Genomic DNA, 72,089 nt, shown 5'->3' on the forward strand with positions numbered 1-72,089 from the left:
CTAGAATTCTGCTTGAGGAAATTCAGATAATTTATAATTAACTGTTACTGACAATTCATCTTCAATTTATGTTTACTTTAGTTTGCTTGTTAAAGTAAAAATTATAAGACGCAAAACCATGGATTTCATGTTGAGGGTTTTTCAGTAAATTCAGTCCTTTTGGATTCATGGTCCCCGTAGCATCAAAACAACAGAGGAGAAGTGGAAACAGTGATATCAAAGAGAAAAACAAAGTGTAGGTCACAAAATGATGAATTTTCAAAGGCAATGGACTAGCGAACAGGCACAGATTAGAATTCAAAATCAGTGCAAGACATTGCCTTGGGGACATTTTTTGAAGTTTTAATTGGCCAGCATTGGGAAGGAGCAGGAAATGCAGGAAGTTGATTAACGAATTTACTAATTTGGCACACAACTTTCAACAGGTAAACCCCAATGTTCTTGTGTCTCTTTGTGCATGGTTGTTGGATTCGCCTTTGGACCCAATTATGTTTCTTTTGCAGTTCATGTATATTTATACATCCCTGACCAACAAGGATGTGTGGGTCAACAAAAACACTGCTCCTCACCTTGACATCCACGGCTGTTCTCCCCCATATTCAGCTTCTTGGCTACTTGAGCTGCCTGCTTGAAGTGATAAAGGTAGTGGCAATGTTCATTATGGTTGCTGCCTGCTCTTGTGCTAGCACCAGACAACTAGTTCCTGAAGGCACTGGTGTCAATAGCTGGATGCCAAACTCCCCTCCTGGCTAAAGAGGTTACTACAAAAACATTCAGCTAAGGCGTGACCCAGAATTCATTCAGGTATCAGATTCCTGACTCATCCTTGTAAATACAGCCCAAGAATTATAACATGGGAGTGAAGAACAGGAGCAATTTTACAAAGCAGAAGAGAATGTATTGATTAAAGTTTCAGTTTGATTTTTGTCAATAGGAAATGCTACAGGACTTCAATTAGTTAACATCAAATACATAGTCTGGTGATGTAATTTTGACCAGAGCACAACATAAAAGGCTTTTATTTTCGAAACAAACAGTAGATCAGATTATAATCTGTTAACATTTAGTGCATGCATGTTTACATATTTTCATATACGTCTTGAATACTTTGATACACAAGTTCCTTAACAGTTCACATCAATATTTTGTGACCTCATACTTAATATTGTTCTTTAATTACTATATTCTTTTATTTCAATTTAATTACAAACTGAAAAACAAAAGACATGATACTTATCAATGATATATATGGAACAAACTGCTAGATATTTATCATTTTCTTCTCAAAACTTGTGTTAAACTTGAAAACATAATTATAAATACAAAGCATATCATTACATTTCTAATAATGGTTAAAGCCTTGCTGTCACAGGTACAGAAATACACACATAAACACTGCTCCCTTTAAGCCAACAGTTGTAGTTTGCACTAAGAAGGGTTTGAAGTGTATGAGCAGATATAATATGAGCTTTATAATACTTTGCTGATGTTCGTACACTAACACTTCCACTGCGACTTATGCCACTTGAACTGAATGTTGACGTTTGTTGAGTAGAGATTAGATTTTTGCAACTAATGGTGTGGGTGAGCTGCACTTTCAGAGCTTTGATTATTATTCTTCTGACAATAGATTTTGACCTTTGAGGAGCTCTTGCTATTGTAGCAGTGCAACCTTTTTTTTAGCTGCCTCTCAGAATGTGATCTGAGCCTAGGAATTACATTGCAGACCCACATTCCTTGAAATTGCTGTCCTTGCTAACTCTTTATGTAATCTGATTCAATTTCAGTTGGACTCGCACTGAAAGGGCAGTCATTAAAATGTTCTGTGACATTGCAGTATCCAGTTTCATTGATGTAAGACTCCTTGTACATTCAATAGATATTACACTGCATACTGAAAATTAAAAAAAAGGATAAAGCCATAGATTGTACTAAGTTAAATACATTAGCACAATATATTTATAACATACATGTTATTTTTATTGGAGTTGGTGATTTGGACATTGAAATCTACTTTACTATACTCCCCACACCGTAACTTCAAAAACACAATCAAATTGCTTATAAAAGAGTCTTTGTCATTCAATAACTGAACTTCATTGTGCTTTCTATGTTAATAATTTCACGTTCAGTCACTTTCATTGGAATCTTTGTGCAACCAGTTAGCCTCCTTCGGAAATTGCCACTGAGCAGTATGTAGAGAAAGGGATTAATGCTGCTGCTGGCGTAACTGAGGCAGATAGATATGTAGTAAACGATGTAATAAACAGAGGTGGGCTGAGTGATTTTGAGATTTATTAATTGAATCACATGGTATGGTGCTGAACTAACCACAAAAATACCCACTAACACCAAGACCATCTTCGTCAGTCGTTTGAGCCGTGCTCTGGGGATAGTTGCATTATATCTAAACAATAAGAAGAAAACATTGTTTATTTAAGTACAGCTTATTTCACTTCATCCATTTAAGCCAGAACAACTTTGTTCTGCTTTAAATCTTATCATTTTCCAGCACATTGTAATACAGGACAATTCTTCATGTTTCAACCAATTCTGTTATTCGATGCACTATAAGGATGTGAGGCTCCTTTAAAGAAATGATCAATGACGCAGAATCCAAATAGAAATCTGGTACAAACTTCCTAAAATGCAGAATCCTACTGTTTTAAGAGCTTTTGATGGCCAAAATAGACAACCCAGCAGGTATCAATTTTAAATCAATCACAAAAGATGTAGTGGGGATATTAGGAAGAACTTTTTTTTAATGCAGTGTTCTGATCGGACAGTTTTATAAGCTGCTTATGTTTCAAAATGGCTGTTTTAAATTTTTGAGAAAACAGGAGCAGAAGTAGGCCATTCAGCCCTTCAAATCTGCTCCACCATTCATTATGATCATAACTGATCATCTAACTCCATAGCCTGTTTCCTTTTATTCAACAAATTGTTTGATCCCTTTAGTCCCGCAAACCCATTTGTGCTATATCCAACCTCTTCTTGATATCATATGATGTTTTGGTCTCCACTGCTTTCTGTGGTAGTGAATTCCACAGGCTCACCACTCTCTGGGTAAAGAAATTTCTCCTCCTGCAGTCCTGAATGGTTTAGCACATAATTTAGATTGTTATCCCTGGTTCTCGACTCCCCCAATCATTGAGAATATCCTTGCTGCATCTATCCTGTCTAATCCTGTTAGAACTTTATAGGTTTCTGTGAGCTCCCCACATTCTTTTGAACTCCAGCAAATATAATCCTAACTGAGAGGTCCAGACTGAGAGACTGCTGTGTGCTCTGTTTTACAGAGACACGGCTCACTTCGGCCTCACCTCAATGTGTCTTACAACCTGAGGCCTTCTCATGCTTCCAGATGGACTGCATGTGTCATCAGGCAGGGCAAAAGCGGAGGGGTCAGCCTACAGGTCAATACTCTTAGTGCTCGGACATGATGACCCTGGCGAGTTACTGCTCCCCGGGCCTAGAATATTTAATGGTGAAGTGCTATCCCTCCCTCCTGCTGGGGAGTTTACTTCTGCCATCATGACAGCAGTTTAGATCCCACTGCAAGCAGAAGTGAATAGCAAACTTGATGAAATACATACCACTACAAATAGCCTTGAGACGGATTGCTCTGAGGCTTTGTTTATTGTAACATAGACAATAGGTGCAGGAATAGGCTATTCGGCCCTTCGAGCCTGCACCACCATTCAGTATGATCATGGCTGATCATGGAATCTCAGTATCCCATTCCCACCCTCTCCCCATGCCCCTGGATCTCTTCAGCCGCAAGGGCCATGTCCATCTCCGACTTGAATATATCTTACAAACTGCCCCAACAGCTTCCTGTGAGAGAGAATTCCACAGGTTTACGACTCTCTGAGTGAAAAAATTCCTCCTCCTCTCTACCTGATTGGTTTACCCCTTATTCTTAGACTGTCACCCCTTGTTCTGGACTTCCCCAACATTGTGAACATTCTTCCCGTATCTAGCCTCTCCAATCCCATCAGGACTTTATATGTTTCTATGAGATCCCCCCATAATCGTCAAAATTCCACTGAGTACAAGCCTGGTTGAGCCAGTCTTTCTTCATATGTTAGTCCTGCCATCCGGGGGAGTCAGTCTGATGAACCTTTGCTGGAGTCCCTCAATAACAAGAATGTCCTTCCTCAGACTAGGAGATCAAATCTGCACAGAATAGTCAAGGTGTGGCCTCACTAAGGCCCTGAATAACTGCAGCAAAACATTCTTACTCTGATGCACAAATCCTCTTGCTATGAAGGCCAGCATGCCATTAGCTTTCCTCATTCCCTGCTGCACCTGCATGCCAACCTTCAGTGACTATTCCACCAAGACACCGAGGTCTTGTGGCAGCTCACCTTTTCCTAAACTGCCACCATTCAGATAATAATCTGCCTTCCTGCATTTGCAACCAAAGTGGATAACCTCATATTTATCTACATCATATTGCATTTGCCAAGTATTTGCTCACTCAGCCAGTCTGTCCAAGTCACCCTGCAATGACTTAGCGTCCTCCTCACAGCACACACTACCGTCCCATGGCTCTGCCATCCATCATTATGAAGTGCTTTGAGAGGTTAGTATTGGAACACATCAATTCCAACCTCTTAGATTGTCTTGATCCACTACAATTCGCCCACCGTTACAATACTGTTACCGTTACACCACCTCCTTAGCCATACACTCATCCCGAGAATATCTGGATAACAAGAACACCTACATCAGACTCCTATTCATTAAATTTAGCTTAATCTTCAAAACCAAAATTCCAACAATTCTCATCTCCAAACTCTGAGACGTAGGACTATGCTCCCCATTCTGCAACTGAATCCTCGACTTCCTGACCCATGGACCGCAATCAACAAGGATAGCCAATAACACGTCCTCCACAATAATCCTCAACACTGTTGCCCCGCAATGCTGTGCACTCAGCCCCTTACTGTGTACCTTATACACTCATGACTGTGTGGCCAAATTCAGCTCTTACACCATTTACAAGTTTGCTGATGACACCACCATAGTGAGTCAGCTTTCAACCAATGATGAGACAGAGTACAGGAAGGGGAAAGATAACTAAGTAGCATTGTGTAAAGACAAAAATCTCTCCCTCACTGACAGAAAAACAAAGGAGTTAATCATCGACTTCAGGAAGTGCAGTAGAGGACACATCCCTGTCTGCATCAATGGTGCTGGGGTGGGGTTGGTTGAAAGCTTCAAGCTCGTAGCAGTAAATACCAACAACGATCTATTCTGGTCCATCCATATCGATGCTACAGTCAAGAAAGCAACACCAATTCCTCTACTTCCTCAGAAAGATCAGGAAATTCAGCATGTCCACAATGACTCTTGTCAATTTTTATAGATACACCACAGGAAGCATCCTATCCAGAAGCATCACAGTGTGGTTTGGCAAATGCTCTGCTCAAGACCACAAGAAATTACAGAGAGTTGTGAACACAGCTCAGTCCATCACGCAAACTAGCCTTCCTTCCATTGACACCATCTTCACTTACCCCTGCCTCAAGAAACAGCCAACATAATCAAAGAGCACTACCACACCAGTTATACCCTCTTTCAGTGGTCAGAAGATACAAAAGTTTGAAAACATGTACCAACAGATTTAAGAGCAGCTTATTCCCTGCTATTATCAGACTTATGAATGGGTCTCTCATATATTAGAGTTGATCTTTCTCTGCACTTTCTCTGTCACTTTAACACTATATTCTGCATTCTGTTCTATTACCGTGATGTACTTATATAAGATATGAGTTGTCTGCTTAGCACACAAAACAACACTTTTCACTGTATCACAGTGCATCTGACAATAATAAATCAAATCAAATCAATTGATTCAACCTCTCCTCATACATCAGTCCTGCCATCACAAAAATTAATTTGATAAACCTTTGCCGCACTCCCTCTCTAGCAAGAACATCTTTTCTCAGATAAGGAGATCAAAACCGCACAAAATATTCTAGGTGTGGGCACACCAAGGTCCTGCATAACTACAGCAAGATATCCCTGTCTCTGTATTCGAATGCTTACTTTCAGTGACTGGTGTACAGACCCCCAGGTCTCATTGCACACACTCTCTCAATTTATAGCCATTCAAATAATAATCTACCTTCCATTTTTTGCTCCTTAAATGGATAACCTCACATTTATCCAGATTATACTACATATACTGCATTTTACCATTCAGTTAGCTTGTCGAAATCATACTAAAGCATTCTGCATCCTCCTCAGATTTTATCCCCCCATTTGTATCATCTACAAATTTTGAGATATTACAGTTAGTTCCCTCATTTAAACCATTCACTGATATTGTGAATTGCTGGGGTCCTGTAGTTGATCCCTGTAGTAGCCCACTAGTCACTGCCCGCTATTTGGAAAATGACATGTTTACTTCTACTCTTTGGTTCCTGTCCGTAAATCAATTTTCTACCCATTTTCATACATTGCCCCAACTCCCATATATTTTAATTTTACATGTTGATCACTTATGTGGACTTTATCGAAAGCCTTCGCAAAGTCCAAATAAACCACATCCACTGGCTCCCACTCATCAACTCTACAAGTTAAATCCTCAAAGAATACTTAGTAGATTTGTCAAGCATGATTTTCCTTTCATAAATTCATGTTGACTCTGTCCAATCCCACCACTGTACACCAATTGCTCAGCTATTAAAGCATTTACAATGGACTCCAGCATTTTCCCTCCTACCAACATCAGGCTGACTGGCCTATAATTGCCGACTTTCTTTCTGCCTCCCTTTTTAAATAGAAGGGTTACATTAGCCAATCTCCAATCTGGAGAAACTGTTCCAGAGAATAGAGGATTTTGAAGGATGACCACTAAACATCCACCGTTTCTAGGTCCACTTACTTAAGGGCTCTGAGATTGTGTTTCTCAGACCCTGGGGATTTATTTGCTTTCATTCCCAACAAGTTCTATAAATGCTATTTCCCCAATACCAAATTTCCTTCAATTTCTCCCTCTCACTAAACACTGTGTCATCCAACATTCCTGATATAAGTAGTTCTGCTTGTATGTGACAATTGTGTTCCTTTGTAACTTTGCACTATAACAGATCGCGTTATGAAAAATCGCTGTTGAAGACCATGCTGTTGAAGATTGCAAATAGAAAATCACTATATCCTAACAACATCCACAATTCGTCAATCGCATAACAGCCAACTCACACTGACGAAGCACACGTTACAGCACAATGACCTGCATGTTATTTGTCTCCTGTTATGTGAGCATGGAGCCAAAGAATGTTGGTCAGCCATTTCTTTGCTCCCTGCTATAAATTCCCTGTACATGATTGTGAGGGACCTACATTTTTCTTAATTTTTTTTCATAAAACAATAGAAACTTTTGCAGCCAGTTTTTCAGTTCCTAACAAGCATACTCTTATTCTGGATTTTCCCTTTCTTAATCAATCTCTTTGCCCTGCTTTGCTGAATTCTAAGCGGCTCCACTCCTCAAGTCTATTTTTTGTTTTGACTAAATTGTGTGACTTTTGCTTGGATTTAATACCATCTTGAATTTCACTACGCTTTGGCCCCATTCCCATTTTACTTTTGCACAAGACAGGAACGTGCCTAGGTGCTCCTTGAATGTTTGCCATTGTCTTTACACTGTTATTACTTTAATAACAATCTATCATAGCAACTTTGACCTCATACTATCTTAAATTCTTCTATTAAAATTCAGAGCCCGAGTCTCAAAATCAGCCACATTTCTCTGCAAATTGATAAGGAATTCTATCATATTATGGTCACTTATCCCCAAGGGGCCTTACATAATAATAACATCAATTATTCCTTGGATTACACAAGACCCAGTCTAGGATGACCTGTTCACCATTTTGTTGTTCAATGTATTAGTCCAGAAAGCTATTTAAGACCATAAGACCATAAGACATAGGAGTGGAAGTAAGGCCATTCGGTCCATCAAGTCCACTCCGCCATTCAATCATGGCTGATGGGCATTTCAACTCCACTAACCAGCATTCTCCCCGTAGCCCTTAATTCCTCGTGACATCAAGAATCTATCAGTCTCTGCCTTGAAGACATTTAGTGTCCCGGCCTCCACTGCACTCTGCGGCAATGAATTCCACAGGCCCACCACTCACTGGCTGAAGAAATGTCTCCGCATTTTTGTTCTGAATTTACCCCCTCTAATTCTAAGGCTGTGTCCACAGGTCCTAGTCTCCTTGCCTAACGGAAACAATTTCTTAGCGTCTACCCTTTCCAAGCCATGTATTATTTTGTAACTTTCTATTAAGTCTCCCCTTAATCTTCTAAACTCGAATGAATACAATCCCAGGATCCTCAGCCGTTCCTCGTATGTTAGACCAACCATTCCAGGGATCATCCGTGTGAATCTCCGCCGGACACATTCCAGTGCCAGTATGTCCTTCCTGAGGTGTGGGGACCAAAACTGGACACAGTACTCCAAATGGGGCCTAACCAGAGCTTTATAAAGTCTCAGTAGCACAACGTTGGTACGCAGTTCCTCCTCTATGGTATTGTCAGTAATTTCATTTGCCCAAACTGTATGCGGATTAAAGTCACCCATAATTACAAATGTTCCTTTATTGCATGCATGTCTAATCTCATGTTTAATGCCATTTCCAAAATCAGCCCTACAGTTTGGGGGTCTATATATAAACCTTTGGCATTCCTCCACTCTCCCAATACAGATTCCACATTGTTGGATTGAATATTCTTCCTCACCAAAGCATTAATTTCCTCTTTAACCAGCAATGCAACTCTACCATTTTTGCCTGTCCTTCCTAAATACTGAATACCCCTGCATGTTCAGTTCCCATCCTTGTCTCTGTAATCCCAACAATACCATACATGTTTTGTTTGTTTGTATGATTATTTGTCCAATTTATTGTGAATGCTATGTGTATTAAAGCACAAAGCCTCAAAACTTGTCTTTTTAGCATTACTTGTTCCATTCCCGCTAGTTTTCATTGAGGCCCTGTTTGATCTTGGCCCTTGATTTCTCGGCTTATCGCTTTTCTCATTCCCTATTTTGATTTTAGTCTTGTCCTTGATTCCCTTTAGAGTCAAGAGTACGGTGCTAGAAAAGCACAGCAGGTCAGGCAGCATCTAAGGACCAGGAAGATCAACGTTTTGGGTAAAAGCCTTTCACCAGGTGATTCCCTTTACTCTGACTCTATACATAGGTTCTCATCCCCTGTCATTTAATTTAATCTCTTCCAAATCACTCTAATAAATACTCCCTCGAGCACATCATTCCTGGCCCTGCCTAGGTGCAACCCAACTAGCTTATACAGTCCTAATGCCCCAAGAATCTGAAACCCTTCCCTTTACAACATCTTTTCAGCCATGTTCATCTGATATTTCCTGCTATTTCTATTCTGACTAACATGTGGCACTGGTAGTAATCCTCAGATTACTCCCTTTGAGATCCTACTTTTTAGCATGCTTCCTAACTCCCCAAACTCTGCTATTAGGATCTCATCACTGTTTCTACTAATCTCACTTGCACTAATGTGAACCACAACTACTAGATGTTCATCATTTCTCTCCAGAATATCCTGCAGAAGTTCCAAGATATCCTTAACCAGAGTACGGGGGTTGTAGCGGGAGGGAAGAGGAACATAATTTCTAAGAGTCATATTTGTGGCCACAAAATGCCTGTCTAATCCAAGATAAAATGGAGCAGATAAAATTAGTGACTTCTTACTAATCCTGCATGCTGATGTGCCAATGGGTATTGTTTGCTATGGAGACTCTGGACCCACTTGAAATCCTATTCATGCCAACTTTCACATCTCAACATAAAGCAATAAGCAGCTGGAATCAAGGACAGGCAAATACTGTGGATGCTGGAAATGTGAAACAATCAGAAAATGCTGGAGAATTCTACTTCTGAAGAAGTCATACCACACAAAACATTAACTCTGCTTCGCTCTGCATAAATGCTGCCAGACCTGCTAAGTTTCTCCAGCATTTTCTATTTTTCTATGAGCCACTGCTCTTGCTGTTTGTAAACTTACTGACTTAGAAACTCTGGACACAAAGAAAGACATACCCAGAGACAGAAAGGGAAGCAGTAGCTGCTGTGAGCAACAGGAGAAAAAAATCTGTTCTCTGTTCTTCAAGAGACAGAAAATTGATGGGAACATGTTCTCTACTTGAAGAGGTGGGACCCACAGAACTTTCAGGGCACTGCAATATTCATCCTGTTGTGACTGAGAGAGAAAGTGAAACCTCCTGCTGGAAGTTTGATTTTAGGATTTTCAGAATACTTGGAGAATCAGCTTCAACGGACAGTAGATGTTTTGACTCAGTGGATTGGAGGAAACACATTGGTATTTGGGAATGATTTTGGACTAATTCCTGTGAAAACTACAATTCTGCAGAGAGTGTGATCTAATTATATACTGTGTCTTGGGTTTGTATTTCTCTTTGGAAGTTAAGAAGTATACCTTTTTACAGCATACAACACTGAGCTGCAGGGGCATAGTAATAATGTCCATAGGCCAATAACCTGGGACCTTTGGCTTATGTTCTGGGAACATGGTATCAAATCTCACCAGAGCAGGTAGCTAAGTTCAATAAAAAGCTAAAATAAAGGCAAACTACTGGAAATCTGAAACAAATACAGAGAATGTTGGAGATGCTCAGGATGTTTGGTAGAATCTGTGAAAAGATTAGATTTTATTTTCTCTCCACAGACGCTGCCAGACCTGCTGAGTTTCTCCAGTGTTCTCTATGGTTGTTTCAATAAAAAGCTAGCCTAATGTGACCAGGGGTGGCTCAGTGGCTCAGTGGTTAGCATTACTGCCTCACAACTCCACAGACCTGGGTTCGATCCCACTCTTGGGCAACTGTCTGTGTGGACTTTCTCCTCATGTCTGCGTGGGTTTCCTCCCACAGTCCAAGCATGTGCAGGTTAAATGGATTGGCCATGGTAAATTGCCCATAGTGTCCAGTCCAAGGGGCTGTGCAGGCTTGAGTGATTTGCATGGGATATGTAGGATTGCCATGGGATAGGGTGAGTGGGTGTATCTGAACGGGATGTTCTTTGGAGGTTGGTGTGGACACACTGTAGGGGTTCTATGACAATTTGCATTCAAATCTCATTCTTAAATATTATGCACCTTTATAGGATTTGTAACGTCAGTGATTGGTGAGAAGCTGGAATGCAATGCTTGAGAGATGCAATAAAATGAGTGTCAAAAAGGAATTAACTCAATATATGAATAAAAATCATTGTAGGGCTATGGGTGGGAGAAGGGTAAACTTATTTTCACTTTTAGAGAACTGGAACAACACAATGGGCCACATCGTCTCCTTCAATTATTCCACTCGAAAAGAGAACAAGAACAAGAGGACATAGATTTAAAGTGATCTGTAAAAGAAACAAGGGTGAAGTATGGAAAAACTTTTTCACTCAGTGAAGAGTGAGGATATTGAATCCAAGGTCTGGAAGTGCGGCGGAGGCAAGTTCAACTGAAGTATTCAAGAGGGTGTTGGATTATTTGGTAAAATAACGGGCAAGCTTATGGGGAAAAAGCATGAGATTGGTACTGGGTAATGATGCTCATTTAATGAGCTGGTGGGCTGAATGGCCTTCTTCTGTGCCATCATACCTCTGTGATTCTGTGCCATTCTCAGCTCAGAGCAAAGACTGATATGACCTCAACTGTATAGAATGCTGCCTTCTGAAAGTTTTTGCTATTCTACTGGTTTTGACTTTTATATTTCAATAATTGTGTCACTTCCTCAAATGTATAGTTTTGGTGTATTTTCAATCTGCCGTTGAGATTACTATGACTATCGTATCCATTCTTGCAAGGTTGGCCCAATAGCATGTCCATTGTTTGTCCATTTACAGTAAAATGTAATAGTTTGTATTCAAACATTTCTAATGAGAATAATGTTTAATGGATGTTATGGCTTTCAAGGTTAAAACTAGTACACTTCTTAATCAGGTAATGTTGTCATGAGATATGGATAAAAAGTGGGTAAATGGAGTTAAGGTGCAAATCAACTACTGTACAATTGAATGGTTGAGTAGCCTAGAGAGTTTAATTGACCCTTTCTTGTACTTAATGTTTCTATGTTATTCCTTTGGTTGTTCTCCATATTGTTCAGAAGGCATTTGTGTCCTGCTCTGTCTGTGAGAGTTCAAACCTACATAGAGTCATAGAGTCATAGACATGTACAGCATGGAAACAGACCCTTCAATCCAACCTGTCCATGCCGACCAGATATCCCAATCCAGTCTAGTCCCACCTGCCAGCACTCGGCTCATATCCCTCCAAACCCTTCCTAATCATATATCCATCCAAATGCCTCTTAAATGTTGCAGTTGTACCAGCCTCCACCACATCCTCTGGGAGCGCATTCCATACACGTACCACCCTCTGCATGAGAAAGTTGCCCCTTAGGTCTCTTTTATATCTTTCCCCTCTACCCTAAACCTATGCCCTCTAGTTCTGGACTCCCCGACCCCAGGGAAAAGACTTTGTCTATTTATCCTATCCATGCCCCTCATAATTTTGTAAACCTCTATAAGACCACCCCTCAGCCTCCAACGCACCAGGGAAAACAGCCCCAGTCTGTTCAGCCTCTCCCTATAGCTCAAATCCTCCAACCCTGGCAACACCCTTGTAAATCTTTTCTGAACCCTTTTAAGTTTCACAACATCTTTCCTTTAGGAAGGAGACCAGAATTGCACGCAATATTCCAACAGTGGCCTAACCAATGTCCTGTACAGCCGCAACATGACCTCCCAACTCCTGTACTCAATACTCTGACCAATAAACGAAAGCATACCAAACGCCTTCTTCACTATCCTATCTACCTGTGACTCCACTTTCAAGGAGCTATGAACCTGCACTCCAAGGTCTCTTTGTTCAGAAACACTCCCTAGGACCTTACCATTAAGTTTATAAGTCCTGCTAAGATTTGTTTTCCCAAAGTGCAGCACCTCACATTTATCTGAATTAAACTCCATCTGCCACTTCTCAGCCCATTGGCCCATATGGTCAAGATCCTGTTGTAATCTGAGGTAACCCTCTTCACTGTCCATTACAACTCCAATTTTGGTGTCATCTGCAAACTTACTAACTGTACCTCTTTTGCTCGCATCCAAATCATTTATGTAAATGACAAAAAGTAGAGGACCCAGCACCGATCTTTGTGGCACTCCACTGGTCACAGGCCTCCAGTCTGAAAAGCAACCCTCCATCACCACCCTCTGTCTTTTACCTTTGAGCCAGTCCTGTATCCAAATGGACAGTTGGAAATTCTTACTGTTGATGGCTAAAGAAAAGTTTGTTCGGGGTCCCATTACCTCTGACTTAATCTTGTATAGTAATTTGATTTCTGAGATGGTTTTGTAATGACTGAGCAGTCAAATTCCTGAATTCTGATTCCTGAAGAAGGGCTTATGCCCGAAAAGTCGATTCTCCTGCTCCTTGGATGCTGCCTGACCTGCTGCGCTTTTCCAGCAACACATTTTTCAGCTCTGATCTCCAGCATCTGCAGTCCTCACTTTCTCCCTCCTGACTGAGCAATCAGTCTGGTTTATTTAGTTAACTGCAGGTATAGCTCTGCCACTTGGCCCCTGCCATTCTGTAAGCATAAACAATTAAACAACTGTGGGGAGTCCCATCTATTCTGTCCCTGATAAACTACACAATGTTAGATAGAGAAACATGGGTAGCATCCCTGTGCTACTTGGAAATTCCAAAGTATTGGTTTTTCCCAAATCATCATTAGGTTCACTGTGAAGTGGTAAAAGTGCACTTTGTCCCGAGTGGGGAAAGGGTATACGTGCAAATCTGATATGCAATATTTGGTTTTCTCAATACCTTGTCCTAGAAAGTCTTAAACATGTAGACAGAATTCCATGTGTTAGATATTTCGTTAACAAAAACAACTATAACATTTTGGAGTAAACTCCTCATTTAGATATCATGAGTATAAATTTGTGATTATAATAAGTTATTTACCTTCCAGTTCTCTTGTTTTCTTGATAGATGTCCCATGTGTAACACAGAATCAAAACGTAACAAAGTATTATCAGAGGTAAGGGAAAGAAGAAAGAAGTTAAGGTGTGGTACAGTGTATACCTGTGAAAAGAATGGAGAGAATATATGTTAATTTTTTCTGGTTATTGAGCAATGCTTGAAAATTGATTTGAATTTTCTAACAAGCGATAAAACTGTTGCCTGACAGGCATTTAAAAATTGTTTTGTCATTTGGTAATTGTAAGCATTGAATAAAGCATATATCAAATGATGCCGAAAATGGCATTTTCCATGTGATGAACAAACAAAGCCACTGGATTGAGTTTAATTTCCATCTATTTTCGTGTCATCAATTTCTAAAGACAAACTGAAACAACAGATTGAACCTTACCCATAATCAGCTAAGTATTATTTTTGTCGATGGAGGGTTTCTCTCTGCAAGGCCTTGCAAATTTTCTCATCCCAAGCCAGCCTTCAGGCCCAGAGATAGAGACACTATTACAAAGCCACAAGAGTCCTACATGCTAGTGGTATCGTTACACTGAAATATAGCAGGAGTTTAAGAATGCCTTAAATTTTTTCTCTCATTGCACTTTCTTCGGAGAATAGTATACTGCACACAATAAACTAAGAATGATTCACTTGTTGCAGTGTTTGGAAGTGAAACTGTATTGAGACTTCAAGGTTGCAATCAGTAAATGGTTCTGCCACAGGTCTGCATATTTAAGAACGTTTCAGTGGGGGAGTTTGATCGCTGTTCTGACTTTTCATTTAGCCTTATTAATGCAATAAAGTTGTAGCAATGTGAATTTTGGAATGCAATTGCATGCTTATTGAGACAAACTAGCAATTTTTACTGAAATTCTCCATCTCCGACTTGTACATGCACAATGTATTGATTGAGTGTGTGCCCATGCTATGCTTAGAAGGGTACTAACTAACTCTTCTATTTTAGAGCTGATTTATCGCATCACTTTGAGAGGCCTCCTGCTCTTTGCTATATTACTTTCATAGGCTTACATCATGTTTGCCAATTTTTATAACTAAACTATCTTGTTGAAGTGAGAAATGAGGTCTCTTTGGCTGATTTTGACTCGAAAGTAAACCTCTTTCCATTGTCCTGCACTTCATTTCTCGGCTGTTAAAATGTCAGAAACCTTTCACAATGCTTCTGTTTAAAATGTGAACCTATATGTCCAAATAATAACATAACAATTTCAGACCATCTTCATCTTCAGTTCTCTTCCCGAAAGTAGGTAGTTCAGGGCTGAATTTTGCAAAATTAAGCTAAATGTCAAATTTCAGGGAGTTTCATGGTTAGTTCCTCTCCGTGAAATCATAGAATAGAAAAGAACATTACAGCGCAGTACAGGCCTTTCAGTCCTCGATGTTGTGCTGACCTGTGAACCAATCTGAAGCCCATCTAACCTACACTATTCCATTCTCGTCCATATGTCTATTTAAATGCCCTCAAAGTTAGTGAGTGGGTTGCAGGCAGTGTGTCCCATGCCCCTACTACTCTCTGAGTAAAGAGTCTATCTCTGACATCCGTCCTACTTCTATGACCCCTCAATTTAAAGCTATGCCCCCCTTGTGCTAGCCATCAACATCCAAGGAAAAAGGCTCTCACTGTCTAACCCTCTGATTATTTTATATGTTTCAATTAAGTCACCTCTCAACCTTCTTCTCTCTAATGAAAACAGCCTCAATTACCTCAGCCTTTCCTTGTCAGACCTTCGCTCCATACCAGGTAACATCCTAGTAAATCTCCTCTGCACCCTTTCCAAAGCTTCCACATCCTTCCTAGAATGCGGTGACCAGAACTGAATGTAATATTCCAAATGCGTAATGTAATATTTACAGCTGCAGTACGACCTCATGGTTCCAAAACTTAATCCCTTTACCAATAAAAGCTAACCCATCGTATGCCTTCCTAACAACCCAAGCAACCTGGGTGGCAACTCTCAGCGAGTTGAGTGAGTTATCTCATGAAGTTCTCTGCTGTTCACCTCATTATGGATATTGACCTCCTATGGTACCACCCTCACACATTGCATTAGTGGGAGCCCTCACCAACGATCTCCCTCAGGAGGTTGGCCAGCACATGGGATAGCAGCTGGTGTGCTAGCATGGATCAAGCATTGACTAACAAGCAGAAAAGAGACAGAGAAATAAACAGGTCATTCTCACATGTCTGGCTGTGACTATATTGGTGCTGCCAGAATCAGCACATAAACCCCAGTTGTTCAGAGTAATGATTTGGATGTGGGGATCAAAAGTAATATTTCCAAATTTGCAACTGGTAGGGATGCCATTTAGAACAAAGATGAGGGGAATTTGTTTTACTCAGAGTGCTGTGAATCTTTGGAATTCTCTACTAGATGAATGTGGAAGCTCAGTATTTGCTTATGTTTAAAGTAGAGATTGAAAGATTTCTGATTACCAATCATGTACAGGGTTGTGGGGATGGAGAGGATGAAAAGCATTGAAATGTTCAACCAATCATAATTATATTAAATGGTGGAGTAGGCTTGATGAGCTGAATGGCCTACACCTGTTCCGATGTCCCAGTGCCAGGACGTAATGGTATTTTTCAGCTCTGACACCATATTTACAGCGTAAGATCAGCAGTCAGTTGTTGTCAGCTATGGAAACAGACCCTTCAGTCCAACTCGTCTATGCCGACCAGATAACCTAAATTAAACTAGTCCCATTTACCAACATTTGGCCAATCTCCCTCTAAGCCCCTCCTATTCATATACCCATCCAAATACCTTTTAAGCTGTAATTGCACCAGCATCCACCACTTGCAGATCTTGAATTTACATGCATTAGCATCACATTATTATCTATTTTCACTTCATTTATTTGCAGTTAACTATTCTCTAACATTGTGGAGAGAAACTAGACGTGACAACTCTCGACATGAAAGTCACATGAGAGTCACATGAAAGTTTCATGGGTACCTAGTGTCTCCAGCTCGCCACCTGTGTCTCCAAGCCTATATGCTGACAACAATCCTCTCAACACCTCAGGGCATGCATCATGGGTAGCCACTGTCCGTAATAGTCCCCTTCCCCAGAGGTTGGCACTTGGCACACACCAGCCTGCCCATGTCAGCTTGGCATATAGGTGGAAGGATTCAAGAAAGGACAGCTTCTGAGGGTACTTCAGTGTCAAGGGTGACATTTCATTAGAAAAAGAAGCTCACATTCTAAATATATTGTCATTTTAAATCATCACTGGTCTGAATAACTGTCATAGTGACAACGGCTATTAGAATTACGCTACACAGGCTACTCATCTGTAGTGTCATATCATGTTTGAGCACTGACTATTCTTGCCCTAATGCCTAGGTTAGCATAGCATTGTCATTGTTGAACTGACTGACTTGGAAGATCAGCCAAGACTGATGTGCGACCAACCCTCTGATAGTGTACCTCCTGATTGAATTACTAGTAATCCCGTGGTTGCACTGGACTTGCTGGACTGACTGTAGCCTATTCCCTGTACTGTAATGTTATGGAACCCCTGACCCTGACTGCCCCAAAATCCTGACTGACTGTGTCCAAGCCACTGGACTGGTAATGGATGATGTCCTTGGCTTATTGTGCCAGTAACCTGTAATGACCAAAGACTCTTGAGGACTACTTCCCTTAGACTTTCAAAGAACTTCATTTGATTGAAGAGAATGCACTGTATTTGTTGTGTATTATTCTGATTGCAGGTGTGACATTAACATAACATCGTGCCATAAAGCAACATCTACCCTCTTGATTGATCATTGCTGTCAAACACGGCAAATTACCAGATGTTATATTTACACTAAGGCATAAGGTAAAACAGAGGCAAATTGAGCCCATAAGCTCTGAATAATGCATATGTACACAAAAAGGCAAAGCAACGCAAGGCAGGGATTCTGTGGACATCAAAGTAGGTGCAGTGTGACTGAGCATTAGGAGAGCAAATAAAGAGCTCTGAAATGCACACTGGTCCAATCCATGATATGGGTGCCTGTGCCTGTGTACAAAGCAGCCTTGCAACAGCATTGAAATGCAAGGTGTTAGTGCACACCAAACTGCAGCATTGAAGTGGATAACTATATTCTAAATGATGTGGAGAAATGCCATGATGATATGGGGAGGCTGGTGCGTGCCCAGTGCCAACCTCTGGGGAAGGGGACTATTGCAGACAGTGGCTACCCATGATGCATGCCCTGAGGTGTTGAGAGGATTGTTGCCAGCATATAGGCTTGGAGGCACAGGTGGCGAGCTGGAGACACTAAGTACCCATGTACCTTTCATGTTGAGAGTTGACATGCCCAATTTCTTCCCACAATGTTAGAGAAAAGTAAACTGTAGATAAATGAGGTGAAAATAGATAATAATGTGATGCTAATGCATGTAGTCACAAGTTCTGCAAGTGGTGGATGCTGGTGTAATTACAACTTAAAAGGTATCTGGATAGGTATATGAATAGGAGGGGTTTACAGGGAGATGGGCCAAATGCTGGTAAATGGGACTAGTTTAATTTAGGTTATCTGGTTGGCATAGACAAGTTGGACTGAAGGGTCTGTTTTCATGCTGTACAGCTCAATGACTTCATGACTCTATCTCACAAGCAAAATTCTTGTCTTGCCAATCCTACTGAAGTTAAACAGGATTCCATTCAGATCTTCCTGGCACCCCAAATGTATGTAAATATAGCCTGGTTCAAGTAAGAGATGCCTTTGGTTTGTTTGGACAGAGTCAGACTCCAATATTTGTTTGTTTCCTTGATACACTATTGCACAGAACCGACCTATGTTTGTGATTATGTACATATGTAAAATTTTTTATAGACAAAGTGTATTTTGAAAGAAAGAAATGTAAAATTAGAATTACGTATCCTCAATATCAGGAATCTAATTTTTCCAATTTCGCTATATTTTCCTAACTGGCTCATCATTGCTCACCTTGTTAAGGGGCTGGGAAAATTCAGCCCTCAATCTTCAGCACATGAAGGAGAAGGAGTTAGATCGCAAATTCACCCCAACCTGAACACCATGTTCTTGACACCAGCGTGATCCACATTGGTTGTCAAGCCAAGTGATGAGTTGCTTTGGCAACATATACTTTGACATGCATGCCACAGTCTGGAGCTAAGGATTGTGATGATAAAGACTCCACATGGCAGACCAGAATTTTCTCCCAATCTTACTGCCTGTCATTGGTGTATCTTAGAAAGATTTATAAGAAGACACATGACCACATTATCAATACTCCTCCCTTTCCCATCAAAAGCAGGAATGGGATTTGAATCTGGAGCTCCTGACTTAGAGGCAGGGACAATCCCCACTGCTTCACGTAGCCTCTTTCCTAAGCAGGTTTGAGATGAATTTTATGAAGCATTGTGACAAAAATATAAGTGAACAACCCCAACTGAAGAAATGATTCTTGAACGTTTTTAATATCATCTGTGAAAAGTATATAATTACTTCAGCATAAGTTAATGATATATTTAAATACCCTAGCACAAGCTTCAACTTCAGAGTTAAGTAAATTAAGTCTATGAACATTTTGAAAGCGGCAGCAAGTTTGTTTAATCAGACAGTATTATTAAATGCTGTACAATTCCTCACCAAATTAATTTGAGATGCTGCATTAAAACTCTTCATCCAAAGATGGGTTAGCATGAAGAATTTACTATTACATGGAATATTTGAGGAGAATTACATAAATATATTTCAAGGGATGCTAGATAAATACACAGGAAAGAAAGAAACAGAAGACTATTCTGATGGGATGACAGATGGTGGGAGAAGAAAACAAAAACACTAGAACAGGTGGATTAAACTGACTCACCTTGTTTTATGCTGTAAATTCTTTGCAATTTTCAATTAAAACTAAATGACTTCCCAAGCATTTAGGAGCTTCATTTTATAATAAACTTACCAAAGTATGTCCTGGGGCGAAGATAGATCAATAGCACAGCTTTCCAAGCCATCTTTAAACTTAATGACTTTTGCATGTGTCCAGACAGGAAGGGCCAATAGAATTGAAATTGCCCAAAGGCAGAGGTTGATCTTAATGGTTTTCGACCTGGTTCTGAAACTTGTCAGACGGAATGGATGTACAAGGGCCAGGTACCTACGGACCAAAAAATCAAATAGACTTTCAAAAACCATCAAGACTTTTCATTTTACACAACTCTTTTTCATAACAATGATTAATTTGTCAGAGCATTGCTTGAAACTTATATAAAGGATATGCAAACAATATTTTAGAGATTTCTCATGTCTGCTGGGACTGCATTTTTACTAAATGCTGCTCCAGGAGTTAAACCAGGATTAAGTTAAAACTGGGAAAGTCGGTGGACTGAAACAGCACCACTGCAGGAGCCTCAGACTTTGCATTATGTTTGAGGAGTTCTGAAGAAGGACTCAAAATGTCAACTCTGCTTTCTCTCCACAGATGCTGCCAGACCTCTTGAGCTTCTCAGCAATTTCTGTGTTTGGTCCAAAAGTCTTTGTTGCCGGCTCAGTCCTAGAGTTCAGGACATCTGCTCAGGACTGGAGAGGAACTTGCAGCGGGAGGGGGAGGATGCAGTTGTCAATAACTGCAGGTTATAACAACACAGGCAGGACAAGTGTCTCCATACAGCTAGACACCAAATTAAGGAGAACAACTTCAAACATGAGGATTTCTGGATTATTTCTTGAACTACTTGCAAATTGGAATTAGGGAAACAAGATCAGAGAGATGAAAGTATAGGTCAAATACTGGTGCAGTGGAAGTGGTTTCTGGTTCATGAGGGCACTAGCACCAGTACTGGGTTAGTGGGGCCTGGACTGGAATGATCTTTATCTGAACCATGCTAGATCCAGTGTTTAGTAAGCAGCATATCTAAAGAAATGTAAATCGTGGGCAAAGGATCAAATTTGGAAAGTTGTATCATATCAGAGACAAGGCATGAGAGAAAGGTATTAATATGAGAAGAGATAAACTGGCTGCAACAGGAATGAATAGAGTGTACAGTTTTAAAAATGAATCATAGAAAAGGCTAAAAGCTACAAAACTAAAGGAGAAAACTAAATGCTTTTTAACTGAATACTTGCAGCATTTAAAATAAAACAAATGAAGTAACAACACAAATAGAAATAAATGGGTATGATCCAGTTGCCAATACAGAGCTATGGCTATAGGATGACAGACATTTGGACTTACACTTTGAAGGGCACATAAGAGAATATGACATGGGAGCAAAAGTAGGCTTTTTCAACCCATCGAGTCCATTTTCCTATTCAATGTGATCATGGCCAATATCCTAATCCTTAATTCTGCTTTCTTTTCTTTCCCTATTACTCTTGATTTCCTTGCTGATTAAAAATCTGTCTGTTTTAGCTTGAACATACTTAACAACATAATCTCGACAGCCCTCTGTGGTAAGGAATGCTACAGACTTTCTAGCGTTTGAGAGAGGAAATCCCTCCCTCTGTCTTAAATGTGCGAACTTTAATTCTGAGATTATGCCCGCTGGTCCTAGATTCTCAAATCTACTTTGTGTCATCTGTAAAGTTGGTCATGACATCAAAATATATATATGTGTGTGTGTATATATATATATATAGAAATATAAGTCAAGATTAGAATGGTGCTGGAAAAGCACAGCAGGTCAGGCAGCATCCAAGGAGCTGAAAAATCAACGTTTCGGGCAAAGGCCCTTTGATTTTCCTGTTCCTTGGATGCTGCCTGATCTGCTGAGCTTTTCCAACACCACTCTAACCTTGACTCTTATCTCCAGCATCTGCAGTACCCACTTCTGCCTTATAGATATATGACACTTAGGGAAGGACAGCAAAGAAAAGGTGGGGAGATTGTTGTGTTATTTAATTAATTTATTATGGCCCATCAAGCCATTCAAGGGCAATTCGGATGGGCAACAAATGCTGGTCTTGTCAGCAACACCCAAATTACATGTAAGAATAAAAAACAGGTATTAGCACATCAGAGAAAGATGACCTAAGCTCAGGAAACCAGGATGTTGAAGTGGTTTGGGTAGAGATGAGAAACGATAATGACAAGAAGTCACATGCAACACAAGCTCCGTGTCTGCTATCACATGGGAGGATGGAGAATAAGAAAGAAATATTAGAGCTTGCCAGAAAGAAATGACAAAATCAAGGGAGGTTTTGATCTGCATATAGACTGGAAAAATTAGATGGGCAAAAATAGCCTAAATGTAATGTACATAGCATGTTTTGGGATAATTTTTTTAGAACACCACATTCTGGAGTCAAAAGGAGAGCAGGCTGTACTCGACCTGATATTGTGCAATGAGGTGGGACTAATTAATAACCTCCTAGTGAAGGCATTGCTAGACAGCATCAATCACAGTATAATTGAATTTTACAACCATTTTGAAGGAGTGAAGAGTACATCAAGCATTAGCATGTTAAACTTATAATTACAAGGACAATTATAAGGGCACAAAAGCAGAACTAGCCAAAATGAACTGGCAAATTCGGTTAAGGGATAGGTGAACAGTGATGCAGTTGCAACCATTTAAGGAGCAATTTCAAAATATGCAAATAGACACCTCACCTCAGGCATTCATCCAGTTCAGTTTTGAATCTACTATTGACACCCTGTCAGTCAATGCATTTTAAATCATAACAACTTGCTATTGCAACACGTTTCTCCATTTCCTTTTAGGTTTATACCTAAACCAGTAAAAGGGTGGATGGTGGCCTTGTGGGAACATCACTAGATTAGTAACCCATACAAACCCGGTAAGGGCATGGGCTCAAGTCTGACCGTGCTAGCTAGTGGAATTTGAATTCAATCAATAAAATCTGGAACTGAGATTTAGTCAGTAATGGGAGGCATGAAACTATCACCATTGTCATAAAAATCCTGTATGATTTTGCTAATTCCCCTCGGTGAAAGCAACCTGCTGTTTTTATCTGGTCTGGCCTATCTCTAATATCAAACCCTTAACAATGTGGACCCTGTGAAATGGTCTCGCAAGGCACTCAGTTCAAGACACTTAGGGACGGGCAACAACTGCTGGCCTTGCCAGTGACATCCCACATCCCATGAACAAAAATAAAGAAAGCCAAAGAATTCACTTCAGCTGAGGCTGTGAGAGTCCCATTAATAATTTCAAGCCAGATCTGATACATTCATCGAGTTCATCGTAAGATGACTCGTGTGGTCAATCAGCACTGCTAACAGATGGAAATGATTGGAAGGAACTTTTCTGTGTATAGTAATCTATTAAATTATGCACACATCATAAACATCACACTAGTTTGAACTCAATTTATGTAGCATCCCTTCACTGCTTTAGGATGTTCAGTCGTACTTTGCAGACAGGTACTTTTGAAATGCAGAAATAAATGGATAAGTGGGAGACAATGCACATACAGCAAGTTCCCACAGCTACAATGGAACAATATTAGATCATTTGTAAGATTGATGTATAGATACTGGCCATAATGCTAAATGTCTTCAAAATATTGTCAAGGGATTATTAATGTTCATCTGAGAAGACAGAGAGGGAGACAATCTAGTGTTTCATTTGAAAGATGGCATCTCTGCTGGTGTTATTTTTTAAATACAGTTTGAGTTTTGATACATAAACTACATGGAGAAGAGGTACAAAGCAAACAAATGCTTAGATTTTCACCACAATTTCTGGAAACATAGTTGGTAGATTACAGCTAAAAGAGAAAAATAGGTTAAAATTGTTCTGCACATTGTGTGAATTTTTGACCTAACCTTTCTGATGGCACGTTTCTGTAAGGAAGTGGAAGTCTGGAGATTCCTCCCTTCAACTAATAACACACTTGAAATTTACCTTTGTCCTTCAACTGCATTCAATAATGCTTTTTGCTTTTCACTGATTATCAAAATTCAAGATTTAGATTTCCCTTCAAAATATTCAGTTCAATTGATACATAATTCAGTATATCAACCGATAATTATAGCATGAGAGCAGTCCTTTTTATACAATATTGATGATACTTATATACATAAAAAGACAAAAAAATGTTAAGGAAATAGAACAGTTTGATCCCCTATTAATTATTTTCATTGAACCACTCATCTTAGGTCAATGTTATTATAATGCCATTAAGCCATTTTCTCAAGGAGCTGACATATAAATTGATCTAGTGAAATGTAAGTCAATAGTTCATGCTCTGAATATATCATTGAAAGAATCTAACAGACCATGACTAAAATGTCTTTGTATATTGAAGAGTAGTGTCAGTATTGATATCTGTCGTCTTTAACGTGAATGAGTTCCAGATTAATAATATTATTTAATATAAATGTATGTAACTTCTGGGCCTTTGGGCTGCACAGTGTAATACATCCAGTGTCAAAAGCGTATGCAGTGAGTCTGGTGCTCAATCATTGACAGTGACTTACACACACACACATTCCCGATGATAACATTACTATCAGGGCTGAGTATGCTTACGGAAAAATGGATGACACGAGTTTTGAGGAGAGTGTTCTGTGAGCTGTTCAGGAGAGTAAGTTATTATCCCAGATGATGGGAACCTAGTCACAATCTGGTGCTGATGGTAACTGTTCACTACTTACATCCACAGGTTGGGTAGTTTTGAAATAACCCCTTGGATTTTATGAATCCTTATTTCCATTCCACAAATTTCTGTATTTAGAGAACACGCCAGGAATTCTGGTATGAAGGTCAGCAGGCCATGCAGGATTTTTTGCCATTTAATTTTAATTTTAAAGAGCAGAATATCCTGTGAGATATTGATCTCCATTGGCTGAATTCTTGACTGATATATAATGCTCAGTGCAAAGAGTTCAAAATTGGAAAGTTTATCAGTATTTGAGCACTTCAGGAGAATAAATGAAAAAAGTCATCCTGTATGCATTAGATAATCATCAATAATCCATTGTGAAGCTTCATGCTCCGCTCGTGGCAGACTCCACAATAACATCGCATTACAGAGTCATAGAGTCATGGAAATGTACAGCAGGGAAACAGACCTGTTGGTCTAACACGTCCATTTGACCAGATAATAAATAAAAATTGTTCCAATTGACAGCATTTGGCCCCAACCTCTCTGAACCCTTACTATTCAGATACCCATCCAGATGCCTTTTAAATGTTGGAATTGAACCAGTCTCCACCACTTCCTTTGGCTGCTCATTCCATACACGCACCACCCTCTGTATGAAAAAGTTGCCCATTTGGTCCCTCTCACCTTAAACCTAAAGCCTCTAGTTTTGGTTTCTCCCACTCTGGGGAAAAAGACCTTGTCTGTTTACCTTATGCATGCCCTTCATGAATTTATAAACCTTTACAAGGTCACCGCTCAGCCTCCAACACTCCAGGGAAAATAGCCCCAAGTCTTTTCAGCCTCTCCCTATAATTCAAACCCCCCAGCTTTGGCAACATCCTTGTCAATCCCTTTCAAGTTTCACAACATTTTTCCTAGAGTAGGGACACCAGAATTGCATGCAATATTCCAATAGCAGCCTTTTCAAGGTCCTGTATATCTACAACATGACCTCCCAATTCTATACTCAATGCACTGACCAATAAAGGCAAGCATACATTGTTCTATACCTTATTCTATGTTCCATATGGACACTTTTCTTCACTATCCTATTTACCTGTGACTCCACTTTCAAGGAGCTATGAACCTGTGCTCCAAGGTCTCTTTGTTCAGCAACACTCCCTTGGACCTTACCATTAAGTTACACGTCCTGTCCTGATTTGCCTTTACAAAATGCTACACTTCACATTTATCTAAATTAAACACCATCTGCCATTCCTCAGTCTATTGGTCCATCTGATCAAGATCCCATTGTACTTTGAGGTAACCTTCTTCGCTGTCCACGACACCACCAATTTTGGTGTCATCTGTTACTAACCAAACCTCTATGTTCACATCCAAATAATTAAAATAAATGATTAATAGCAGTGGACCCAACGCTGATCCTTGTGGAACACCGCTGGTCACAGGCCTCCAGTCTAAAAAGCAAACCTCCACCTCCACCCTCTCTCTCCTACCCTTGAGCAAGTTCTGTATCCAAATAGCTCTTTCTCACTGTATTCCATGAGACCTAATCTTGATAACTGGTCTACCATGAGGAGCCTTGTCAATCGCCTTACTGAAGTCCATATAGATCATATCCACCGCTCTGCCCTCATCAATCCTCTTCATTACTTCGTTAAAAAAACTCAATCAAGTTCACAAGACACGATTTCCCACACACAAAGCAAGCAATGTTTACAGACAATGGAAACTAAAATCGAACCATTCACATTGAAATAGAAATAAAAACCAGCAATATCTAAAAGTTGCTAATATTGCATCTTTTGTCCCAACAGCAACTTACATTTCCAACATCACTGATACACTCACAAACGAAGTTCCAAAGCTTGAAGTGGAAATGAAGTGACAAAATATTTGCCAACATAAGCTTACATCAGCTCACATTAAATTACTTAAAATTTAGTACTTATGGTTGCGAATCTTATCAAATCGAATGGATCGGTTGGAGAGACAGATAGAAGCGATGAGGAATTTGCAACAGCAACAGTATGTGATGGATGGCAGTTATAGGAAGGGGGGAAAGTCTCAGATACAGTCACGTAGATAGGTTAACTCCAGGAAGGGTAAGAGAGGTAGGCAGCTAGTGCAGGAGTCTATTGTGGATATACCCATTTCAAACAGGTATGCTGTTTTGGAAAACGTAGGGAGTGATGGATTCTCAGGGTAACATAGCACGAACAGCCAAGTTTCTGGTATTGAGACTGGCTCTAATGCAATGAAGGGTACGTCAGGTTCCAAGAGATAAATTACATTCGAGGATTCTCTTGTCCGATGTACAGACGGATGTTTCAGTTACCAGCAGCGAGAAAGCAGACTGGTGTATTGCTTCCCTGGTGCCCGGATCAAGGATGTCTCAGAGAGGGTGTAGAATGTTCTCACAGGGGAGAGGGGCCAGCAAGAGATCATTGTCCACATTGGAACCAATGAGATAGCAAGGGAAAAGGTTGAGATTCGGAAGGGAGATTACAAAGGGTTAGGCAGGAATTTAAAAAGGACGTCCTCAAGAGTAGTTATATTTGGATTACTCCCGGTGCTACAAGCTAGTGAGAGCAGGAATAGGAGGATAGAGCAGATGAATGCTTGGCTGAGGAGCTGGGTGTATGCTGTATGTGTATTTTGGATTATTGGAATCTCTTTTGGGGTAGAAGTGACCTGTACAAGAAGGATGGATTGCACCTAAATAGCAACAGGACTAATACGCTTGCAAGGAAATTTACTAGAGCTGCTTATAAGGATTTATACTGGTAAGTTTTGGGGGGGGAGAGGGGAGGGTGCATTGGGACCCAGGGAGATAGTGAGGAAAGAGATCAATCTGAGGACTGGTACAATTGAGAACAGAAGTGAGTCAAACAGTCAGGGCAGGCAGGGACAAGATAGGACTAATAGATTAAACTGCATTTATTTCAATGCAAGGGGCCTAACTGGGAAGGCAGATGAACTCAGGGCATGGTTAGGAACATGGGACTGGATATCATAGCAATTACAGAAACATGGCTCAGGGATGGGCAGGACTGGCAGCTTAATGTTCCAGGATACAAATGTTACAGAAAGGTTGGAGAGGGAGGCAAGAGAGGAGGGGAAGTGGCATTTTTGATAAAGGATAGCATTACAGCTGTACTGAGGGAGGATATTCCTAGAAATACACCCAGGGAACTTATTTGGGTGGAACTGAGAAATAAGAAAGGGATGGTCACCTTATTGGGATTGTATTATAGACCCCCTAATAGTCAGAGAGAAATTGAGAAACAAACTTGTAAGGAGATCTCAGCCATCTGTAAGAATAGGGTAGGTGATTTTAACTTTCCAAACATAGACTGGGACTGACATAGAGTTAAGGGTTTAGATGGAGAGGAATTTGTTAAGTTAATTTTCTGATTCAGTATGTGGACGTACCGACTAGAGAAGGTGCAAAACTTGACCTACTCTTGGGAAATAAGGCAGGTCAGGTGACTAAGGTGTCAGTGGGGGAGCACTTTGGGGGCAGCAACCATAATTCTATTAGATTTAAAATAGTGATGGAAAAGGATAGACCAGATCTAAAAGTTGAAATTCTAAGTTGGAGAAAGGCCAATTTTGATGGTATTAGGCAAGAACTTTCAAAAGCTGATTGGGGGCAGATGTTCGCAGGTAAAGGGATGGCTGGAAAACGGGAAGCCTTCAGAAATGTGATAACAAGACTCCAGAGAAGACATATTCCTGTTAGGGTGAAAGGAAACACTGGTAGGTGTAGGGAATGCTGGATGACTAAAGAAATTGAGGGTTTGGTTAAGAAAAAGAAGGAAGCATATGTAAGGTACAGACAGGATAGATTGAGTGAATCCTTAGAAGAGTATAAAGAAAGTAGGAGTATACTTAAGAGGGAAATAAGGAGGGCAAAACTGGGACATGAGATAGCTTTGGCAAATAGAATTAAGGAGAATCCAAAGGGTTTCTACAAATACATTAAGGACAAAAGAGTAACTAGGGAGAAAATAGGGCCCCTCAAAGATCAACAAGGCGATCTTTGTGTGGAGCCACAGAAAATAAGGGAGATACTAAATGAGTATTTTGCATCAGTATTTACTGTGGAAAAGGACATGGAAGATATAGATTGTAGGGAAATAGATGGTGACATCTTGCAAAATGTCCATATTACAGAGGAGGAAGTGCTGGATGTCTTGAAATGGTTAAAGGTGGATAAATCCCCAGGACCTGATCATGTGTACCCTAGAACTCTGTGGGAAGCTAGAGAAGTGATTGCTGGGCCTCTTGCTGAGATATTTGTATCATCGATAGTCACAGATGAGGTGCCGGAAGACTGGAGGTTGGCTAACATGGTGCCACTGTTTAAGAAAGGTGGTAAGAACAAGCCAGGAAACTATAGGTCAATGAGCCTGATGTGGTGGTGGGCAAGTTGTTGGAGGGAATCCTGGGGACAGGATGTACATGTATTCGGAAAGGCAAGGACTGATTAGGGATAGTCAACATGGCATTGTGCATGGGAAATCATGTCTCACAAACTTGATTGAGTTTTTTGAAGAAGTAACAAAGAGGATTGATGAGGGCAGAGTGGTAGATGTGATCGATATGAACTTCAGTAAGTCATTCGACAAGGTTCCCCATGGGAGACTGATTAGCAAGGTTAGATCTCATGGTAACAGGGAGAACTAGCCATTTGGATACTGAACTGGCTCAAAGGTAGAAGACATAGGGGGGTGGTGGAGGGTTGTTTTTCAGACTGGAAGCTTGTGACCAGTGGAGTGCCACAAGGATCAGTGCTGGGCCCTCTACTTTTTGTCATTTACATAAATGATTTGGATGCGAACAAAAGAGGTACAGTTAGTAAGTTTGCAGATGACACCAAAATTGGAGTTGTAGTGGACAGCGAAGAGGATTGCCTCAGATTTAACAGGATCTTGACCAGATGGGCCAATGGGCTGAGAAGTGGCAGATGGAGTTTAATTCAGATAAATGTGAGGTGCTGCACTCTGGTAAAGCAAATCTTAGCAGGACTTACACACTTAATGGTAATGTCCGAGGGAGTGTTGCTGAACAAAGAGACCTTAGAGTGCAGGTTCATAGCTCCTTGAAAGTGGAATTGCAGATAAATAGGATAGTGAAGAAGGTATTTGGTATGCTTTGTTTTATTGGTCAGAGTATTGAGTACAGGTGTTGAGAGGTCATGTTGCGGCTGTACAGGGCATTGGTTAGGCCACTGTTGGAATATTGCATGCAATTCTGGACTCCTTCCTTTCAGAAAGATGTTACGAAACTCAAAAGGGTTCAGAAAAGATCTACAAGGATGTTGTTAGGGCTGGAGGATTTGAACTATAGGGAGAGACTGAACAGGCTGGGAGTATTTTCCCTGGAGCATCGGAGGCTGAGGGGTGACCTTATAGAGGTTTACAAAATTATGAGGGACATGGACAGGGTAAATAGACAAAGTCTTTTCCCTGGGTTTGGGGAGTCCAGAACTAGAGGGTATAGGTTTAGGGTGAGAGGGGAAAGACATAAAAGAGACCTAAGGGGCAAGTTTTTCACACAGAGGGTGGTTTGGGTATGGAATAAACTGCCAGAGGAAGTGGTGGAGGCTGGTACGATTGCAACATTTAAAAGGCATTTGGATGGGTATATGAATAGGAAGGGTTTGGAGGGATATGGGCCGAGTGCTGGCAGGTGGGACTAGATTGGGTTGGGATATCTGGTCGGCATGGACGGGTTAGACCGAAGGGTCTGTTTCCATGCTGTACATCTCTATGACTCTATGAGTCTGTAACGCTGAAGTGGCTTAATAACAAACCAAGAAAATATATTGGAGTGATCTTCTATCATATTTAGATAGTGGGACATCTTGTGATATGGACATTTCATTGAATTGACTGATGTACATCTGACTCTTAAATTCCCAGCTGTGAGACCTGACTGAGTTCCCAGCACTTGCTTCCATGTTTTAACACTCATAACTGGATAGGTCAGTACAAGATGAGGCGTGGGTATGTGATTGAAGCTTGTATTGATCGATCTGGAGTCGTGAGTTCAAATCTCAACACAGTAGCTGAGAAATTCAAACAAAATTAATAACAGTAAGGTTAAAAATCACACAACACCAGGTTATAGTCCAACAGGTTTAATTAGAAGCACTACCTTTCGGAGCACCGCTCCTTTATCAGGTGGTTGTCTCCAAATCATTAAAAATAATGGTAGCCATTAAGTAACTGCATTCTCATTAAAAAGTGCACATGTTTTACTCATAATCTTTAGAAAAGGAAATATTTCCTTCATTGCTCTGGCCTATATGTAATTCCACACCCACAACAAAGTGCATGACTCTCAATTGTCATTTGAAATGACTGAGCAAGTCACTGATTCGTATTCAATTAGGCAACTGGCAAAAAACTAAAAATGTTGGCCTTAATTGTCAAGTGTGTCCACATCACATGCATGAATTAATTTTTAAAAAGAGTTATTTTTGATTAATTTAAAGATCTGTTAACTTAACAAATTTGTTCTCTTGCTTACCTGTCCAGACTCATAGCAGTCATAATTGCACAACACGAAAACTGATTGCAACTGTCTAGTGATGTGATAGTGGTGCAGAGAGTACTGCCAAACACCCACTTGCCTCCTTGTGCCCACTGATGAATCAGAAATGGCATTCCAATAATATGAACCAAATCTGCCACAGCTAGGTTACAAATATAAATATCTGGAATGGTCTTCCGCACTGATCTGAAACAAATCCAAATGTAATTTAGTCAGAATTGATATTAATGCCCAGTAAATTAAATATATTTGGTGCCTCATGAGAGATACTTCATGTTGTTTAGTGATGGGTTTATTCAAGCAATGGGTTCAGTAAAGGAGACTACAGTGTGATGACAATAATATGCATTGCTCAATTATAATCACATGTCCTGTTAATTCTAACATTTACTAAGGGTAATTTATTAGATATATATTTATTTTAAGAAATTAATTGTCTCTGTATTTTTATCAAAGTATATATTAATTCATGTAATTTTAGTGTAATATCTGCGATAATTTTCTGACATAACACTCCAAGCAAGGAATCTGTCCTGAACAAACTGCAAATTTGGATATTTATGGTGCATGGATTTGCAACCATAAAGATAATGGTTGGATGAGGAATCCCAGCGACAATGGCTCCAAACCTACCAACTACCTACTTCATGCAGGTATATTCAAGTGAGTGAGAAAGCATTAGGCTTCATATTTTTCATCATTTGCCTCAATGCATCAGAGGGCACTTTGAATGATTTATGTTCCCAGTGTGCAACATGGATGGGGAATTTATGAATTAAAAACAATGTTCCTAACTTCCATTGGACTATGGGCAGTGTAGTCAATTGTAGGATAATTGATTGAACTCAAACTAGCCTCAATTTTATTAAATTGGTAAAAAGAAATACATAGTCCTTCGGCAATTACAAGAGCATCAGGCCACTTATGAGCTGAGTAATTTTACATGGCGTCTTTAAACTAGAAAGTTGCCAATAATCCAAGTCACTCTTGTGAAGAACAATCAGATAAAAACTGATACCACGTCAGAGAAGGGCTTATTATCAGGGGTGATTGAAACCTCGACCAAAAAGGCAGGTTTGAAGCTTGGCCATAAAGAAGGGTAAGGAGTAGGTCAGACAGAAATGGAACTACAGAATTTAGGACCTAGATGCCTGGAAATATGAGTATCAATAGTGGGGTGAAAAAAATGGAGAAGATGTGCATGTGCAGAGATCATGAACAACTTATGATCAGGCAGAAAGTGAATCTATTGGGAGCAGATTTATGAACACAAAGTGACAGGTTAATGCAATTATGCAGATTAGGATGTGCGTGATAGTGCTCCTGGTGTTAGGTAAAACTCTTTACTAACTTTGCACACGTGAATATGTGAAGCTAGGTGGCCCTGGTGGAACTCAAACTGAGCAGGAAAGCACGAACCAGGTGCTGCCTGATAACAGGCACCTTCCATCATTTTACTGATGATCAAGAATATTCTGATGGGGTGACAATGGACTGGGTTGGATTTGTTTTGCTTTTCATTTATAGGGCATACTGGGGCAAATTTCCACATTGTTAGGTCAGTGCCAGTGTTGCAGATGGTATGTTCTGGATTTCAGGTCTTCAGGACAATTGCCAGAATATTGTCAGGATCCATAATCTTTTCAGTATTCAGTGACTCTAAGGTTTTCTTGATAACATGTGGAATGAAAAAGGTTGGTTGAATTTTGGCATATGTGACACTGGAGAGCTCTGGAATAGTATGAGATGAATTATTCACTCAACACTTCAAGTTGAAGGTTGTTGTTAATGCATTAGCCTTAACTTTTGCGCTGATGTGCTGGGCTCCCCCTTGACTGAGTATAAGAATATTTGAAGAACGTCCTCCTCAAGTGAGTTGTTTAATTATCCATGACCATTCAAGACTAGATACTGCAGATTTTAGATCTGATCCATTAGTAGTGGAATTACTTGGTCTATCACTTGATGCCTATGCTGCTTACCAAAGTAATAATTCTGTTTTGTTGCTATTGACATCTCAGTTTTCTGTATGCCTGGTGCAGCTCTTGGCCTGCCCTCCTGCACTCTTCATTGAATCCTATTTCTCTTTTCACCACTTCTCCCACCACCTCCAAGAACAGGAAAATTCCACTGCATATTGGAGCAAGAGATGTTCTCTGACCCGCTGTGATCTCCAGCATTTACTGTTTTCAGTTCAGTTCTTCTTGAAACTGCTTGCGGAACGCTTCAGAGAACACCTCAGGGACGCCCGGACCAACCAACCCAACCACCCCATGGCTCAACACTTTAACTCTCCCTCCCACTCCACCGAGGACATGCAGGTCCTTGGACTCCTCCACCGGCAAAACATAACAACACGACAGTTGGAGGAAGAACGCCTCATCTTCCGCCTGGGAACCCTCCAACCACAAGGGATGAACTCAGATTTCTCCAGTTTCCTCATTTCCCCTCCCCCCCACCTTGTCTCAGTCAGTTCCCTCAACTCAGCACTGCCCTCCTAACCTGCAATCTTCTTCCTAACCTCTCCGCCCCCACCCCACTCCGGCCTATCACCCTCACCTTGACCTCCTTCCACCTATCACATCTCCATCGCCCCTCCCCCAAGTCCCTCCTCCCTACCTTTTATCTTAACCTGCCTGGCACCCTCTCCTCATTCCTGATGAAGGGCTTATGCCCGAAACGTCGAATTTCCTATTCCTTGGATGCTGCCTGACCTGCTGTGCTTTAACCAGCAACACATTTTCAACTGTTGTTCCAGCATTGACCACTATGGTGTTCTGGCGTTGCTGAGACTAAAATATGGCCAGCCAATCAGATTGGTCAAATTGTGTACAGAATGTTCTGTGCCTGAGAGTGGGAGTCACATTCTAACTTTAATAAACCAACTATTAGAGTTTGCAAGGCGCTGACTGACTTGTGACTGTCTGAGGGTTGAGGAATACATCTTCCCTTTACAATTCACCTTTAAAAAATGTCTAATGATCTTTTATAGCACAAAATCACCAATATCTAAAGATCAGTGGGACATTTGCCAATTAATACTGATTTTTCAGTGTCTTATTTTACTTTTGATTTAAATACAGGTTTATTTAGAATGTTTAAGTCAGACTTGTTTACCTGCTTTGGAACGCCTGCACCAACAATTGTTCCTTATCTTTGTATAACTTGACAGCAGAAGAATGCAAGTGTTTACCAGATAGAATTCTGTGTTATTCTAAAAGCTTATGACTCAAAATAACACCTTGCTTCAACTAAAATATAAGCATTAATATTCAATAATTCTGAATGCTTCTGGTACAATCTGAATACCAGTAGCTTCCTTAATCTTTCAGTTTTGTTTCTCTGTACCTGGTAATGGTAATGAGGATGAGAATATTTCCGACCAATCCTGTGGAACAGATAACACCAATGAAAGAAGGAAGGAGTATTGATTCTACCATATCAAACATGTGATAATGTACAGCGGTGAAGGACTCATTTATCCAATCAGATTCATTGTGCCAGGTCCGATACAGTGTCTGAGATCCATTCATTGTCTGTATGGTTTTGATTCTTGCTCCTGCAGTGAGAACAAAAATAGTACTATAATTAAGAGTAGGTATTCTAGTTAGAAAGGATCATAGAATCAATAGAATCCCCTACAGTTTGGAAACAGGCCATTCAGCCCATCGAGTCTACACCACCCCACTGAAGAACTTTCTACCTAATACCATCCTCCCATCCTATTCCTGAATCCTGTGCTTCCCATGGATAATCCATCTAACCTGTACATCCCTGGACACTATCAGAGGGTGTAACTTATAAGGGTCATGTCAATGCTGATATTATCGCTGGATATTATTTTTTTCTCACGCTCACCCAATAGCTTCTTCTTATTGACTCTCAGTCCATTGGGGCATCGTATTTGAAATTGTTATCTCTATAATTATACTCCTTCATGGCCTTACCCTCTATTTCTCTTACTTCTATCAATGCTATAATCATCCATTTCACCTCCAACAAAATGCCCCAAACCTCAAATTCACCACTTTCTTTCATTCCAACACCTGTGCATTACTTGCTCACCTCATTTTACCTTTTTTTGAGGCCCCACTTTTGAACTCTCTCTCCACACGTTCCACCTCCTTACCCACCCTCTACACTTCTAAGGTCATTTTAAACCCATATCATTGACTGGGCTTTTGCTCACAAAACTTAAACATTATTTCTCCCCTTTGTTTGAATAGGTATGTTAAAGCTTTCTATTTCTGTTAATTACATAAGTTAACAACATTAAAATATAATAAAACAAAGAATTGAGGCTGCTAAGATCTGAAGCAAAAGCAGAAATTGCTGGAGAAACTCAGCCGGTGAAGTCACATAAGGTCTGCTGAGCTGGTAGATTGGATAGAGAACTGGTTTAGTCATAGTAGACACAAAGTAGCAGTGGAGGGGTATTTTACTGACTGGAGATCTGTGACCAATGTTCTTCCGTAAGGATCACTGCTGGCACTCCTGTTGTTTGTTAACTATATAAGTATCTTAGAGGAGAATATAGGTGGTCTGATCAGTAAGTTTGTGGACCACACAAGGATTGGTGGAGCCATGGATAGGAAGGAGGATTGCCAGAGGATACAACCGGATATAGATAGGCTGGACAGTTGTCCCAATAAATGGCAGATGGAGTTTAATCTAGACAAACGTGACATGATGCATTTTGGAAGGTACAATGCAGGAGGGGAGTATACAGTAAATGACAAAACCCGTGGCAACATAAACACACCGAGGGATCTAGACATACAGGTCCACGGTTCCATGAAAGTAGCAACACAAGTGGATAAGGTGGTCATGAAGGCATATGGCATGATTGCCTCATCAGTCAGGGCATAGAATATAAAAAATTGGCAAGTCATGCTGCAATCGTATAGAAGTTTAGTTCGGCGACATCTAGAATATTGTGTGCTGTTCTGATCACCACACTACCAGAAGTATGTGGTAACTTTGGAGAAGGTCCAGAAATGATATTGTGGTTTGGAGGTTGTTAACTAAAGAGGAGACGTTGGACAAACTTGGTTTGTTTTCAGTTAAATGTCAGCAGATAAGGGGCAACCTGATAGAAGTTTACAATATTATGAGAAATATAGACAAAAATGAATGTTGGAATCTTTATTCCATTGGTGAAATGTCAATTAATTGTGACATAGGTTTAATGTATAAGTTTAAAGGGGATGAGAGAAGGAAGTTTTTTGCACTTACCATAGGAGGTAAGTGCCTGGAATGCACTGCTAGAGGGGATGATGGTGGCAGATATAAAGCAACTTTAAGAAGTGTCTTGACAGATATATGAATCAACAGGGAATAGAGGAATACAGACTGTGTAGAGGCAAAAGATTTTTAGTTGAGAAATGTATCATGTGTTGGTGCTGTCATGGTGGGCTGAAGGGCCAGTTCCTCTGCTGTACTGTTCTTTACTCTTTGTTTAAAAACATGGTGTAAAGTTTAAGATTTGAGGATTCTGATAATTGCCACAATTCTTGAAAGACTAAGGCAAATTTACTTTTATTTCCAATGTTGCTATTTGGAATTAACAGACAAACCTGTTAGGTGATTTAAATTCTGAAGGTGAAAAAAAAAACTGAGAGATTTGGACATACTTGACAATTCATCTAACACTCTGTAATTAAGCAACAGGGCTGAGGGAAATTATCAAAATGTAAAAGTTCAAGTTACTGAGTAAGAATAGCTGGTATTACTTTAAAGCTTATAAACAGTTCCACAACTGTGCATAAAGATCTAGTCATTTTTAAATTCCAATCTTTCATACCCAAAGTCAAAGAAGAAGCCATTTAAATGTAGTCTATCCTCCGGGAATGCAATAGCCCAGGGAGCTCTGAGATCCACACATTGCTGAATTGAAATCATTACACTGTGTGGTCAAGCAATGTGCACTTTAAACAAACTGATTGGTGCTCTTTGAACAAATTGTCTAGTTCCAAAATATAATATTAAAAGCTAGTTTAAGACAGGATAATAATTTGTAGCTCCAGCAAATTCTTGAAAGGGAAAGAAAAGGAACCACCACATACATGGATAGTAGATGTACACTTGGAGCAGTGCATGATTATACGATTGCCTGGAGCAGGTGAGAATGTATGTTAGCTCAAGGGATGGTTGTACATAATATGAAGAGATAATATGGAACCTCACAGCAATAGCAGCAAGAAGTTGGAGTAGTCAAAGCTAAGGTTCACTGATCATTAACCCAGTTATGACTATATAGGAGAATCAAGAATAGGTCCTCTTGCAAAACCAGGCTTAGCACTTTGCTGGCAATGCCCTTATAAAGTGCTAGTAGCCACGTGTGGAAATGAAAAGGAAATTTCGGTTGTAACACTTGACACAGATCAAGGATTATGGAAATGTGATGAATAATAAAGATTAATTGGTGACAACCAGTATCTGCGATGTTCTCTTTATTATGGAAACTGCAGACTTGCTGATTTGCCTGGCAACCATAATTGTGAAAGGAATTGAGTCAGTTTGTTGTGAACCCAACAGGCCTATCCAATAAACTCAAGTAACATCTCTTGCAATCAAGAAGTACTCAATTTATTTATCATTAAATTGTCTAATTGATGTGAATGTTGATTGCAGGTTCACATTTTGCATAACCTGTTGAGCCTGAATGAGAGAAGCTGGTTAATTCGAGTAAAAGCACATGAGGATATGGGCTGGCTACATGGCTAAATTTTACCGCCTGAGTTGCCAATTTAATTGTAAATAGAAATTTGAATTGCTAGAATAATTGTATAGAGCTGCTTGAAATTTATTAATGAATTATTAGTTATTGGCTATAAAGAATTGTTCACATATAAATTACATTGAGCAGAGCAATGTTCCAATGGACTTTTATGCTCAATTTGACTTTAACCATCACAACGGTATAATGCACAAAAATACAGTGATTAGGGGAGATAGCAAACGGCTGAAGGACTTTCCTGTACCCAAACATGTGGCTTACTGCTTGGGTGTAGGTCGTACTTGTTCATAAGGATAAGTTGAAAGCCATGTATGATTTTATTATCTTCCTAAGCTGCACTCTTAAAATATCCAGCATCTACCACGAACCAACACTTGTAGAGAAGAGGAATACTATGAGACCACCAGTGTGCCTCATAAGCAGAATAGTAATATACTGCCCAGTGAGCAACTCAAGTTTTTGCTTCCACACCCAAGTACCATTGACAATCAGATTTTTGGTTATATCTAACGTCTAACCTCAGCACAGGGACGAGATGAGTATAATCAATCATCGAACCCAAGACTTGTTGAGATACCTGTTTCTTAAAGGGAAGCCAATCCAAAACATGCCAGAACAGAAGATGAAGAAAGAAGCTGGGACACAAGGGAAGCACATTCAATTAATCCGACAGGACATCAAACAACTAGGAAAGGATGTGGAAGCCAAACTCAAAAACACACAGGAGCGGCAGATGGTTTGAGACTGGGGTCTTATCCCTGGATTAGAATTGTGTACCACACAGAGTTGGTGGTATAGCTGGTAATCCAGGTTGGACTCATTATTGAATGTGAAGTTTGCTACTGGTGTAGATGCTGATAATCACTGATAAAAATATTGCCTAAAGGGCTGCATTTAGATAGGAAGAGATCTGGGGGCAAGTTTGTGATATAGCTGTACAGGTTCATTGGAACTTGTAAGTCTAACCTCCTAACAGGCCATCAGAAACTGGGGCAAGGAGCAACCAATGAATGTGGCTTCAAAGAGCAAAAGACACAATTGATGTCCATAGGTACAGGAATTAATTCTACAACAATGTAGATATAGGGATGGTAAATTGATATCCAGCAGTCTGCAGCTTGGTGTTATGTGACACTTAGACTTTAAGTGTTAAAACAAAACGTACTGAATGTGAGTTTTATGAAGGACTGCTCAGATCTAGAGGACGCATGAGTCATTTAGCTACACAAGGAGACATAACAATGATAATGTACGTATAAGTAAAAATTTGTTAATATTACAGAAAAAAAAGTTGCATATTGGGAACCTGATTGCGTTTACAAGGGACACACTCACTGGACATGGGCACAAAAGAGTTTGATTAGCCTTACGATGGAAAATGTTTATCCCAACCAAGGCCCAGTCTTTCAATGAGACATTAATACTATAATTATCTTATACTGTTCCTGGTCACACAACAAATTGTATGCCTAAGTGACAAGCTTAACTGTAAAGTTAATAAGTATGTAAGTTTGTCAATCTTTTGTGTTGTATCCCCAAAGGCGCACTAGTGGAAAACAGCCTTTGCTTTGTATGTGTCAAGTATCATTTAAACCACTATAACAGTCCAACTGGGCCTACTTACAGAAGAAACTTTATTTTTGTATTGGGCAGGATGAGGAAGCAGATAATAAGGCACATGGTATCCTGGGCTTTATAGAGGCAAAATATTACAAATGCAAAAATATTCCAACGTTTGTAAAAAATGGGTTTGGCCTTAAGTCGAGTGCTGTGTCTTTTCTGATTGCTGATTGTTACACTTATGGAAGGATATGAAGGCCTCAGAGAGAACATGAAACATTTATGAGAATGCTTTCTGGATACCAGATAGATTTGAGAAGCTAGATTTCAAAATCATGAAGCGCCTGGACAGGATTTTTACAGAAAAGATGATGCTGTCAGAGGAAGAGTCAGAAATTACAGGGCAATGATTAAAGGTGAATTCCAAAAGAGTCAAAGAGAATATGAGGAAAAGCTTTATTAGAGAATGGAGACAGATTCAGTTGCAGTTTTCAAAGTGGAATTGGATAATTATCTGATCAGGGATGTGAAGAAAAAGCCAAGGGCTGGGATAAGCTGAGTTGCTTATGCCAAGCTTAGTAATGGATATGATGGGCTACTTTCTGTGCTGTAAATATTCTGATTCTTTGTATTAGATAATATTCCATTTAAATTATTTTTATAAAAGCTTTCACTTTTGTAATTTTGTATTAAAAATGACAAGTCATGACCTCAGTTCAAAAATAATGTTAACTCCTTTGCATTTACTATCATTAGACGGGATGTATAATCAGTATTGAATGACTGAGGCATGTAATGAGCTGCCATTTTGTTAATTTCTTTGACAGTTGATGTTTGTCTTCAAAGGTATCAGGGAGTTGGTAATAATACTGATTACACGAGACGCTGATTTCAGACCTATTCAATGTGAAAGCAGTTGAGGATAAATTTAGGATAAATTGCCAGAAATTTCTTGATAAAAAGTAATCTTGTGACCTATGGAACTGCACAGTGGAGACAAAGACTGTGCATTGTAAACAAGTCATTTTTGACATTTTGAAAGGACTTAATTATTAAAATCATGAAACGGTGGACAGAAGTTTTAACAGTGTTTAAAAAGTAAATAATACTTTAATGTACTTTAAAAAGAACAAAATGTATGATTTGTAATGATATAGGAGTTGTACGATTGGATTCTGCAATGAAGCTGAGAAATGTTGAAAATGATGACTGATCTGCTTCTGGTGCAGCTTGCGATGCATCACAATTAGAAGGGTTCCATTTCATGCATATTGCTGCAAATGTGCAGAGTGGGCAGATTGTGACAACAGTGTCTTACATTGATTTTGAACATGCACTGCCATGTTGGACCTCACCTTTTAAAGTTTTCTATTAACCATTCTTAACTGACATGCATTTTGTTGCACAAGGTATCCTCTTGTGGGGCTGGTGAAGGACATCAACATGAGACTCTCAGAGTTTTGGTCTTGTTTTTCAGTAGAGAGTTAGTATATATTGCATTATGTATTTTTGCAAGAGCTCTTAAAATCATTGTAATCAGAAAGAAATGGTGCAGGACTTTTCCAAGAAATGTAAGTGGCAGTTCTTTGTACATGAAAGAGTAACTGCAGAAGGGAAGTGTGGGATAAAGACAGGGGTTTTGGCAAAAAGCATAGGATCATGTTTACACATTCCTCAGCATGTACTTCAGGCCAGATTTTTGGACAAGGGTGAGAATGGATTTCACAAGTTGCATAGCCAAGAATACATCATGCATGACAAATTTACTAATAGATAAAGGAGAAGCAGTGAATGCAAATGATTTGGATTTTCAGAAGGTGTTTGATAAGTTATTGCACATTAGATTACATTATAAAATAAAAGACCATAGTGTTGTAGGTAGTATGTGAGCATGGATAGGAAATTGGCTAATTAATAGAAGACAGATTTGGGATAAGGAGTCATTCTCAGGATATAACCTAGAATTAATGACGTGCCACAGGGTTAGTGCTGTGGCCACAATTATTAACAATATATGTTAATGACTTGGAAGAGGAAAATGAGTGCTAAATTTATGAAAGTCACAAATAAGTTGGGAAGACAAGGATTATGATGACACAAAGAGTCACATAGAACATAGAACATTACAGCGCAGTACAGGCCCTTCGGCCCTCGATGTTGCGCTGACCTGTCATACCAATCTGAAGCCCATCTAATCTACACTATTCCATGTATGTCCATATGCTTGTCCAATGACGACTTAAATGTACTTAAAGTTGGCGAATCGACTACCGTTGTAGGCAAAGCATTCCATAGCCTTACTACTCTCTGAGTAAAGAAACTACCTCTGACATCTGTCCTTTATCTATCACCCCTCAATTTAAAGCTATGCCCCCTCGTGCTCGCCGTCCCCATACTTGGAAAAAGGCTCTCCATGTCCACTTTATCTAACTCACTGATTATCTTATATGTCCCTATTAAGTCACCTCTCAACCTTCTTCTCTCTAACGAAAACAGCCTCAAGTCCCTCAGCCTTTCCTCATAAGGCCTTCCCTCCATAACAGGCACATCCTAGTAAATCTCCTCAGCACCCCTTCCAAAGCTTCCACATCCTTCTTATAATGCGGTGACTAGAACTGTACACAATACTCCGCACCAGAGTTTTGTACAGCTGTAGCATAACCTCATGGTTCTGGAACTCGATCCCTCTATTAATAAAAACTAACACACTGCATGCCTTCTTAACAACCCTGTCAACCTAGGTGGCAACTTTCAAGGATCTGTGTACCTGGTCACCGAGATCTCTCTGCTCATCTACACTACCAAAAAACTTACCATTAGCCCAGTACTGTGCATTCCGGTTACTCCGACTAAAGTGAATCACCTCACACTTGTCCGCATTAAACTCCATTTGCCACCTCTCAGCCCAGCTCTGCAGCTTATCGATGTCTCTCTGTAACCTACAACATCCTTCGTTACTATCCACAACTCCACCGACCTTAGTGTCGTCTGCAAATTTACTAACCCACCCTTCTACGCCCTCCTCCAGGTAATTTATAAAAATGACGAACAGCAGTGGACCCAACACTGACCCTAGTGGTACACCACTGGTAACGGGACTCCAGGATGAACATTTCCCATCAACCACCACCCTTTGTCTTCTTTCAGCAAGCTAATTACTGATCCAAACTGCTATATCTCACGCAATACTATTCTTCCACATTTTGTACAATAGCCTACTGTAGGGAACCTTATCGAATGCCTTGCTGAAATCAATATACACCACGTCAACCGGTTTACTCTCATCTACCTGTTTGGTTACCTTCTCAAAGAACTCAGTAAGGTTTGTGAGGCATGATCTCCCCTTCATAAAACTGTGCTGACTATCCCTAATCAAATTATTATTTTCTAGATTATTATAAATCCTATCTTTTATAACCTTTTCCAACTCTTTACCAACAACTGAAGTAAGGCTCACTCCCCTTCTTGAACAGGGGAACCACATTCGCGATCCTCCAGTCTTCTGGAACTATTCCTGTAGACAATGACAATTTAAAGATCAATGCCAAAGGCTCAACAATCTTCTCCCTGGCTTCCCAGAGGATCTTAGGATAAATCCCATCCGGCCCAGGGGACTTATCTATTTTCACACTCTGCAGGATTTCTAATACCTCTTCCTTGTGAACCTCAATCATACCTAGCTGAAAATGTATTGCTGGAAAAGTGCAGCAGGTCTGGCAGCCTCCAAGGAACAGGAGATTCGACGTTTCAGGCATAAGCCCTTCTTTGGATGCTGCCTGACCTGCTGCGCTTTTCCACCAACACATTTTCAGCTCTGATCTGCAGCATCTGCAGACCACACTTTCTCCTCAATCATACCTAGTCTAGTAGCCTATATCTCAGTAATCTCCTCAACAACATTGGCGTTTTCTAGAGTGAATACTGTCGAAAAATATTCATTAAGTGCTTCCCCTATCTCCTCTGACTCCACACACAACCTCCCACTACTATCCTTGATTGGCCCTAATCTTACTCTCGTCATTCTTTTATTCCTTAAATACCTATAGAACCTGAGGGTTTACCCTGATCCTATCCGCCAATAATTTCTCATGTTTCCTCCTGGCTCTTCTGAGCTCTCACTTTAGGTCTTTCGTGGCTAACTTGTAACCCTCAAGTGCCCTAACTGAGCTCTCACATCTCATCCTAACATAAACCTTCTTCTTCATCTTGACCAGAGATTCCACTTCCTTCATAAACCACAGCTCGCGCTCTACAGCTTCCTCCCTGCCTGACAGGTAAATACTTATCTGGGACATGCAGGAGCTTTTCCTTGAATAAGCTCCACATTTCTAATGTGCCCATCCCTTGCAGTTTCCTTCCCCATCCTATGCTTCCTAAATCTTGCCTAATTGCATCGTAATTGCCTTTCCCCCAGCTGTAACTCTTGCCCAGTGGTATACACCCATCCCTTTCTATCTCTAAAGTAAACATAACAGAATTGTGATTGCTATCACTAAAGTGCTCACCTACTTCCAAATCTAACACCTAGTCGGGCTCATTACCCAGTACCAAATCTAATGTGGCTTTGCCCCTTGTTGGCCTGTCTACATACTGTGTCAGGAAGTCCTCCTGCACACACTGGACAGAAACTGACCATCTATAGAACTCGTACTATAGTGTTCCCAGTCAATATTTGGAAAATTGAAATCCCCCATGACAACTACCCTGTCTCTCTCACTCCTATCGAGAATCATCTTTGCTATCTTTTCCTCTACATCTCTGGAACTATTCAGAAGCCTATAGAAAACTCCCAACAGGATGACCTCTTCTTTCCTGTTTCTAGCCTTAGACCATACCACCTCAATTGATGAGTCCCCAAAAACCCTTTCTGCAACTATAATACTGTCCTTGACCAACAATGCCACACACCACCCCCCCACCCCTCTTTTACCATCTTCTCTGTTCTTACTGAAACATCTAAATCCTGGAACGTGCAACAACCATTCCTGTCCCTGCTCTATCCATGTCTCCGAAATGGCCAAAACATTGAAGTCCCAGGTACCAACTCATGCTGCAAGTTCACCCACCTTATTCCGGCTGCTCCTGGCGTTGAAGTAGACACACTTTAAACCAACTTCTTGCTTGCCAGTGCCATCTTGCATCCCTGAAATTTGATTTTGGACCTCCCTACTCTCAACCTTTTCTATACTCGAACTACAATGTTGGTTCCCATGATCCTGCTGGATTAGATTGAACCCATCCCAATAGTCTTAACGAAGTCACAGAGGGATACAGAGAAGCTAAGTGAGTGGGCAAAAAACATGGCAGATAGAATATGTGCAGAATTAAAATGTGAGATCATGAATTTTGGCAGGAAGAATGGAAGAGTTAAATATTATTTAAATGGAGAAAGACTATAAAAAGGTGTAGAAAAGAGACATTTGGGAGTCCTTGTCTAGGAATCATAAAAATCACAAAAAAATCATCTAAGTTCAGCTGGTAATATGAAAGACAAATGGAATGTTGTACTTTATTTAAAAAGGAATGGAATATAAAAGTAGGGAGATTTTGCTCAAACTATACAAAGTACTAGTGAGTCCACAGTTTTGAGCCCCTTATCAAAGGCAAGATATACTGCATTGGAGTAAGTCTAGAAAAGGTTCACTAGATTGATCTTAGGTTTGGAAGGAATGCCTTACAAGGAGAGGATAAAGAGATTAGGCCAGTATTCATTGGAATATAGAAGAATAACAAATGAAACTTACACGAGAGGCCTAGACAGGTTAGATGCAGAAATATTGATTCCTCTTGTGGGAGAGTCTGTGGACTTCTTTACCACAGAGGGCTATTGAGGCTGGCTCATTAAGTATTTTCTAGGCTGAGATCAACAGATTTTTAATCAGTAAAGGAAGCAAGGGTTATGGGGAAGAGGAATGAAAATGGAGTTGAGACAATCAGATGATCCATGGTCTCATTGAATTAACTGAATAGCCCACTTCTGATGCTCTGTCTCATAGTATGTCTTTGCTGGAGATTAGAAGAATGAGGGGTTTCTCATTTTATTTTTATTTTGAATGTATTTTAATTGTAGTGTAAAAATAAAGTGTGTTTTGCCTAAAGTTTAGTAGTTTGACCAATTAACTTACATCTGGAATGTAACACCATATGCTTGCCTTTTAAATAAGAAAGCATTAGGGTCTAGGCTACATTCTTAATGTATCTTGAGGGGGTTTGGTCTGGTCCACAATGATATGTCATGACCAAGATTGAATTTTTTTTTGATTAAGTCTAAGTTTTTTGTTGGGATTTTCATTGCAAGGCTCAGCTTGCTTTCTTGTTATATCTCATTCCATCCCTATGATGTCTATTGTGTTCAATTTCAACCCCATCTTACTATGTGCCATTTTCAGAGCAATGTACTATTCAGCCGATATCCCAGAATTCACTGGCATTCCTTATATCCATGTCATGTTTAAACGTTGTTATGCATCCAGATAAGCACTATCAGTCTGGAGATGTTCTGCATGGTTCCTGCCATTTGCTGTGGACATACAGATGGGGAAGGGGAATGGGTGGGATTTTCTTTCCTCCCAGAAGCAGTAGTGGAGGCCACAATACTAGTCCAGGGTTACCACCCGGTTAAAGCAGCCTCAGCTATCTGAAGGAATGCCCAGCAATGTCAGAAGATAGTCAGTGACATCATGCCAAATTTAGTGCCATTATTTTCCCTGATGCCTCACAATCTCTCTATCTTTGTTCCTGTACCCGCCTCCCACCAAGGCTCATGCTCTATTCCTCTAGTAAAACTTGCAATGTCTCCTCTCACTTGCTTTCACTGACCATAACCCTTGACACAATTAACCCTTCCCACTGTACTGCCCCCTCATTTACTTGGGACACCTCACACCAAATGTAACAGTTGTGTCACTCATTTCACATCTTGGATTTGGATGAGAATTTAGGAGGCATGGTTTGCGGATGGCACCAAAATGGGTGATATAGTTGACGGTGAAGAAGGTTACCTAAGATTACAAAGTGACTTGATCAATTGGGCCAATGGGCTGATGAGTGGCAAATGAGCACTGGGCTTACACAGTTAATGGTGGTAGGGCCCGGGGTGGTGTTGTTGAACAGAGAGACCGAGGGGTTCAGTTACATAATTCTTCTGAAAACTACATCACAGGTCAGCAGGGTGGTTAAGAAGGCATTTAGCACGCTCAGTCCATTGAGTATAGGAGTTTGAATGTAAAGTTGAAGTTGTACGGGATGTTGGTGAGGCCACTTTTGGAGTATTGTGTCCAGTTTTGGTCACACTGCTACAGGAAGGACATTATTAAAATGGAGAGGGTTCAGAAAAGATTTAGCAGGATGTTGCCTGGACTGGTGGATTTGAGTTATGAGGGGCATAGATAAGATGGATAGCAAAGGTCTTTTCCTTGTGGTGGGGGAGTCCAAAACTAGGGGGCATATTTTTAAGGTGAGAGGAGAAAGATTTAAAAGGGACCTGAGGGGCAACTTTTCCACACAGAGGGTGGTTCGTATGTGGAATGAACTGCCAGAGGAAGTGGTAGGTACAGGCACAGTTACAATATTTAAAAAATTAGATTAGATTAGATAACTTACAGTGTGGAAAAAGGCCCTTCGGCCCAACAAGTCCACACCGACCCGCCGAAGCACAACCCACCCATACCCCTACACTTACCCCTTCACCTAACACAATGGGCAATTTAGCAGACATTTGGATGTGGACATGAATAGGAAAGGTTTAGAGTGGTGTGAGCTAAATTAAGTTTGGGAAACTTTGTAGGCATGGATGAGTTGCAGGGAGTGTTTCTGTGCTGTATGACTATGACTCTACCTCTCTCACAGTCTAGAATGAAAAAAATCCCCAATTGGGCAGAAAGGCATAAAACAAGTGGTAGGTTACCCAACACTCAGTAAATCACCTCTTTTTTTTGGAGAGCAGCCTGACCCTGACTGCCCAAGTAGCTGAATGACTGTGTTGAAAATGTGGCACTGGAAAAGCACAGCAGGTAAGGCAGCATCCAAGGAACAGGAGAGTTGATGTTTCAGACATAAACCCTTCATCAGCCCTTTGTCAATCCTGATGAAGGGCTTATGCCTAAATGTAGATCCTCCTGTTCCTCGGATGCTGCCTGACCTGCTGTGCTTTTCCAGCACCACGCTTTTCAACGCTGATCTCCAGCATGTGCAGTCCTTACTTTTTCCTAGCTGAATGATTGTGTCCAAGCCAATGGATTGGTAACAGAGGCTGCCCTTGGCTTACTGTGTCAAGAATCCCTGTGCAAAGACTGATTCCCTTGACCTGACTAAGGCTGCTGACAAGCTTCCTTCCTTTGGGTCCCTGCTGAACAGAAGTAATATGAGCATAAAATTGTTATGTCAAGGCATGAATGGCGAGAGCCTCCAGATAAGCTCAGAGTGATTTAGAACTATGAGAATGAGGACATACAGCCTGGTCCAGTCCCAGTCTGAGCTAGGTGTGAGACAATGAGTGCACGGGTGTCCTTGCAGCACTGTTTCAATGATAGTTTCCGATATAGCATTAAATTGCAGAAATGAATCTAAGATGCGTCACCAGGGTTCTTCGGGGTTGACACATATGTTTGTGAATGTGGGATGTATATGGCCTGTATTTATGGTGCTGCCATGAGATGTTGGTAACCAATACCAACACAGAGATCCTTCAGCGCAGCCTGCAAGCTGAAATTGCCTGTTGCCCAGTCTGATTTCCAAGTTGAATTCTCTAATTTGCTTGGTGTGCTAATAAGATAGGAAGCTGCATATGAAAGATCAGAGTTGGGCTTTTAATAAGGCATTTAATCGGAAATAATCCCCTTAATTAGTCACCCGCTGCTGCCAAGTAAGAAATGTGCTGCGCTGTTTGCCAAAAGCATAAAAGGTCCCCTGACAACAAGATGGGCCTCACTGGAATTCTTGTCCAATTCTGCTGCAAATCTCACCATAGCCCATATTACTCAGACTCCTGCAAGATTCCATCCTAACTGTTTCATTCAGTATAAAGATATGTTCCTCCCTTACTGTTATAAAATAGAGCATTGTCTGACCTGCTGTGAATATGACAAGGGGAAACTTGTTGCTTTTATTTAAATGTTTGCATGTGTTCATGTTTTTCTTTCACAAATCTTATTTCATGCTGTTACCATTCATAACATCAACACTGTTAGAAAACAACAGACTACCACTATATAGTTGCTCGCCCTTCCCAGGGAATGGAATAATATTTCCTTCAGCCCTCAGTTTCCATGATTCAGCCACATTTTACGACCTGTAGTTCTTTGCTCCTTCTATAATTTTAAGTTGTCATAAACTGGAAAAAAAAATTGTGTGCTTTGAATTTTCTAATTTGCGTTGTATTCAAAATAAATGTTAAATATACCTTTAACTTTGCTGCCCTAGTTACCACTCCCCATCAGCACAGCTTTCGCAGTTTTGGTTCTCTGCTCAATGTATTACTTTGGTCTTGAGCCATTCCCCTCCATCTTTTCTGGTTCTCTGGTTTTCACATAGAGCCAACACCATTCCTTTATTCAGCATTTTGGACTTGAACCCAGCCCACGCCTGTTTTTGTTTTATTTACATGTCTTTGATTTAAGCACTACATTTTAAAATAAGATGTTTGGTTTCAACCTGTGATGGGTCTACTTCTTTGTTGTTTGGTTTTTCTGCTTTTTCAAACCCTGCATTTTATTTTTATCTTCAGTTATTTTGATTGGGAAGTATTTTTCCTTCTTATGAATTACCCAGCCATGTAAGCAAAATTCAGTACCATCCTACAGTGGTTTTATACATCGTGACAGAGAAGGATATCATCAGTCTATATTGTCATTGTGCATGGGGTATGTAGAATTTCACTGAACTATAGCAGGAAAACTTAGGGCTCCCCAGTGGTCTGAGTTGAAGTATATGCTTTGGTTTGCTACTGAATCTTGATATCCATCACAGTACAAACCGCCAGACAATTTGGGTTTTGTGAGGTTTGTAGACAACCCATTTCTGGTAACATTGTTTTGCATTACATTGCAAACTTTAAATTTGAAGGTTTGTGATTGATGCAAGGAAATCTGTTCCTGTGTTTATAAACGCTGTCCTTTGCTATGCCTCACCAGTATCGCTAAGAAAGGATGCATGCTCTAAAATTCCTTAATAATGGGTGACAATTAGAAACTGTCTATATGTTTACAAAATTAAATATTCTTTTTCTTTCAACAGGTATCAAATTGGGGTGAACAAAGTCATCGTAGTTGTTTACTCATTTCTATTTTTTCTTACTCTTGCTCATCCTGCTTCACAGATAACAGTAGTTGAAAGTTGCAGGATTTCCCACCCACCTCCTCAATAAAATGCATCCTCACTGTTGTTTCCCTCACACCTAGTTACTTTCAGCTGGCTGTTAATTGGTTAAGGCTAAGTCAAACAATGTGTAGCTTAGGTGGATTGGCCATGGGAAAATAGGGGTACAGCAATAGGATGGGGTGTTGAATCTGGGTGGGATGCTCTTCGGAAAATTGGTGTGGACTTGTTCAGCCAAATTGACCTATTTTCACACTGTAGGAATTCTATGAACTTTTGTCCCCTATCAGGGGAGGACATCCTTACTTAGAGAGGTACTGGACAATCTTGGAAGGAGGACAGCACTGCAGTACCAGCAGCGCCAGGTTTGAATAGTGGATACTTCTGGGACTATAACCAGTCTCTGAAGTTGAGGAACTAATGGAAAGTGTAAAAGGACCTGATTGTCTGGCCTCCATAAAAGGAGTGAGGAGATTGGGGAGTGAGGATGGAGAGGCCAAAGGAGGACATGAAAGGAAGAGAGGACACCCCAAAACAGAACCTTCTCCTTTCTCAACATCATCCTGTTCAGCTAAAGCTCTGGATGTAGACTTGCTTGCTGAGTTGGAAGGTTCGTTTTCAGACATTTCACCACCATACTAGGTAACATCTTCAGTGAGCCTCCAAATGAATTTCTATGTTTGGGTTTCCTTGGGTTGGTGATGTCATTTCCTGTGGTGACATCATTTCCTATGGTGATGTAATTTTCTGTTCTTTTTCTCAGGGCATGGTAAATGGGATCCAAGTCAATGTGTTTGTTGATTGAGTTCCAGTTGGAATGCTATGCTTCTAGGAATTCTCGTGCATGTCTCTGTTTGGCTTGTCCTAGGATGGAAATGACTGCCACACTACTCACACCCCTTGGCATCATGGTAGCCCACAAACCCACCAACACACTAAAACAGCTGCTAATGAACTTGAAAGACCCTATAAAGACAACAAACAAAACTAATGTCACCTACAAAATACCTTGCAAGAACTGTAAGAAGCACTACATTGGAAAAACAGGCAGCAAACTAACCACCAGGATACAAAAACATCAACTAGCCACAAAATGAAATGACCCACTCTCACTAGTATCTTTACATATGGATGAGGAAGGATACCATTTTGGCTGGGATAATACATCCATCCTGGGACAAGCCAAACAGAGACACACACAAGAATTCCTAGAAGCATGGCATTCCAACCGAAACTCTATCAATAAACACATTGACTTAGATCCCATATACAACGCCTTGAGAAAAAGAACAGGAAATGACATAACCATTGGAAATGATATCACCACAGGAAATGGCATCACCAACCCAAGGAAACTCCAACATATAAACAGAAAGAAGGCTACACCGAAGATATTACCTAGTACGGTGATGAAACGTCTGAAAATGAACCTTCCAGCTCAGCGATCAAACCTACATCCAGAACCTCAACCTGAGCTACCTATCTTCTCAAAATTAACTAGCTAAAGCTGTCTTACTATTCACTGAATGAAGACTTCCCACCAACAAAGGTGCATTAGTGATAAAGGTGAGGTGAGGAACTGAAATGGCCAACATTTTCATATTGACTAACGGTGTGCTGACTTTTATACCTAGAGGACTGCATTATAAGGACGCAGAATCATATGGCAACTATACAAATCCCTGGTGAGGCCCACTTGGAGGAGATCTGTGCATCATATGTTTGGAAGGATATATTTACCTTGAAGGAAATACAATGTAGGTTTACAACAATGATAGTTGGACTTCAGGGATTAAGTTATGAAGGGAATTTATAAATTATGTCTGCTTTGTCTAGAATTTCAGAGGTTAAGGGGTGATTTGATCAAACTCTCCAGGATATTTACAGGAAAAGACAGAGTAGATCCACTGGTTGGAGCTTCTAGAACTAGGGGGCATACTCTGAGAATTAGGGCCAAACCATGCAGGAGAGACATTAAGAAGCACTTCCATACTCAAAGGATGGTAGAGGTTTGAAGTCTTTTCCACAGAAGACAGTTGATGCTAGTTCAGTTGTTAATTTTACGTTTGAGAGAGATAATCATTTGTTAAGCAAACGTAGTAAGGGATATGGGCCAAAGGCAGGTATATGAAGTTAGACCATAGATCAGCCAACATCTCATTGAATGATGGAACAGACTCAAGGGGCTGAATGGTCAACTCCTGTTCCTATGTTTCTCCGTAAAGTGGGAGATGAGTTGGAAGGGTGAGTAGGCAGTGTCAGATCATGTGCTGTATTTTATGTGTTCCCTGCCTTCAAAGTCATTGATGAGTGGATGTAATATTTTTTCATAGAAATATGTGGAGCATAATAATTTCTCCTGGGAGTTGGGTGGTGCAGAACTGAACTGCAGTACCACATGGGTGGGAGGATGTAATTACTTTGGAACTGTTATATGAACAGTAGTCATAATATATATGTACATTGAAATTCATAGAGAGAACTTGACAGCAGAAAGTAGGTTTTGTAGGAAGTGCATAGAAGTACACACTTTTAAAACATATTAAAAATATAAAAATTTCTAACTTTCACAGCCAAAACAAAATTCAAGTGTCTATCCATTGATATGGTCTAACCATAGCAACAGAATCCAAGTGAACTATTGCATTTCTATACAGTTACAGTCTCTCCATAACAGAGAAAGGCCCTTGAGCTCATCAAACCTGAGCTGGTCAAAAACAAGCACCGACTGTTCTGATCCTATTTTCCAGCATCTGGCCCATAGCCTTGTATATCTTAATATTGCAAGTGTACATCTAAATGCTTCTTAAATGTTGTGAAGGTTTTTGCCTCCACCACTCTCTTAGGCAGTGACCACCAGATTCCACCTTCTTCTGGGTGAAAAATATTTTTCTCACACCCCCTCTAAAGCTCCTGCCCCTTCCATGCTTTAAATCTGTGGTCATTTATCCCTCCAAAGGGACAAGTTTCTTCCTATCTATGCCTCCCATAATCTTGTGTATCTCAATTGTACCCCCCCACTTAGTTTCCTCTGCTCCAAAGAAAAGAACCCCAGTCTATCGAATCTCTTCATAACTAAAACCCTGCAACCCAGGCCATATCTTGATAAATCTCCTCGGCAACGTCTCCAGTGCAATCATATCCTTTCCATAATGTGGACTTCAGAATGCACACAATACCCTAGCTGTGGCCTAACCAATATTTTTCACAGTTCCCACATTGTCTCCCTGCTCTTAAAATCTATGCCTCATCTAATAAAGGTAAGTATTTCTTCTTAATCACCTTAACTACCTGTCCTGCTACCTTAAGAGACCAGTGAACATCAACATTACCTTCCTCACGATTTAAATTCCATAAATTGTCATGTCATTTGTGAACTTACTGGTCAGCCCTCATATAGTCAAGTCTAAATCATTTATATGTAGCACAAACAGCAGAAAACCCAATACTGATCCCTGAGGAACAGCACTAGACACATGCTTCCAATCACAAAAACACTCCTCAAACATTACCCCTGCTTCTTGCCACTCAAACAACCCTGGATCCAAATAAACAAATTTCCTTTGGTCCCATAGGCTCTTACCTATCTGCTCATCCACTGTACTGTCATCCATTAAAAAATGTCAGGGTTCTCCATTTATCTTTTTATTCTCAGCAACAGCTTTTTTCCAAATCTGTTAGCATCATTGGCCATTATATATATGGGAAATTCCGTAGGTATTGAGTGAAAGATTATTTACACATCTTGGAAAAATGTCATTTAATGGTGAAACTATCAGGTTATCATTCATTGTTATAAACTAAGTGAAGAGGCACTCTGTAGATTACATATGTCTTATATGCTGTTTTAATTCAATGCAATTGTATTACACAATTTCTTCCTAAGGGTTTTCACTGCCTGCTTGATGTTCTGTAATTACAAAGCCAGAAATAAATCTTCTTATTAAGAGTTTCCATCTCACTTTAAGGCAATCCATTTTCAACAACCAGCTGTGAAAACTCTACTTGCAGTGGTTTTTCTTCAGGTGCTCTGGTTTCCTCCCACAGTCCAAAGATGTGCAGGCTTGATAGGTTGGTCATGCTAAATTGTCCATACTGTCCTGGGATGTGCAAGCTAGATAGATTAGCCATGGGAAATGCAGAGTTACAGGGATAAGCTAGGATGGTGAGTATAGGTGGGATACTCTTTGGAGGGTTGGTGTGGTCTTGATAGGTTGAATGGCCTGCTTCGACATGTAGGAATTCTATGATTTGAAAGCTAATTCTGTCACAGTAGCCAAGACAATCCATATTATTCTAAAACAATCCACAGCATTCTAAATAACATAAACCACAACACTTTATAAGAAAGTAAATTTACCCTGTCTCCCAGTGTTAAGGGATCCTTTGCAAAATTCCAGAATAAGGATCCAAATCTGCATCTACATCTTCATGAAAAAATAATCAGTTCTGATGAAGAGCCACTGGACTAAAAAATTAACAGTGATTTCTCCCACAGTTGCTGCCAGACCTGCTGAGTTTCTCTAGCAATTTATTTTTGCTGTAATTCAGTTCTTCTTTCTGCCGTAGCCTATCTGTACACCAGGTTTTGCTGAAAGCAGTCCATAAGTTAATACAGACAGACAAAACAATAGTTCTGGAGAAGCGCAACAGATCTGGCAGCATCAGAAATCAGAAATCAGAATTAACATGTTGGGTCCAGTGAAGGGTCACTGGCCTGAAACATTATCGCTGATAATGCTGCCAGACCTGCTGAGCTTTTCCAACAATTTCTGTTTTTGTTTCTGATTTCCAGCATCTGCAGTTCCTTCTTTTTTTATTTTAAAAGAATATTTCCTTTCACCTTCAGTTGTGGAGGTTGGAACTGCAGTACAATGGATTGTTTTATTGGCATTAAACACATTTTGGTTTTAAAAAAGGTTCAAAAACAAAATTTTCCATACTGTCCTGGGACATGCAAGCTAGGTGGATTAGCCATGGGAAATGCAGGGTTACAGGGTAGATATTTTCTAAGTCAAGCTGTTCAGAGATATTAACACATGCTTTTGGCATAGGTAGGATTGAACCCTGGTGCCGCAAGGGTTGTTTTAGACAGGGCAAAAAGTCAAAATAACAATTATGAATTGTGTCCTGAATGGTTACTGTCTCGGGTCATAGCAGCATGAGACATGGGAGCAGAAGTAGGCCATTCAGCCCATCCAGTCTGCTCCTTTTCATGGGATCATGACATCATCGCCACTTTCCTGTTTTCTCCACATAACTGTTCGTGACTGATTAAAAATCGGTGTATTCCACCAAAATTGTCACCAAAGGAGAAAGAGGAACCTTTCCAAAATTCTGGAAAATACTGAGAACATGATAGGAGACTCCATTAATTCTAACAATGAACAGCCCTTCCGGCAGACCTGAAGCTTCTGTTTGACTAGGAGACATCAAACCCTGTTTCCCTCTCCACAGATATTGCCAGATCGACCGAGTTTCTTGTTCCCAACTTTCGGGGTGAGGGGGCCATGTTTTATTTCGGAATTTTGATTTTGTTTCCAGACGGAGGGCAATTATTATGCCGCACCTTCCCCAGCCTCTTCCGCTGCTCCACTGTTGCCCACGGCAATTAGAAGCGACGGTGAATCTGTTGAACAGACGCTTCTGAGATTGTCACTGTCCATTCGCCCCTCAGGCGGGACGGTGGTGTCTCAGTGCTGACAACATTCATGTACCTAGCACGCTTTCCATAATCAAACACTAATTATCGGTTGTGCTCAAATTTAAATGAGTCACGTTTATATTTCATTTGTACAAAATTAAGCTGACAGCACATTGAGCATCAATTAAACAATATTCATTTGATGGATAACGTACTCGCTATGAAGCTTTTTAAGCTACCTTCCCGTGCTGGGTGGGGACAGAATTGGGTTTCATCTGAGTGTTAATATCCTCTCGATAGTTACTGGTCAGAGGCTGAGAATGCCCAGAAACAGGAAAAACGAGCGAGGAGGAAGCAGAATTTAAACACAACTACCTTGACACCTCTTTTTAGTGATGCTCAGCAGGTCTGCAAGACGGCAACCATTAAAGTGACCTGTATGAAACGTATATATCTTTAAATAACACTTTGTTCAGGCAGAACTGTTTCTTGCAATAGTTACTGGTCTGATAGGCCGTCAGTGCTTTCCCTAATGTCTCTTGCCACCTTTTCTTTTCCAAGTAATTCTGAAGGGAACTGCAATCAACTGTCTGCTAGAAGCCAACAAACTTACCTACTAGCTCTGGTACAACACCAACTTCCGAATGTGCCTTCACTTTCTCAAATGCTGCTGCAATCATGGCGTAACTCTGGTGCAAAGAGGCCGCCGCTTTTTTCTTCAATGCACGCAAAATATTTATTAGTTTCCCTTGCTGCCGGTGTATTGAGACACTGGTTTGTCGGCACTCGATAGAGGGTCTCGATTTTCTTAAACGCCAGAAAATCGCAAGCTGCAGAAGTCTCTCCCAGTTCGTTTGTACACTCTGCTGGTCAGTGAGGTAAAAACAATGACTGCAGATGCTGGGAACCAGATTCTGGATTAGTGAGGGTGAAAGTTCCGTTTTATCGATCACTAACAGGTTTGGGCGGGAGTGGTTATAAAGTTAGATTATGAATCACCGGCTAACAGATCCCAGCTTTACCTGTCTGTCCGAACCACGATTCGAACCATAACTGGACTTGTGTGATTTTCAATGATCTAATGTAGCAGATGTGTCCCAGCAGTGAACTAATGTTATCGGTAAAGCAAATTGATACACACGTATGGTTATAGCATAGGTAATGATAAAACTTTGTGATATTCTGTATTGACAATACATAAATGTCTTTTCTTATACTTGTTTAGTATCTTAACTTAATTCAACCCTTACCTGCTTTATCTCGGAGGAGTTCTTTGATAATGCCCCTTCGCTCAAAGTCTGCCTTCTGTATCTCCCTGGCTGGCTGTTGTGTATGTTTCTAACAACAGCTGACACGCCTCCCCTCCTTGCGGAGGTCAGCGAATGTGACAAGCAGCTGGATTTGAGTGAGACCGTGTCCGTGAGTTGATGAGATTGCGCTGTCAGCCTGGGAACTCCGCTGGTATCTCCAGCCGAGCCGAGCCTGGAAGAGATTGAGATGAGTGAAGTACAGATCCTGCCAAGCTCCCTCTGCAACAGTTCACTCTCCCCTCGCATCTGCTCTTCGCGTCTTTACAAGCTTCATCGAATGGCAATTATGTTCAAATATTCAGCAGTATCTCGGCAACATATGTCGGGATAATTCATTGCAGCAATGACGCTAGACTTCTAACTTTGTAATCGTGTAACACACTGAGCAGAAAGTGCCGGGGTGTGTTACCTTGCAGCTAGAACCGCGAGCTGGGAGTCTGTCCTGTGCCTTTCCATAACATTAATGGATACTGTACAAAAGCTGAGGGGGCAGACCGCGCGTGCTGGTGTAATGTGTACCAAATGGCCGGCAGAATAAGGAGAGCTCATGTCAATGACATGATACTGGTTTACAATGGGTGCAGGAACAGAGAGCCGATGTGTATATGCACGAGACTTTAAAGAAGGGAAAACAAAATGAAAGCTTCGCCCGTAAAGACTTATTTCGAATGTAGTTGTTTATTCAACCTGTTCAGTTAGGTTATGACATACCTCGGGGACAGGTGGGACTTGAATCCAGATTTTCCCGGCCAGAGGTAGGGACTTTTCTACAGCACCAGAACAGCAGCTTGGAACGTGTACCCCTGTTTACACTGAGCCGACCCCACCGTTACATCACCCATTACCTTCTGAAAGTATTCAAGGGAAAAGTCAGGGAGGGGGAGATCAGGCAATCTAAATCTCTGCCTTTTAGGCATCTGTTATGACCTGGAGTTCTGACTGTACTCCGGGTGCACGGTAGAAGAAGATTGGCCTTGAAGTAGCATAATTCAATCCTACTGGAAAATAGAATGCCCAGGATTCGTCACAAAGTTCAGCAAAGTGCGTGAGCTGGGTGGTAACTCTGGGTGTACTCTAATCCTGAAAGAGTGCTGTACTGGTAGAGATTTTGTCTTTTGGATGAGACATTAAATGTAAATTCTTGTTACTTGGAGTGGATTTAAATTAGATCATGGGACTCTTGAAGAAGATTACAAAATAGTCATTTGGAAGGACAGAACTTGAAAACTGCTACATATAAAGACATATTTTGTAAAAGCCTTTACTCTTGAACTCATCAGGACAATTTGCAAAATGTAAAATTAAAACTACATTTCACGTGCAAGCAGATTGTGATTGATCGAGGTGTTGCTAAGAGGAATGCACCCATTAGGTGATGACTGACAGCTAACTGCCAGGCACCAGGCAGGTTGACACTAATTAATCAAAACATTGCCCTGAGAACTGAGCCAGAGAATGGCTGTCACATGCTTGTAGATTTGAAACACATACAGTGTGTATATGTTATTTCTGTCTGCAAAGAACAGGGTCTTGTGTATTAACATGTATGGCTTTCAATCCACACAAATGCACTGCAATGTGAGCCCCCTAACAAGCCTGAAATTGATTGTCAATGAGTCCAGATTTTTTTCAACAATACACAAGTCCAGGAAAATTCTCTCAAGTTTCCTGACCGAGACAGAAGCTTTTATTGGTCATTTCTACCATATACCACTGATACAGTAAAAATGAGACAGCATTCCTCCAGGATCAACTAGCATCCCTAAAACAGGTGATCCATTCATTATCACTTTCCTGATTGAGGATTCTGTCTTGTGTATTCTCTGGCTCCCATGCTTCCCAAATCACCAACAGGTGCTATAATTTCAATGTAAAATCAGAAGAAATTAGAGCAGGACTAGGCCATTTGGACCATCATGCCTGTTCTGCCATTGAATGTGATAATGACTGATCAAATGTGGCCAAAAGTCTATCTGCTTCCATTATCCTTCATTTCCCTGTAGATTAAAAATCTGTCTAGCTCAGCCTTAAATATATTCAATCACCCAACTTCCAGTGCGCACTGTGGAAGAGAATCCCACAGACCAACAACCCCTAAGAGAAGACATTTTGCCTTGTTGCTGTCTCAAATAGGACAGCCATTATTTTAAAACTGTGCTCTTTAACTTGAGATATCTCCATAACAGAAAATATCTTCTCAACATCTACCTTGTTGAGCTACCTCAAAATCTCACATTTTTCCAGTGAGATCACCTCTTTTAATTATCCATTCATGGCATTTGGCATCACTGGATAGGCCAGCTTTTCTTTTGCTCAGCCCTTACTATTTTGCATGGGGAATAGACACTACAGAAAGACACTAGTATTTGGTCACATGAGCACATCTAGTAGACTGTATGAATCAGATAAAAATGAACAACAATGTTGTTCTGCAGCATTTAAGGAGTTGAGGGAAAACTGGTTTTGAGGTCCAAGTATCTGTTATAGAAACTGTTGTTTTCTTTTTCCTTGAAATAAATACAAAGGAAAGTAAGGATTTTCTATAACAGACATCTTTCATGCGACATTAGATTTATGTTCTGTGATAGGTGAAAATTATCTCCAGGTTTTTATGGCAGCCACGCTTTCTCCCCAAGCCTATCTCCCAGGATGTTACATGGTTACAAGGCAGTGGGAATATTTAGTCACATTTGTGCAACTATCATAGTCTGTGTGGCATGCATGATCCACTGATGGTCTAATGTTTTCCTGTCCATCAAATCGGCAAGTATACGTATTTGGTTCTCAAGTAATCAACCTGTAAGCATGACAGATAGAAATGTATAACTTCTGAAACCTTCTAAGAGCGACTGGACAAGACAAAAAGCTTTCAGACTTCGAATTTCTAATTACGCTATTGAAACTAATGGAAGTATCTCATGTAGGCAACATGTTGAGTAAATCAAAGGCTCAGTACACATCCTGATATCTTTGTAACTGGTTTAGAATAATCAAACAAATTCATCTTCCTTTTGACAGAAAAGTCTTTTAAACTAATTCTTGGGATATGGAAGACTATACCACAGCCAAAATTCATTGCTTAAAATTAATTACTATTCGACATTCATTTTTGCACTTTTTCTAAAACTGTGATGCCACAAAGCAGTCTGGTAGGAAGCAAAAAGCAGAAAGTCTTGGTGAAGCTCAGCAGGTCTTGCAGCACTAATGGAGACACAAGCAAAGTGAATGTTTCAAATCTTATATTACTCTTCTTGGGAACAGGTAGGAATTTCCAGGACTTGGAGCTTATGACACTAAAAGAAAGGCAATATTTATCCAAGTCAGGTTACTGTAAGACTTAGAAGAAAACTTGGAGGATACAGTGATCTATATCTCCCCATTGCCTTGTACTTGGGACAAAAAGCTTTGGAGACATAATACATTTGTGCAGAGTGAAGGTCAAATGTAGCTGCACAATACCAAACTGTCAAAGCTTAGCAGTAATTTATACTGCAAGCCACATTCTCTGATGAACAAGATGTCTGATAAGAGAATAAGATATCTGTCTGGAACAGCAATTTCCAAAAGTTACATACTGAAAGTACAATCAGGAAGCAGGGGGAGATCCTCACCATTGATCCTCTCTCCAAGATTTCAATCCCATGTTCTCCCAGCTGTTGCCTGCATGTCTTGCTGATCCTGGCCCTCTCGTGATTGCATTGCTGGGCAGTAATTGCCATTCTTCTCGGTGATGCTGCTTGCAATGGAGAACAGGCAGCTCTTCAAATGGGTATTTGGGCCCTTTGATCCTTGATTTCAGGGCAAGGAAATTAATCCCGATAAATGTGAGATCTGCACCTGGCAGACAAACAATGCAGAATGATCATTAAGACCCTGGAAGGTACCGAGGGTTAGGGATACCTTGGTGTTTATGTCCACTGGCCCCTGGAGATAATAGGACAGGTAGATAAAGTGGTTTAGAGGAGTGTGAGATTTCTTAGTTGAGGCATAGAGTTCAAGAGCATGGAGGTGATGCTTAAACTATATAAAACATTGGCTACACCACAGCTAGAGTATTATGTGTAGTTCTGGAATCCACATTATAGGCAGGATGTGATTGTACTAGAGAGAGTGCACATGGGATTCACCAGAATGTTGCCTGGACTGGAGGGTTTTAGTTATGAAGAGAGATTGGATAGACTACAATTGCTTTCCTTGGTGCAATACAGAATGAGATTGGGGAGGTGACATGATTGCAATATATAAAATTATGCGGCTTAGATAGGGTAGACAGAAAGAGACCTTCCCCTTGGTGAAGGGATCAATGGCTGGGGGCAGGAGGTTTGGGGGGATGTGAGGAAAGATTCTCTCACCTAGATGGAGGTGGGAACCTGGAACTCACTGTCTGTAACTGTGGTAGAGGCAGAGACACTCAACATTTAAGAAGTATTTAGATGTGCACTTGTGATGCCAAGGCACTCAAGGCCATGGGCTAAGGGCTGGAAATGGGGTCAAAATAATTAGATAGTTATTTTTGACTGGGACAGACTTGATAGTCCAAAGGGTCCTCTTTTGTGCTGTAGACCTCTATGATTTTATGAGTATATGACGTAAATAAAATTACACTTTCAGTGTCAGAGAATTTGTTTGCAGTAACTGTCACTGTTCATAGCATCAATAATATGCTCAAGTCTCAATGCACTAGTCCAAATCTTTTCTACCTTTTATCTCAATAACCGAAAATTAAGTATCAAAATTTTTACCCTTTTACATAGATTACATGCCTAATCTGTGCATGAAGTGCTGGGATAGTGAAATCTACGGAAAAGCATGGTAACTCAGACTGCAATTTTCAGGTTCATTTATTTCATTGCCTTCACGTACTGAAGAAATTGGTGTTTGCTTTATTGCATTAGAAATGTGACCATTGTTGACCTCTTGTCCATGCTGTTGTTCATCTAGATATTTTTCAGGAAAAAGTGCACTCCAGATTACAGGTGATGTGGTGGCAATTTACAAAAAGAACTGGTGATGTTGAACTTGAGACAATACCTAGTGCAACAATTTAAAAAAACTCAGAGGAACAAACATGCACTCGAAATGTACATAGTCTGCTGGAAGTACAAGCTGTCTCACAAAAATGTCTGTAATTCAAATGCAAAAGCACAGGATAGTATATAATTGTTCACATCTCACTTTATTCAATTTCAACACTTTCTAAACTGATATTACCAAACAGATTAAAAGCAACCTTATAAGGTGCACTTTCTATAGGACAATTGTTAATCAAAAGTAAGTCTTTGGTTCCTTTTGTGATATTGTAGTTAAATGTGATGTTAGAGTCTTATGGGATGGGAAAGCCTCAAATTTAATCCTTGATTTACTTTGGGTTAATTTAAATTGATTTCAAAGTAGGGATTCTATGATGGGATTCATCATATTAGGATGGGTGGTGAAAGAACTATCTAGGGTTCCTGCAGCTGATCAATATCTATAATTTGGAAAAATATGTATCAATGTGCTTGATATGTGGATACGGTCTGACTAGCTGTTCATGTCTTAATAGTTGCTTATTTTCTCAATTCAACTCAAAATTAGCCATCAGACAAGGTGCAAGTGGAATATCACTATTTGCTGAGCTGCAGTGTAACACAGATCACTACATACAAGACAGTTGGATACAAAATGAAGAAGAAACATTTATGGGAAAGAAGTACTAAAAATTAAACAAAAAGGAATAAAATACACTTATCATCTGATATCTACCATACTTAAGGAAAGGTGAACTCTGCTTCTTATTCGTGAATTAATTGGTGCAGCAACCGTACACAGTGCAACTGATGGATAAACTAATGTACAATTCAGATAATCCCTTGCAACAACTGTCGAATCTTCCCCCTTTTCTCAGAATTGGGTCATGAAAATATCACAGCTGCAAATGTGTTGCTGGTCAAAGCACAGCAGGCCAGGCAGCATCTCAGGAATAGAGAATTCGACGTTTCGAGCATAAGCCCTTCATCAGGAATAAGAGAGAGAAGCCAAGCAGGCTAAGATAAAAGGTAGGGAGGAGGGACTAGGGGGAGGGGCGATGGAGGTGGGATAGGTGGAAGGAGGTCAAGGTGAGGGTGATAGGCCGGAGTGGGGTGGGGTCGGAGAGGTCAGGAAGAGGATTGCAGGTTAGGAGGGCAGTGCTGAGTTGAGGGAACCGACTGAGACAAGGTGGGGGGAGGGGAAATGAGGAAACTGGAGAAATCTGAATTCATACCTTGTGGTTGGAGGGTTCCCAGGCGGAAGATGAGGCGCTCCTCTTCCAGCCGTCGTGTTGTTATGTTCTGCCGGTGGAGGAGTCCAAGGACCTGCATGTCCTCGGTGGAGTGGGAGGGAGAGTTAAAGTGTTGAGCCACGGGGTGATTGGGTTGGTTGGTTCAGGCGACCCGGAGGTGTTCTCTGAAGCGTTCCGCAAGTAAGCGGCCTGTCTCACCAATATAGAGGAGGCCACATCGGGTGCAGCGGATGCAATAGATGATGTGTGTGGAGGTACAGGTGAACTTGTGGCGGATATGGAAGGATCCCTTGGGGCTTTGGAGGGAAGTGAGTGTGGAGGTGTGGGTGCAAGTTTTACATTTCCTGCGGTTGCAGGGGAAGGTGCCGGGGGTGGAGGTTGGGTTGGTGGGGGGTGTGGATCTGACGAGGGAGTCACGAAGGGAGTGGTCCTTGCGGAACGCTGATAGGGGAGGGGAGGGAAATATATCCTTGGTGGTGGGGTCCGTTTGGAGGTGGCGGAAATGGCGGCGGATGATACGTTGTATGCGGAGGTTGGTGGGGTGGTAGGTGAGAACCAGTGGGGTTCTGTCTTGGTGGCGGTTGGAGGAGCGGGGCTCAAGGGCGGAGGAGCGGGAAGTGGAGGAGATGCGGTGGAGGGCATCGTCGATCACGTCTGGGGGGAATTTGCGGTCCTTGAAGAAGGAGGCCATCTGGGCTGTGCGGTGTTGGAACTGGTCCTCCTGGGAGCAGATGCGGCGGAGACGAAGGAATTGGGAATATGGGGTGGCGTTTTTGCAGGGGGCAGGGTGGGAGGAGGGGTAGTCCAGGTAGCTGTGGGAGTCAGTCGGTTTATAATAGATGTCTGTGTTGAGTCGGTCGCCCGAGATAGAAATGGAAAGGTCTAGGAAGGGGAGGGAGGAGTGTGAGACAGTCCAGGTGAATTTCAGGTCGGGATGGAAGGTGTTAGTAAAGTTGATGAACTGTTCAACCTCCTCGTGGGAGCACGAGGCAGCGCCGATACAGTCATCGATGTAGCGGAGGAAAAGGTGGGGGTTGGTGCCAGTGTAGTTGCGGAAGATGGACTGTTCCACATATCCTACGAAGAGGCAGGCATAGCTGGGGCCCATGCGGGTGCCCATGGCAACTCCTTTAGTTTGGAGAAAGTGGGAGGATTGAAAAGAGAAGTTATTCAGGGTGAGGACCAGTTCAGTCAGTCGAAGGAGGGTGTCAGTGGAAGGGTACTGGTTGGTGCGGCGGGAAAGGAAGAAGCGGAGGGCTTTGAGTCCTTCGTGATGGGGGATGGAGGGACTGGATGTCCATAGTGAAACTAAGGCGTTGGGGACCGGGGAAGCGAAAATCCTGGAGGAGGTGGAGGGCGTGGGTGGTGCCTGGAGGAGGTGGAGGGCGTGGGTGGTGCCTGGAGGAGGTGGAGGGCGTGGGTGGTGCTGAAGGAGGTGGAGGGCATGGGTGGTGCTGGAGGAGGTGGAGGGCGTGGGTGGTGCCTGTATCGGCGCTGCCTCGTGCTCCCACGAGGAGGTTGAACAGTTCATCAACTTTACTAACACCTTCCATCCCGACCTGAAATTCACCTGGACTGTCTCACACTCCTCCCTCCCCTTCCTAGACCTTTCCATTTCTATCTCGGGCGACCGACTCAACACAGACATCTATTATAAACCGACTGACTCCCACAGCTACCTGGACTACCCCTCCTCCCACCCTGCCCCCTGCAAAAACGCCACCCCATATTCCCAATTCCTTCGTCTCCGCCGCATCTGCTCCCAGGAGGACCAGTTCCAACACCGCACAGCCCAGATGGCCTCCTTCTTCAAGGACCGCAAATTCCCCCCAGACGTGATCGACGATGCCCTCCACCGCATCTCCTCCACTTCCCGCTCCTCCGCCCTTGAGCCCCGCTCCTCCAACCGCCACCAAGACAGAACCCCACTGGTTCTCACCTACCACCCCACCAACCTCCGCATACAACGTATCATCCGCCGCCATTTCCGCCACCTCCAAACGGACCCCACCACCAAGGATATATTTCCCTTCCCTCCCCTATCAGCGTTCCGCAAGGACCACTCCCTTCGTGACTCCCTCGTCAGATCCACACCCCCCCACCAACCCAACCTCCACCCCCGGCACCTTCCCCTGCAACCGCAGGAAATGTAAAACTTGCGCCCACACCTCCACACTCACTTCCCTCCAAGGCCCCAAGGGATCCTTCCATATCCGCCACAAGTTCACCTGTACCTCCACACACATCATCTATTGCATCCGCTGCACCCGATGTGGCCTCCTCTATATTGGTGAGACAGGCCGCTTACTTGCGGAACGCTTCAGAGAACACCTCCGGGCCGCCCGAACCAACCAACCCAATCACCCCGTGGCTCAACACTTTAACTCTCCCTCCCACTCCACCGAGGACATGCAGGTCCTTGGACTCCTCCACCGGCAGAACATAACAACACTCCGGCTGGAGGAGGAGCGCCTCATCTTCCGCCTGGGAACCCTCCAACCACAAGGTATGAATTCAGATTTCTCCAGTTTCCTCATTTCCCCTCTCCCCACCTTGTCTCAGTCGGTTCCCTCAACTCAGCACTGCCCTCCTAACCTGCAATCCTCTTCCTGACCTCTCCGACCCCACCCCACTCCGGCCTATCACCCTCACCTTGACCTCCTTCCACCTATCCCACCTCCATCGCCCCTCCCCCTAGTCCCTCCTCCCTACCTTTTATCTCAGCCTGCTTGGCTTCTCTCTCTTATTCCTGATGAAGGGCTTATGCTCGAAACGTCGAATTCTCTATTCCTGAGATGCTGCCTGGCCTGCTGTGCTTTGACCAGCAACACATTTGCAGCTGTGATCTCCAGCATCTGCAGACCTCATTTTTTACATGAAAATATCACAGTTCAGTTTGTAGAGGATTCGTTGCCTGCATCAGATTTGTTTAGTGAACAAGGGATTTCTCTCCTACACAGTTCCAAGTTGTAATTATAAAACAATTCCTAAGCTGCACAGTAATAATTTTCAGTTGGATTTGATGGTGTTTGATTACGGGTTATCAAACCCCTCACCATTTACATTTTCATTTTGAATAATAAATTAAATCAAAGGAAGAAATTAAGTCCACAACTGGATGTATGTTGTGGCTTAAATATAGTATTAATCAATTTTTGTCTTATTAGATTTTACCTTATATAATTGTCATTTGTAAATAAAGCAATGATACTAGTTGAATTCTATTTGGAGCTAATTAGTTCACTTAATTAATTCTGAGGACTCTGTGTATAACTATTCTAAAACCAAGTTATATCTAAAGTATTTTAACGACTTAAAATTTCAGTCAAAAGATATGGCCAATCTACCTTTTCCCTCCAAGTTCTTGAATGACTTGTTGCCTTCCGAGCACATTATGTTTGACTCACTCCAATCAGATGTTGTCCATGTCAGATAGATAGATACCCTACAGTGTGGAAACAGGCCCCTCGGTCCACACCGACCCTCCAAAGGGTAACCCACCCAGACCCATTTCCCTCTGACTAATGCAACTAACACTATGGGCAATTTAGCATGGCCAATTCACCTGACCTGCTCATCCTTGGACTGTGGGAGGAAACCCACACAGACACAGGGAGAATGTGCAAACTCCACACAGACAGTCACCCAAGGCTGGAATTGAACCTGGGACCCTGGTGCTATGAGGCAGCAGTGCTAACCACTGAGCCACCGTGCCACAGTACTATAACATGCCTTATCATAGCTAAAAGATATTCTGCATGTAACTGTGTCAAAGATAAGTTTTCTGCACTCATCCTTCTTGCCCTCAGCTTTAACGTGTGTGTCCAATCCATTTTCCAGCAATATCTCTTCCCTGACATCCAGCTGGATGAAATTGCACTTGTGGTTTTATTCATATTGAATTGTTACCAGAGAATTATCTAGTATGACATCTCTTTCTGCTTCCACAATTTTTTTTCTGATATTTTCCAAGGAACCATTCTTGGCCCCCTCATGCAACAAGTTGCTCCCAGTGACATTCTCCAAAACACAATGTTAGTTTTTACATGTATGCTGAAGACAACTATTTCTACCTCATCATGACCTCTCTTCACCCCTGCATTATGTCTAAATTGTGAACTTGTGTTTTTAACATCCAGTATTGGGTGAGCAGACATTTTTCCAACTAAATATTTGAAATCCCATTTATTTTGATCACTATTACAAGCTTTTTTCCCTATCGAGGGACTTCATTAGTCTTCCTGGAATCTGTTTGAGGCTGAACCAGCCTGTTCACAGACTTAGTGTGATATCTGATCCCAAGATGAGATTCTGACCATATGTCCATGGGATCATTAAGGATGTCTATTTCCACATCTGTGGCAATGTGTGACTTTATCTCTGCTTTAATTCATCTGCTGATGAAACCTTTAGCCATACTTTTATTACTTTTAGAGTTGACTATTCGAACAAATTCCTGTCTAGTGCCCCAAATAAGCTAAATGTCAATACAAATGCAGAGGCCTTTGTCCTAATTTACACCAAGCCCAATTTTCACATCATCTCTGTGATTGCCTACTGACGTTGTCTTCAGTTAAGCAAAGGCATGACTTTTAAATTCTCATTCATGTCTATTAAATCCCTCTGTGCCTTTGCTGTCACCCTCCTATCAAGCATGTACAGTTGCACAATATTAGTACTCCTTTAATTTGGTTCTCTTGAGCATCCTGGATGATATGGGTGCCATGCTTTCAGTGGCTACAATTCTAAAGTGTCAAATTTCTCTCCCTAATTTGATAGTTGGGAAATAGCTAGACTGTTTGATAATTTAAAAAAAAATTAAATTACAGGATTTTACATGTAAAAAGAATTAAGGTCAGCCAATCACAACCAAAGAACAGAACAAAACAAAGCATTTACAAAAAAGCCTAGACATTTCCATTACCTACATTTTCTGATGCTAATGTTTTCTCAATTAGACTACGTATATGTACGGCAAATGCTGGTTACATCACTTCCACAGTCTCCTGGATTGGAATAGTATTTAATGATGGGTCAGTGGGCAGCCATTTATATTATATTGATTTGAGATGCCGGTGTTGGACTGGGATGTACAAAGTTAAAAATCACACAACACCAGGTTATAGTGCCTTGAATACAGTCTTGATATTCATCTTATTGATAGTAACATGTTCTGGATGAAGCATTAATTTCCAATAAGTTTGATAAGCTTCAATGAATATTAAATACTAACTAAATAAAGCAAAACTAACAGCTAGCTCTGGGGAGATTTATTCTCCTGAATATCATTGATAAAAGCTTAATTCTTTAACTTTCCATTTATGTATTTATTACCATTTTGAAAAGCTTACAAATAATTCAGCTTTTGAAAAACCCTTAAGTTTCTCTCTCTCTTTAACTCTTCAAACTCTCTTTAAGGGTGTTGTTCTGTAGCATTTTATGACTGACATGCGTGAATGCATTCTGAGTCTGTGCAGCTGGGTAATAAGACATTTTACAGCTAACATTTATGTTTACTATTTGTTGTACCTTCTGTGGAGACTAATAACATTACACAAGACTGGAATTCACAGTGACCAACTGAAAGGACCACAAGGCAAAGTTTCTAGTTTTAAGACTATGACAGTAACAAATTGCCAAAAAAACATAAACACTATTTAGTCAGCAACTAAATCTCAAATAAACAATTTTTCCTAATCCCATTCATTCTGACACTCCTGAATCAGTGCACAAATTTACATGAAACTATTAGTTTCTATATTGTTTCTAAATGTTTCCCACCACCAAAGTTAACAATGACTGGTCTCAAATGCTGGGCCAAACTTTACAAACATTTCTGAAAAAGTACATAATATTTACAGTTCTCCAATCCTTCAGTACCAACCCTGAATCCAGGGAAGATGGAAAGTTTATTGCCTGTATCACTGCAATACAGTATCCACTCTCAATTTCGTCTGTCTTTGTATGCGTCTCATCTGGTCCCAGTGCCTTATCAAGATTAAGTGGCAATAGCTTATTCATTACATCCTCCTTATCAATTTTAAACCTTTGAGTGACTAAATTTCCTTCTTTTCCATGATGGCCTGGTCAGCATCTACCTCATAGGTAAATACAGATGCAAAGTATTTATCTAGCACCTTAGACATGCCACTTGCCTCAATGAATACATCTTTTTAGTTCTTAATTAGCTGTACTCCTCCATTTGCCACCCTTGTATTATTGATGTGCTTATACAAGACTTCAGGATTTTACTTTATGTTAAGTGCTAGTCTTTTGTTATCATCCCGCTTTGCTTCTTGTCTTCGTTTTTTTACCTCCCTTCTGAACCTTCTGTATTCAGCTTGGTCTTCAACTGTATTTTCTGAAGGATGCTTGCCTTAAGCACATTTTCTTCTTTAACTTTATATCTTTCTCTTTGGTCATCCAGTGATCTCTGGATTTGTTTACAATGCTTTCCCTTTTGAGGGACACGCCATGACTATGACCAATCCATTTCCTCTATGAAGCTGTTAGATTCAAGAGTTCTGAAGCTGCACGCATGATGAATTGAAATGTCCTTGGATTATTGTGGGATTTCCTGTGGAAAACTGAATCTGTACTAACTATTTCCTGCAGTAAATGCAAATTTATCTGGAGATTCTTCTGTCAGGGGAATCATCTAGAATCTATTAGATATAGCACAGATATTGAAACTTCAATGTGCTGGTTTAAGACCATTGTAATTGTAATAGGATTGACCAAAATTGGATATTCTCTAGGGTCAGCCTCATTCAGAGATTAAGTGGTACAATTTATCTGGCTTCTTAATTGACCATGTGGGGAAGTTGATGGTCGAGGTGGTTGGTTTGACCATGCTTCTTTGCATTAACTGCTGAACAATCTTCACAACTGCTTGTTGGCCTTCAGGTTTAACAGAATAATGCCTGTGTGGCTTGTGTACAGGCCTGTTTATGGTTATGGGTCTAGATTAGAGTGGTGCTGGAAAAGCACAGCAGGCCAGGCAGCATCCGGGGAGCAAGAAACTCGATGTTTCAGGCAAAAGCCCTTCATCAGGAATGGAGGCATCTGCAGTCCTCACTTTTGCCTGCCTGTTTATGGTTATGGGTTCACATGAACAAATTCATAGTCCAGCTAATTTTTGGTTCATACTTCAGGTTCTGTTGACCTAACAATCCCAAGCTCCTGTGCTCTTTTCAATTTACCAGCTGCGAAACTGACTACTGTTGTACCTGTCATTTAGGTTAGTGCTGACCCCTTGGAATAACCATGTGCTCTAATCCCATTGTGGTTTGGCTAAATTATCCAACCTCCCTTTGGAAATATTAATGCGCTCAGTTCTCAGTGTGCCAATTCCCAATACTGTGGCCTTTGTAGTCTGGAGTACCCATTAAATTGTGAGGATCATGAGATTTTCTATTTCCAGTAGGATGGTCTCGCTCCACCAATACTCATTCTGATGATATGTTATAGTATCATGCGAAGGGTTGGAACCTCTGTCCAACCCAAGGTCTGGGATGTCCTATTTTTAAAAAGCAAGCTAAATAATTTCCCTGACATTTATCCAGGTAAAAAGGATATCCTTTCATGACGACACTTATTTTTGTTCTATTCCTTCCTTTACCCAAACTTTCTGTTCAGCTGTGGCCTACTTTTCAATAGATGCTCCAACTAGTGTCCATCTTTCCATTATTCACTTTACATTCAGTGCAAAATGTCCAAATTGTTGCAGGTGTACCAATTTATTGTGTTGGCTATCACAGCTTTCACTTTCTTTCTTATCAGTGAGTATTCCTTCCATGTTCTTTAAGTCTACCTTGGAGACTATTATAATGATGGTTCCTGTCATCCCATTTGCTGAACTCTGTGGCTTCTTTTCCTAATCCTCCCAGTCAAGTCATTGTGGCCAGCCAAGAGTGCAAGTCACAGTCTCTGTGTAAAGTTTCTTTACATCATCTTTTCATGATTTGATTCTATCCAAGTCTGCTGTACCTAACATTTATGACCATGGCCTTCTCTTCCTTTCTTTATTCTGAGTTTTCCTACATTCCTTCTGCTTTGCCAAAAATGCTCTGAGTCACAATCTTTCTCTTACATTTATCCATTATAAACTTGACCATTCAACTGCTTCCCACTCCCCGCTCCCCCCACCCACCCCACCCCTTGCACCATCATTGTCACCTGGCCCAGAATTTGCTAAATTCCCTTTTCCTGTACTGAACAGCTAGTCCTCTGGTATTTCTTGACCTATTTGACCTGTTATCTCAGAATGGTCCTGATCAGTTCCGCTGACAGTTCATGGCTAGCTGCACAGCTCCGATTTTCACACCTTCAGGCTTGTTCAGTAAAGTGATGGAAGATGTTATTTATTACAGTGTTATCTACAACAGTGCTATTAAGTGTTCAGCAATAACCTGCTTACTGATTCTTAGCCGGGATTTCTTAAGGGCCACCCATCTCCTGATCTCATTACAGCCTTGTTAAACACAGACAAAAAACCTGAACTCCAAAGATGAAGTACTGACCTTTACATCAAAGTAACATTTAACTAAATGTGACACCAAGGAGCCCTAGAAAAACTAGTCAGTGGAAATCGAAGGATAACTCTCTGCTGGTTGCAGTCATACCTGGCACAAAGGAAAATGGTCCTGGTTGTTGGAAATAAATTATTAAAATTCCAAACATCACAGCAGGAATTCCTCAGATTGGTGTCCTTGGTCCAACCATCTTCAGTTAAACCATCAAACATGGTGGGCGGCACGGTGGCAGAGTGGTTAGCACTGCTGCCTCACAGCGCCAGAGACCCGGGTTCAATTCCCGACTCAGGCGACTGACTGTGTGGAGTTTGCACATTCTCCCCGTGTCTGCGTGGGTTGGCTCCGGTTTCCTCCCACAGTCACAAAGATGGGCAGGTTAGGTGAATTGGCCATGCTAAATTGCCCGTAGTGTTAGGTAAAGGGGTAAATGTAGGGGAATGGGTGTGTTGTGCTTCGGCGGGTCGGTGTGGACCTTGTTTCCACACTGTAAGTAATCTAATCTAAAACACCATCCCTCCATCATAAGTTCAGAACTGGGGATATTTGCTGATGATTGTGCAATGTTCAGCACCATCTG

At 41.0% G+C, this 72,089-nt stretch overlaps 1 protein-coding gene across 1 annotated transcript; it reads right to left on the reverse strand.

Moving 5' to 3' along the window:
* Nucleotides 1-2,082: 2,082 nt before the first annotated feature.
* On the reverse strand, nt 2,083-56,720 carry mchr2a (melanin concentrating hormone receptor 2a). The gene is made up of 6 exons (XM_060820718.1): nt 56,657-56,720; nt 34,498-34,708; nt 31,126-31,335; nt 19,976-20,170; nt 14,025-14,144; nt 2,083-2,407 (listed from the first exon to the last, which is right to left on the reverse strand). The coding sequence occupies exons 2-6, from the start codon at nt 34,680-34,682 to the stop codon at nt 2,083-2,085; spliced, it is 1,035 nt and encodes a 344-aa protein (XP_060676701.1). The 5' UTR covers nt 34,683-34,708; nt 56,657-56,720.
* Between the last annotated feature and the right edge of the window lie 15,369 nt (nt 56,721-72,089).

Source organism: Hemiscyllium ocellatum, chromosome 3 (genome assembly GCF_020745735.1).
Source record: "Hemiscyllium ocellatum isolate sHemOce1 chromosome 3, sHemOce1.pat.X.cur, whole genome shotgun sequence".
Lineage (NCBI taxonomy): Eukaryota > Metazoa > Chordata > Chondrichthyes > Orectolobiformes > Hemiscylliidae > Hemiscyllium > Hemiscyllium ocellatum.

Excerpts from the sequence above, each read along its gene's own strand:
- mchr2a (XM_060820718.1), bottom strand. The coding sequence starts at position 34,682 with ATGAATGGATCTCAGACACTGTATCGGACCTGGCACAATGAATCTGAT. Across the intron at positions 31,336-34,497 it reads ATCCTCATTACCATTACCAG|ATCAGTGCGGAAGACCATTC; the intron begins GTACAGAGAAAC and ends GATTTGTTTCAG. Across the intron at positions 20,171-31,125 it reads ACTGCTATGAGTCTGGACAG|GTACCTGGCCCTTGTACATC; the intron begins GTAAGCAAGAGA and ends TTTGGTCCGTAG.